General features: G+C 39.6%; 1 protein-coding gene, 3 non-coding genes and 1 pseudogene across 4 annotated transcripts; 4 read left to right on the top strand and 1 right to left on the bottom strand.

The window, feature by feature from the left end:
* The first annotated feature begins 23,481 nt into the window (after positions 1 to 23,481).
* On the top strand, positions 23,482 to 23,585 carry LOC130964245 (small nucleolar RNA R71). Its single transcript, XR_009080347.1, has one exon. It is a non-coding gene; the product is annotated as a small nucleolar RNA R71 (small nucleolar RNA).
* A 20,128-nt stretch (positions 23,586 to 43,713) lies between these two features.
* LOC130964174 (small nucleolar RNA R71) lies at positions 43,714 to 43,821 on the top strand. Its single transcript, XR_009080279.1, has one exon. It is a non-coding gene; the product is annotated as a small nucleolar RNA R71 (small nucleolar RNA).
* A 3,974-nt stretch (positions 43,822 to 47,795) lies between these two features.
* LOC130963443 (uncharacterized) lies at positions 47,796 to 48,809 on the bottom strand. The gene has a single exon (XM_057889559.1). The coding sequence runs from the start codon at positions 48,807 to 48,809 to the stop codon at positions 47,796 to 47,798; it is 1,014 nt and encodes a 337-aa protein (XP_057745542.1).
* A 138-nt stretch (positions 48,810 to 48,947) lies between these two features.
* Positions 48,948 to 51,348, top strand: LOC130963441 (pre-mRNA-splicing factor CLF1-like; annotated as a pseudogene).
* Positions 51,349 to 62,375: 11,027 nt separating this feature from the next.
* On the top strand, positions 62,376 to 62,483 carry LOC130964667 (small nucleolar RNA R71). Its single transcript, XR_009080752.1, has one exon. It is a non-coding gene; the product is annotated as a small nucleolar RNA R71 (small nucleolar RNA).
* Positions 62,484 to 71,815: the final 9,332 nt, after the last annotated feature.

Below are 71,815 nucleotides of genomic sequence, written 5' to 3'. Positions count from 1 at the left end.
TTAAACCTTTCTCAACAGACAAGGCAACATACTTGGAATGTTGAATCAAATCATTAATTGATAGTAAGTATTTTTGAAAATGGAAAGAAATTGATTTTGAAAACATTTGATTGAAAAGACATGATTTGAAAAAGATTTGATTTTGAAAAATTTTGAAAACTTGAAAAAAAATTTGAATTAAAAACAGAATCTTCCCTCTTGTGCCATCCTGGCGTTAAACGCCCAGAATGGTATACATTCTAGCATTTAACGCCCAAAACACTACCCTTTTGAGCGTTAAACGCCCAACCAGGTACCCTGGCTGGCGTTTAAACGCCAATTTTCCTTCCTCACTGGGTGTTTTGAACGCCCAGCTTTTTCTGTGTAATTCCTCTGCCGAATGTTCTGAATCTTCAATTCTCTGCATTATTGACTTGAAAAGACTCAAATTGAAAATATTTTTGGATTTTTAATATTGAGGAATGATCAAAATGCAACTAAAATCAAATAACAATGCATGCAAGACACCAAACTTAGCAGTTTGTATACTATTGACACTAACAAAATGAGAATGCATATGAGAAACAACAAAACATTCAAGTCAAGAGAATTTAAAGATCAAAAGATTGCCTTGAAGATCACTTTAGACACATGAATGAATGGCAAGAAGAACAGAAACATGCAATTGACACCAAACTTAAAATGAGACACTAGACTCAACAAACAATATTTTTGGTTTTTATGATTTTGTAAATTTTTTTTTTGTATTTTTCGAAAATTATATGAAAAAGAAAATAAAGAGGTCCAAAATTTTTAATAAGAATTCCAGGAATCATGCAATGTTAGTCTAAAGCTTTAGTCTAAAGGAATTAGACATGGCTAGCCAAGCTTCAGTAGGACATTACATTCAAGAGCTAAATTGATGAGAATCAATCAGCTTTGGTGATAATGAAAACATCACCTTGAAACACTAGAATTCATTAAAAAAATTTTGACCAAAAATACCTAATCTAAGCAACAAGATGAACCGTCAGTTGTCCAAATCGAAACAATCCCCGGCAACGGCGCCAAAAACTTGGTGCACGAAATTGTGATCTCTTCTTTTCACAGCTCGATTAATCCCTAGTAATGGCTCCAAGAACTTGGTGCTCAATACCATGGCATCACAACTTCGCACAACTAACCAGCAAGTGCACTGGGTCGTCCAAGTAATAAACCTTACGCAAGTAAGGGTCGATCCCACGGAGATTGTTGGTATGAAGCAAGCTATGGTCACCTTGTAAATCTCAGTCAGGCAGATTCAAATGGTTATGGATGATATATGAATAAAACATAAAGATAAAAATAGAGATACTTATGCAATTCATTGGTGAGAACTTCAGATAAGCGAATGGAGATGCTTTGTCCCTTCCGTCTCTCTGCTTTCCTACTGTCTTCATCCAATCCTTCTTACTCCTTTCCATGGCAAGCTGTATGTTGGGCATCACCGTTGTCAGTGGCTACAGTCCCGTCCTCTCAGTGAAAATGTTCAATGGTGCGCGAAATTGTGAAAAATACTTTTTCACAACTCAAATAATCCCCGGTAATGGCTCCAAGAACTTGGTGGCTCAATACCATGGCATTACACAACTTCGCACAACTAACCAGCAAGTGCACTGGGTCGTCCAAGTAATAAACCTTACGTGAGTAAGGGTCGATCCCACGGAGATTGTTAGTATTGAAGCAAGCTATGGTCATCTTGTAAATCTTAGTCAGGCAAACTCAAATATATATGATGATGAACGAAAATAACATAGAAGATAAGGATAGTGATACTTATGTATATCATTGGTGTAAGAGCTTCAGACAAGTGTATGAAGATGCCTTCCCTTCCGTCTCTCTGCTTTCCTAATGCCTTCATCCAATCCTTCTTACTCCTTTCCATGGCAAGCGTGTAGGGTCTCACTGTTGTCAGCAGCTACCTCCCATCCTCGCAGTGAAAGCTAATGCATACACTCTGTCACAGTGCTGCCAATCACCGGTGTGGTTCCCTCCCCTACCGGAATAGAATAACTCTTTGCGTCTGTCACTAACGCCCAGTAGGTTACAGGTTTGAAGCACGTCACAGTCATTCAATCATTGAATCCTACTCAGAATACCACAGACAAGGTTAGACCTTCCGGATCTCTTGAATGCTGCCATCAGTTCTTGCCTATACCACGAAGACTCTGATCTCACGGAATGGTTGGCTCGTTTGTCAGGCGAGCACTCGGTTGTCAGGCGATCAACCATGCATCGTGCAATCAGGAATCCAAGAGATATTCACTAAGCCTCAGATGCTTGTAGAACAAGAATGGTTGTCAGTCACCTTGTTCATGGGTGAGAATGGTGATGGCGTCATCATCACCTTCATCATGTTGAAGAACAAGTGATATCTGGAACAAGAACAAGCGGAATTGAATGAAAGATCAATAGTAATTGCATTAATACTCGAGGTACAGCAGAGCTCCACACCTTAATCTATGGTGTGTAGAAACTCCACCGTTGAAAATACATAAGAACAAGGTCTAGGCATGGCCGTGAGGCCAGCCTCCCAATGATCAAAGGATCTAAAAATAATCCAAAGATTTCTAATACAATAGCAAAAGGTCTTACTTATAAGAAACTAGTAGCCTAAGGTGTACAGAAATGAGTAAATGACATAAAAATCCTCTTCCGGGCCCACTTGGTGTGTGCTTGGGCTGAGCAATGAAGCAAATTCGTGTAGAGACTCTTCTTGGAGTTAAACGCCAGCCCTGGTGCCAGTTTGGGCGTTTAACTCCCATTGGGTGCCAGTTCCAGCGTTTAACGCTGGGATTTCTTGAGGTGACTTTGAACGCCGGTTTGGGCCATCAAATCTTGGGCAAAGTATGGACTATCATATATTGCTGGAAAGCCCAGGATGTCTACTTTCCAACGCCGTTGAGAGCGCGCCAATTGGGCTTCTGTAGCTCCAGAAAATCCGCTTCGAGTGCAGGGAGGTCAGAATCCAACAGCATCTGCAGTCCTTTTTGGTCTCTGGATCAGATTTTTGCTCAGGTCCCTCAATTTCAGCCAGAAAATACCTGAAATCACAGAAAAACACACAAAACTCATAGTAAAGTCCAGAAAAGTGAATTTAACTAAAAACTAATAAAAATATACTAAAAACTAACTAGATCATATCAAAAAACATACTAAAAACAATGCCAAAAGTATACAAATTATCCGCTCATCACAACACCAAACTTAAATTGTTGCTTGTCCCCAAGCAACTGAAAATCAAATAAGTTAAAAGAAGAGAATATGCAATGAATTCCAAAAAACATCTGTGAAGATCAGTATTAATCAGATGAGCGGGGCTTTTAACTTTTTGCCTCTGAACAGTTTGGCATCTCAATCTATCCTTTGAAATCCAGAATGGTTGGCTTCCTTAGGAACTCAGAGTCCAGATAGTGTTAATGATTCTCCTAGTAAGGTATGATGATTCTTGAACATAGCTATTATTGAGTCTTGGCTGTGGCCCAAAGCACTCTGTCTTTCTAGTATTACCACCGGATACATACATGCCACAGACACATAATTGGGTGAACCTTTTCAGATTGTGACTCAGCTTTACTAAAGTCCCCAATTAGAGGTGTCCAGGGTTCTTAAGCACACTCTATTGCCTTGGATCACAACTCTTTTTTTTCGTTTCTTTTTCTCCCTTTTTTTTTCGGTTTTTTTTTTTTTGAATAGCAATGCTTTTTCTTGCTTCAAGAATCATTTTATTGATTTTTCAGATCCTCAATAACATGTCTCCTTTTCATCATTCTTTCAAGAGCCAACATTCATGAACCACAAATTCAAGACAATATGCACTGTTAAGCATACATTCAGAGAACAAAAATATTGCCACCACATCAACATAATTAAACTATTATAAAATTTAAAATTCATGCAATTCTTCCTTTTCAATTAAGCACATTTTTATTCAAGAAAGGTGATGGATTCATAGGACATTCATAACTTAAGGCATAGACACTAAGACACTAATGATCATAAGACACAAGCATGGATAACATAAGCATAAAATTCGAAAAAACAGAAGAACAAATAACAAGGAAATCAAAGAACGGGTCCACCTCAGTGATGGCGGCTCTTTCTTGCTCTTGAAGATCCTATGGAGTGCTTGAGCTCCTCAATGTCTCTTCCTTGCCTTTGTACTCCTCCCTCATGATTCTTTGATCTTCTCTAATTTCATGAAGGATAATGGAGTGTTCTTGATGCTCCACCCTTAGTTGTCCCATGTTGGAACTCAATTCTCCTAGGGAGGTTTAGTTGCTCCCAATAATTTTGTGGAGGAAATTCATCCCTTGAGGAATCTCAGGGATCTCATGATGAGTGAGATCTCTTGTGTACTCCATCCTTTTCTTGGTAATGGGCTTATCCTCATCAATGGAAATGTCTCCCTCTATGTCAACTCCTACTGAATAACAGAGGTGACAAATGAGGTGAGGAAAGACTAACCTTGCCAAGGTAGAGGTCTTGTCTGCCACCCTATAGAGTTCTTGGGCTATAACCTCATGAACCTCTATTTCTTCTCCAATCATGATGCTATGGATCATGATAGCCCGGTCTATGGTAACTTCGGACCGGTTGCTAGTGGGAATGATTGAGCGTTGTATGAACTCTAACCATCCTCTAGCCACGGGTTTGAGGTCATGCCTTCTCAATTGGACCGGCTTTCCTCTTGAATCTTGCTTCCATTGTGCGTCCTCTTCACATATGACTGTGAAGACTTGGTCCAACCTTTGATCAAAGTTGACCCTTCTAGTGTAAGGATGCTCATCTCCTTGCATCATAGGCAAGTTGAACGCCACCCTCACACTTTCCGGACTAAAATCCAAGTATTTCCCCCGAACCATAGTGAGATAATTCTTTGGATTCGGGTTCACACTTTGGTCATGGTTCTTGGTGATCCATGCATTGGCATAGAACTCTTGAACTATCAAGATTCCAACTTGTTGAATGGGGTTGGTAAGAACTTCCCAACTCTTCTTTGAATCTCATGGGGATCTCCGGATATTCACCCTTTTTGAGTGAAAAGGGGACCTCGGGGATCACTTCTTCAAGGCCACAACTTCATAGAAGTGGTCTTGATGCACCCTTGAGAGGAATCTATCCATCTCCCATGACTCGGAGGTGGAAGCTTTTGCCTTCCCTTTCCTCTTTCTAGAGGTTTCTCGGCCTTGGATGCCATAAATGGTTATGGAAAAACGAAAAAGCAACGCTTTTACCACACCAAACTTAAAATGTTTGCTCGTCCTCGAGCAAAAGAAGAAAGAAGAGAGTAGAAGAAGAAGAAATGAGGAGGGGGATGGTGGTGTATTCGGCCAAAGAGGGGGAGAAGTGGTGTTTAGGTTGTGTGAAAATGAAGGGTTGAAGAAGGGTATATATAGGAGAGAGGGGGGTGAATGGTTCGGCCATTATGGGTGGGTTAGGGAGGGAAAGTGGTTTGAATTTGAAGGGTGAGGTTGGTGGGGATTTATGAAGGATGGATGTGAATGGTGAAGATAAAGATGGGATTTGATAGGTGAGGGGTTTTGGGGAAGAGGTGTTGAGGTGATTGGTGAATGGGGGAAGAAGAGAGAGAATGATGGTAGGGTCCTGTGGGGTCCACAGATCCTGTAGTGTCAAGGAAAAAAGCATCCTTGCACCAAATGGCATCAAAATCCACGTTTGACCCATTTCTGGCGTTAAACGCCGGGCTGGTGCCCATTCCTGGCGTTTAACGCCAGGTTTTTACCCTTTACTGGCGTTTAACGCCAGTCTGGTGCCCCTTTCTGGCGTTAAACGCCCAGAAGGGTGCCAGACTGGGCGTTAAACGCCCAACTGCTAGGCTGACTGGCGTTTAAACGCCAGCAGCATCTTCCTCCAGGGTGTGCTGTTTTTCTTCCTGTTTTTCATTTTGTTTTTGCTTTTTTCATTGTTTTTGTGACTTCTTATGATCATCAACCTACAAAAAAAGATAAAATAACAAAAGAAAATAATTAATTATAAAACATTGGGTTGCCTCCCAACAAGCGCTTCTTTACTGTCATTAGCTTGACAGAGGACCCTCGTGGAGCCTCAGGGATGCTCAGAACCGTGTTGGAACTTCCCAACACCAAACTTAGAGTTTGAATGTGGGGGTTCAACACCAAACTTAGAGTTTGGTTGTGGCCTCCCAACACCAAACTTAGAGTTTGACTGTGGGGGCTCTGTTTGGCTCTGTTTTGAGAGAAGCTCTTCATGCTTCTTCTCCATGATGACAGAGGGATATCCTTGGGCCTTAAACACCAAGGATTCTTCATTCACTTGAATGATCAACCCTCCTCTATCAACATCAATCACAGCCTTTGCTGTGGCTAGGAAGGGTCTGCCAAGGATGATGGATTCATCCATGCACTTCCCAGTCTCTAGGACTATGAAATCAGTAGGAATGTAATGGTCTTCAACCTTAACCAGAACATCCTCTACAAGTCCATAGGCTTGTTTTCTTGAGTTGTCTGCCATCTCTAGTGAGATTTTTGCAGCTTGCACCTCAAAGATCCCTAATTTCTCCATTACAGAGAGGGGCATGAGGTTTACACTTGACCCTAAGTCACACAAGGCCTTCTTGAAGGTCATGGTGCCTATGGTACAAGGTATAGAAAACTTCCCAGGATCCTGCCTCTTTTGAGGCAATTGCTGCCTAGACAAGTTATCCAGTTCTTTGGTGAGCAAAGGAGGTTCATCCTCCCAAGTCTCATTTCCAAATAACTTGTCATTCAGCTTAATGATTGCTCCAAGGTATTTAGCAACTTGCTCCTCAGTGACATACTCATCCTCTTCAGAGGAAGAATACTCATCAGAGCTCAAGAATGGCAGCAGTAAGTCTAAAGGAATCTCTATGGTCTCAGTTTGAGCCTCAGATTCCCAAGGTTCCTCATTGGGGAACTCATTGGAGGCCAGTGGACGTCCAGTGAGGCCTTCCTCAGTGGCGTTCACTGCCTCTTCTTCCTCCCAGAATTCGGCCATATTTATGGCTTTGCACTCTCCTTTTGGAGTTTCTTCAGTGTTACTTGGGAGAGTGCTTGGGGGAAGTTCAGTAATTTTCTTGCTCAGCTGATCCACTTGTCCTTCCAAATTCCTAATGGAGGATCTAGTTTCAGTCATGAAACTTTGAGTGGTTTTGATTAGATCAGAGACCATGGTTGCTAAGTCAGAGGTATTCTGCTTAGAGCTCTCTGTCTGTTGCTGAGAAGATGATGGAAAAGGTTTACCATTGTTAAACCTGTTTCTTCCACCATTATTATTGAAACCTTGTTGAGGTCTCTCTTGATTCTTCCATGAGAGATTTGGGTGATTTCTCCATGAAGAATTATAGGTGTTACCATAGGGTTCTCCCAGGTAATTTACCTCTTCCATTGAAGGGTTCTCAGGATCATAAGCTTCTTCCTCAGATGAAGCATCCTTAGTACTGTTTGGTGCATTTTGCATTCCAGACAGACTTTGAGAAATCAGATTGACTTGTTGAGTCAATATTTTATTCTGAGCCAAAATGGCATTCAGAGTGTCAATCTCAAGAACTCCTTTCTTCTGACTAGTCCCGTTGTTCACACGATTTCTTTCAGAAGTATACATGAATTGGTTATTTGCAACCATTTCAATCAATTCTTGAGCTTCTGCAGGTGTCTTCTTCAGATGAAGAGATCCTCCAGCAGAGCTATCCAAAGACATCTTGGATAGTTCAGAGAGACCATCATAGAAAACACCTATGATGCTCCATTCAGAAAGCATGTCTGAAGGACATCTTCTGATTAATTGTTTGTATCTTTCCCAAGCTTCATAGAGGGATTCTCCATCCTTTTGTCTGAAGGTTTGGACTTCCACTCTAAGCTTACTCCATCTTTGTGGTGGAAAGAACTTTGCCAAGAAGGCATTGACTAGCTTTTCCCAAGAGTCCAGGCTTTCTTTAGGTTGAGAGTCCAACCATATTCTAGCTCTGTCTCTCACAGCAAAAGGGAATAGCATCAGTCTATAGACCTCAGGGTTAACCCCATTAGTCTTGACTGTATCACAGATTTGCAAGAACTCAGCTAAAAACTGATGAGGATCTTCCATTGGAAGTCCATGAAACTTGTATTTCTGTTGCATTAGAGAAACTAATTGAGGCTTAAGCTCAAAGTTGTTTGCTCCAATGGCAGGGATAGAGATGCTTCTCCCATAGAAATCAGGAGTAGGTGCAGTAAAGTCACCAAGCACCTTCCTTGCATTGTTGGCATTGTTGTTGTTTTCGGCTGCCATTTGTTCTTCTTCCTTGAAGAATTCGGTCAGTTGCTCTAAAGAGAGTTGTGTTTTGGCTTCTCTTAGCTTTCTCTTCAAGGTCCTTTCAGGTTCAGGATCAGCCTCAACAAGAATGCCTTTGTCTTTGCTCTTGCTCATAAGAAAGAGAAGGGAACAAGAAAATGTGGAATCCTCTATGTCACAGTTATAGAGATTCCTTTAGGTGTCAGAGGAAAAGAAAAATAGAAGAAAGAAGAAGGAGAATTCGAACTTGATCAGATATAGTTCGAATTGTGCATTAAGAAGGAGTGATACTCCATAAATAGAAGGATGTGAAGAAGAAGGGGGATAATTTTCGAAAATTAATTATAAAATTTTGAAAACATTTTGAAGAACACTAATTGATTTTCGAAAACAAAAGTGGGAAAGAAATCAAGTGATTTTCGAAAAAAAAAGATTTTGAAATTAGACATCAAAAAGATTTGATTGAAAACTATTTTGAAAAAGATGTGGTTAAGAAGATATGATTGAAAAGTTATGGTCAAAGAGATGTGATTGAGAAGATATGATTTGAAAACAATTTTAAAAGATATAATTTGAAAACAATTTGAAAAAGATTTGATTTTAAAAATTAATAACTTGCCTAACAAGAAAAGATATGATTCAAACATAAAACCTTTCTCAACAGAAAGGCAACAATTTTGAGATGTTCAATCAAATCATTAATTGTTAGTAAGTATCTTTTAAAAGGAAAGAAATTGATTTTGAAAGACATTTGATTGAAAAGATTTGATTTGAAAAAGATTTGATTTTGAAAAACTAAAAAAATTGATTTGAAAACAAAATCTTCCCCCTAGCACCATCCTGGCGTTAAACGCCCAGAATGGTATACATTCTGGCGTTTAACGCCCAAAATGCTACCTTTTTGGGCGTTAAACGCCCAACCAGGTACCCTGGCTGGTGTTTAAACGCCAGTCTATCTTCTTCACTGGGCATTTTTGAATGCTCAGCTTTTTCTGTATAATTCCTCTGCAGTATGTTCTGAATCTTCAATTCTCTGTATAATTGACTTGAAAGGACACAGATTAAAAATATTTTTGGATTTTTTTAATAATAAGAACCAATCAAAATGCAACAAGAATCAAATAACTATGCATGCAGGACACCAAACTTAGCAGTTTGTATACTACTGACACTAACAAGATGAGAATGCATATGAGACACAAAGATATTCAAGTCAATAGAATTCAAAGATCAAAACAAAGAAGTACATGCATGGATTCGAAAAATATATCAAAAACATGCAATTGACACCAAACTTAAGATGAGACTCTAGACTCAAACAAGACATATTTTTGGATTTTATGATTTTTGTAAATTTTTTTTTTGTGATTTTCGAAAATTAAGTGGAAAAAGGTATCAAAATTCTTAATGAGAATTCCAGGAATCAGTGCAATGCTAGTCTAAGACTCCGGTCCAGGAATTAGACATGGCTTCACAGCCAGCCAAGCTTTCAAAGAAAGCTTCGGTCCAAAACACTAGACATGGCCAGAGGCCAGCCAAGCCTTAGCAAATCACTGCTCCAAAAGCAAGATTGACGAGAAATCAACAAGCTCTTGTGGTGATAAGTTGAAACCTCGGTCCAATCAGATTAGACATGGCTTCTCAGCCAGCCAGATTTCAACAAATCATCATGAGACTCTAGAATTCATCTTCAAGAATTTCGAAAAAAATAATACCTAATCTAAGCAACAAGATAAATCGTCAGTTGTCCAGCCTAAACAATCCCGGGCAATAACACCAAAACTTGATGTTGTTTCCGGATCTTGGCACTGATGTTACCAAAAGCTTGCTCAAAACTTGAACAATCCCCGGCAACGGCGCCAAAAACTTGGTGCGCGAAATTGTGAACAATACTTTTTCACAACTCAAATAATCCCCGGTAATGGCTCCAAGAACTTGGTGGCTCAATACCATGGCATTACACAACTTCGCACAACTAACCAGCAAGTGCACTGGGTCGTCCAAGTAATAAACCTTACGTGAGTAAGGGTCGATCCCACGGAGATTGTTAGTATTGAAGCAAGCTATGGTCATCTTGTAAATCTTAGTCAGGCAAACTCAGATGTATATGGTGATGAACGAAAATAACATAAAGGATAAGGATAGAGATACTTATGTAATTCATTGGTAGGAACTTCAGATAAGCGCATGAAGATGCCTTCCCTTCCGTCTCTCTGCTTTCCTACTGCCTTCATCCAGCCCTTCTTACTCCTTTCCATGGCAAACTCGTGTAGGGTCTCACTGTTGTCAGCAGCTACCTCCCATCCTCGCAGTGAAAGCTAATGCATACACTCTGTCACAGTGCTGCCAATCACCGGTGTGGTTCCCTCCCCTACCGGAATAGAATAACTCTTTTGCGTCTGTCACTAACGCCCAGTAGGTTACAGGTTTGAAGCACGTCACAGTCATTCAATCATTGAATCCTACTCAGAATACCACAGACAAGGTTAGACCTTCCGGATTCTCTTGAATGCTGCCATCAGTTCTTGCCTATACCACGAAGACTCTGATCTCACGGAATGGCTGGCTCGTTTGTCAGGCGAGCACTCGGTTGTCAGGCGATCAACCATGCATCGTGCAATCAGAAATCCAAGAGATATTCACTAAGCCTCAAATGCTTGTAGAACAAGAGTGGTTGTCAGTCACTTTGTTCATGAGTGAGAATGGTGATGGGCGTCAATCATCACCTTCATCAAGTTGAAGAACAAGTGATATCTTGGAACAAGAACAAGCGGAATTGAATGAAAGATCAATAGTAATTGCATTAATACTCGAGGTACAGCAGAGCTCCACACCTTAATCTATGGTGTGTAGAAACTCCACCGCTGAAAATACATAAGAACAAGGTCTAGGCATGGCCGTGAGGCCAGCCTCCCAATGATCAAAGGATCTAAAAATAATCCAAAGATTTCTAATACAATAGCAAAAGGTCTTACTTATAAGAAACTAGTAGCCTAAGGTGTACAGAAATGAGTAAATGACATAAAAATCCTCTTCCGGGCCCACTTGGTGTGTGCTTGGGCTGAGCAATGAAGCAAATTTCGTGTAGAGACTCTTCTTGGAGTTAAACGCCAGCCCTGGTGCCAGTTTGGGCGTTTAACTCCCATTTGGGTGCCAGTTCCAGCGTTTAACGCTGGGATTTCTTGAGGTGACTTTGAACGCCGGTTTGGGCCATCAAATCTTGGGCAAAGTATGGACTATATATTGCTGGAAAGCCCAGGATGTCTACTTTCTAACGCCGTTGAGAGCGCGCCAATTGGGCTTCTGTAGCTCCAGAAAATCCGCTTCGAGTGCAGGGAGGTCAGAATCCAACAGCATCTGCAGTCCTTTTTGGTCTCTGGATCAGATTTTTGCTCAGGTCCCTCAATTTCAGCCAGAAAATACCTGAAATCACAGAAAAACACACAAACTCATAGTAAAGTCCAGAAAAGTGAATTTTAACTAAAAACTAATAAAAATATACTAAAAACTAACTAGATCATATCAAAAACATACTAAAAACAATGCCAAAAAGTATACAAATTATCCGCTCATCATTCAACGCACCCTGTCACGGCACGGCTAATCATCTGTCGGTTCTCAATCAGGTTGGAATAGAATCTATTGATTCTTTTGCGTCTGTCACTAACGCCCAGCCTTCAGGAGTTTGAAGCTCGTCACAATCATTCAATCATTCAATCCTACTCAGAATACCACAGACAAGGTTTAGACCTTCCGGATTCTCTTGAATGCCGCCATCAATTCTAGCTTATACCACAAAGATTACGATTAAGAAATCCAAGAGATATCCACCCAATCGAAGGTAGAACGGAGGTGGTTGTCAGTCACACGTTCATAGGTGAGAATGATGATGAGTGTCACGAATCACCACATTCATCAAGTTGAAGAACAAGTGTTATCTTAGAACAAGAACAAGTTGAATTGAATAGAAGAACAATAGTAATTGCATTAATACTCGAGGTACAGCAGAGCTCCACTCCTTAATCTATGGTGTGTAGAAACTCCACCGTTGAAAATACATAAGAACAAGGTCTAGGCATGGCCAAATGGCCAGCCTCCCAAAGAGGGTTCAATTATAAAAAAATGATCAAAAGATAATTGAAAGATGCCTAATACAATAGTAAGAAGTTCTATATATACTAGACTAGCTACTATGGTTTACAGAAATGAGTAAATGACATAAAAATCCTCTTCCGGGCCCACTTGGTGTGTGCTTGGGCTGAGCATTGAAGCATTTTCGTGTAGAGACTTCTCTTGGAGTTAAACGCCAGCTTTTGTGCCATTTTGGGCGTTTAACTCCCATTCTTGTGCCAGTTCCGGCGTTTAACGCCGGGCAGTTTTGAGCTGATTTAGAACGCCGGTTTGGGCCATCAAATCTCAGGCAAAGTATAGACTATTATACATTGCTGGAAAGCCCAGGATGTCTACTTTCCAACGCCGTTGAGAGCGCGCCAATTGGGCTTCTGTTGCTCTAGAAAATCCACTTCGAGTACAGGGAGGTCAGAATCCAACAGCATCTGCAGTCCTTTTCAGCCTCTGAATCAGATTTTTGCTCAAGTCCCTCAATTTCAGCCAGAAAATACCTGAAATCACAGAAAAACACACAAACTCATAGTAAAGTCCAGAAAAGTGAATTTTAACTAAAAACTAATAAAAATATAATAAAAACTAACTAAAACATACTAAAAACATACTAAAAACAATGCCAAAAAGCGTATAAATTATCCGCTCATTTAGGAAAAAGAGTACCTAGCCATCCTACTTATTTACAGTGATGTTATCAACTATAATAGTATTTTAAAGATGAGATGTTCCATGTGTTTGGCATGGTTGTCCCGTTCAAAGTTTCTAAGCGATAGGCTCCTTTGTCGACTACTTTGGCGATTCGGAAAGGCCCTTCCCATGTGTGTGCTAGTTTTCCGTGGCCTGGTGGACTTCGGACTTCTTCTAGTTGTCTAAGAACTAAGTCTCCTTCTTCAAGTATTCTTCATCTTACTTTCTTATCGTATTGTCGCTTCATGGCTAATTGCATTGATCTTTGCCTTAGTTCTATTATATGGCATTCTTCATCAATGACATCAAGCTCGGCGTGCCGAGCTTGTTCGTTAGCGTCTTCACTGAAGTGTTCGGTTCGCGTTGATCCTTGGCCGAGTTCTAGGGGGATCATGCATTCGGCACCGTACACTAAGCGAAAAGGGCTCTCCTTTGTTGTTGACTGTGGAGTTGTGTTATAGCTCCACAATATTTCTGGTATGAGCTCGGCCGCTCGGCCTTTGGCATCGGTTAATTTTTTCTTAAGAGCCTGCAAAATTACTTTATTAGCTGCCTCTGCGAGCCCATTAGTCTGTGGGTGCTCGACAGAGGAAAAATGGTGTCTGATGTTCATACTAGTTAAGAAAGTAGCGACTTTTTTATCGGTAAATTGCCTACCGTTATCAGAAACAATTTCCCTTGGTAAACCATATCTACAAATAAGAAACTTCCAAATAAACTTTTGTACCTTGTCTGAGGTTATTTTTGTGAGTGGCTGTGCTTCTATCCATTTTGTGAAATAATCGACAGCTACTAAAAGAAATTTTACCTGCCCTGGTGATATGGGGAATGGTCCGAGGATGTCCATGCCCCATTTGTGGAATGGCCAGCTGATGTCAGTCACATGTAAGGTTTCTACCGGACTGTGCATTAATGGCGAGCACTTCTGGCATGATTCACATTTTCTGACCTTGTTTATGCAGTCCGACCTTAAGGTTGGCCAATAATATCCTGCCCGTAAGATTTTCGCTGTTAGGCTTCTGCCTCCAATGTGGTGTCCGTAGATGCCTTCGTGAACTTCGTCCATTGTTATTCTGATATCATCTCCTGCTAGGCACTTGAGTAGTGGTCGGGAGAAACCGCGTTTGTATAGGTCGTTCCCCATTAAGGTAAACTAGGTTGCTTTCCTTCTAAAAGATCTCGGATCTCCTTCTGGTATGGCTCCTGTCTTTAAATAGTGTATTATTGGAGTTCGCCAGTCTTCTTCCTGTGACAAATTCATAACATACTGCATATCTATACTTGGTTTCGTTAGTGTGAGGTGTGTCAAATTCTCTAGTTGTTGATCCTCTCTGTATGTTGCTAGTTTGATAATATGTCAGCTCTGCAGTTTTGTTCCCGTGAGATATGTGTGATTTCGAACTTTTGAAAATTTTTTATCATGTCTTTCACAATATGTAGGTATTTTTCAAGGAGGGAATCTTTAGTTTGGAAATTACCTGTTACCTGTTGTACTACGAGCAAAGAATCGCAATATACCTGTAAGCTCAGTACTTGGATTCCCTTTGCGAGCTTAAGCCCTGCTAGTAATGCCTCGTATTTTGCTTGGTTATTTGTTGCTTGGAACTGAAATTTGATTGACTGTTCTGCATGTACTCCTTGTTTGTCTTTTAGTAATATTCCTACACCACATCCATTGTCATTGGACGCTCCATCCACGTATAATTCCCATGTTTTTGGTTCTTCTTCGTTTGTAAATTCCGTGATAAAGTTGATGTGCATAAACTTGTTATGCTACGATTTTAGGAAATTGCACAAACGGCAAAATTCCTTCCGGCAAGTGCACCGGTTATCGTCAAGTAAAAACTCACAATAGAGTGAGGTCGAATCCCACAAGGATTGGTTGAATGAGCAATTCGAATTAGAAGTTTTATTAGTTGAGCGGAATCAACTTTTGGATGTGAATTGCATAAAGTAAATGTGGCAGGAAACGTAAATTGCAAGGAATTGAAATTGCATAAACTTAAATTGCGAGAATTAAGGTGCGAGAAAGTAAATTGCTGAAATCAAAAGGGACGGGGTGATTGCATGAAATTAATGGCAGAATGTAAAAGAAAGTGTAGATCAGAAATGGGGAGTTCATTGGGTGTTAGGAGATATTGAGATCTCCGAATCAAAACATTTTTTATCTCTTCCTCAACCAATGCATTCATTGAATTTTGCTTGGCAATCTTATATGATTGGATCCCAATCCCTTGGCTCACCAATTCTCTCTAAAAACAAACAAATTCCCAATCCCTTGGTTTAAATGTTCATAAGAAGAGATGATGCTCGATCACTGATTATACCACACAGTTTCATGAACCATAATTTGGTAGGATTACATGTCACAATATCCATCCAAACCCCAATCCAATTCACTGTGAGAAAGCTTCTCTAGCATGAATCCATCATTCCTTTCCCAAGGTTCCGAAGGATTCCAATTATGGGTAGTTTCTTTCCCAAGACAACTACCCAATGGAGTTAGATCGAGAAGCTTTCTAACAAAATTCAAGAGAAAAGATTGAAGAAGAAGATAAAACTATTATTGATTCATTGAATTACAATAGAGCTCCCTAACCCAATGAAAGGGGTTTAGTGAGTCATAGCTCTGAATTCAATTCCAAAAGATGAAAAAAAGTTCCAAAGTGTCAAGTCCTAACTAACTTAAATTCTATCCTATTTATACACTTTCTAAATTGAGCTTCTGTTGTGTTTCTTGGGCTTTGAGGCCTTTCCCTGAATTCCTTTTGCTTTTGGGTTTATGGTCCATAATCCTAATGAGGCTGTGATTCAAATCTGTAACATTCATTGAGCAAACTTAGTGATAAACAAGTAATGACACAAGACTCAACAAATGGATGCTCCAGACTCATCAATTCTTCAAGCCCAATCCCATAAACCATGATATTCAATTGGGTTTCATACCATAATACGTTTAAGTTAATAATTGTGCTCAAATGCTAACTTAAACTTCAATATATTTAGCCCAAAAACCCTTTCAAAAGGTGGCGTTTAAGTTGAAGTTTAAGTTTCAGTTTAAGGTTAAACTGAAACTTAAACGTGGAATTGGAAGAAAGCAACCCAGGAGTGTAAAATGTCGAACACGTTTAAGCTTCAGTTTAAGGTTAAACTGAAGCTTAAACGTGGAAATGAAGAAAACAACCCTGGAGGAGCAATTGGGTCGAACACGTTTAACCTCCAGTTTAAGGTTAAACTGGAGGTTAAACGTGGAAAATGAAAAGGCAACCCTGGAGGAGAGAAATAGACGAACACGTTTAACCTCCAGTTTGAGGTTAAACTGGAGGTTAAACGTGGAAATGCTCCTGGTGCCTCTCTTGCTTCTGGCGTTTAACCTCCAGTTTAAGGTTAAACTGGAGGTTAAATGTGCAATTGCTCCTTGGTGAGAAAAGTGTCGAACACGTTTAACCTCCAGTTTGAGGTTAAACTGGAGGTTAAACGTGGAAATACTCCTTTGGTTCAATACTCATTCTGGCGTTTAACCTCAGTTTAAGGTTAAACTGGAGGTTAAACGCCAGTTTCCTCTTTTCTCAGCTTTCATGATTCTGGCGTTTAACCTTCAGTTTAACCTTAAACTGAAGGTTAAACGCCACTTTCAGCTTTGGTGCATTTCTTGTTCTGGCGTTTAACTTCCAGTTTAAGGTTAAACTGGAGGTTAAACGCCAGTTTCAGCATTATATGGCTTGGCACATGTGATCTTCAAGCTTCCTTTATTGATTTTGTTGCTTCTTTGCCTAGCCTCTTCTTCCCTGAAATCATCCAAACAATTGCATCAAAGTCTTGCAAAATTTCATGAGAATTCTTCCATTCATAGCATTCAAGTAATATAACTAAAACTCATGGAATTTGCATCAAAATTATACTGCTTGGATGATTCATTACTTTGTTGTTCATTTAACCATTCTTGGTTACTTTAAGCTCAAGAAAATGCATAAAACAACTAAAACTAACAAAAAAAATGCTAGTGAAACTAGCCTAAGATGCCTTGGCATCACAACACCAAACTTAATACTTGCTTGTCCCTAAGCAAGTCCTGAGTTAATTGAGAAGAAAGTATGAAACAGAAAGCAATTACATTGGCTATATTAGCAAGCATTTGAAGTTCATTAGAAGGGTTTTATGCAGAAAGCTGTAGCATCACTTTTTCATTCTTATCAGGGAGGATTATCACTTTTTCATTGCATCCATCAAACACTGCTATGGCCTCTTGTTATTCTTATGTCCTTGGCACTTTTTCCTTTCTTTGTTTTTCTTTTTCTTAGAGCTCCTTTGCTCCTTGTTTGCTCAGTGTCATGTGTTGCACAAGCCTTTGGCATTTTCTTTTTCTTATCAGTGCAGTACACATATCCACTACAGGCATTTTAGTTCACATTTCTTTTTGAGACATTGGTGCCCAGCACCTCTTTGTGTAACTAAATGTTTTGTAGCTAGGTTGCTCTTGATAATGGACTTTTGGTTGATAATCCCGGGTTAGTTAACCCAAGTTACCAAGTGTTGAAACACTCCACAGAACCTATTCATCCAAGCAGATCCTATTACATAAACACCACAGGCATATGTCTCAAAAGTTCAAACCATTGGTGCCTAGCTTTATTTTCTTAATTCTTTTGCTTTTTGGTTGCCCTTTTTCAGTGGCTTTTCTTCTTCTTTTTCATGGCCAAGGACATTTATTCATCAAGATCCATAGACAGTATTCAACTTCTACAAAAAAAAAAAATTGATAATTCTACACTCAATTTCCAGTGAGCTACTAAACAATCAAGCATGCATACCACCACTTAATTCTACTTGATTTGTCACTAATTGAGCCAAGTTACTTTTGTTCAAACTTTTCTTTTAATTTTTGGAAACAGAACACGCATGGCAAGCATTTGTTTAAGAAGGTGGAGTTATATCCAAACATCTAGGCATTCATTTTATTCAAAGCAATAAACAGACAAACATACTAAAAACTTCACATTCCAGAAAGATTCAACAATTACAGTTTAAACCAGAACAAGCATGCTTTTGTTTGCCTTTTAAAGAATGGTCAAGGAGCAACACCACCTTGTGAAATTTCTTGTTTTCTCTTTGCTGCCAGGAAACAATTTGATTTCTCCTTCTTCTCCTAGTTGTTGCTTCATGTTCTTTCTAATATCCTTGTTCTTTTCCTGCAAAGAGTGATGAAGTTGCTTGCTTCTCAAGCACTTGAGTGGTTAGCTCAACTATATATGGGCAAGTGTCTGAGTCTTAAGTTGGTGTGTGAACACCAAACTTAGTCTCCTACTCACTTCTCTGTTCTTTGAATCCTTGAGTTTTCCTTGGAATGAAGTTGCTGCTAAGGATTTTAAGCATTTCTGTGATTGCTTAGAATGGTTGTTCCTTTCATATAATTCAAAGGTTGTTGTGTTCAGTTGATCTTTATGGTGGAACACCAAACTTAGAGTCACACATTCCCCTTTGAATTATTGATCCACAAATTCATTGTTTGGTGTGAAACACCAAACTTAATTCTTTGCAATGCACAGAAACTACTTTACCCTTTTTATTGAAACAAATAAAAGAGACAGCAAAAGAGTATTACCTCAGGTTGGGTTGCCTCCCAACAAGCGCTTCTTTAACGTCACTAGCTTGACGGTTGTTCCTCAGTTGAGGTGATATTTAACCTTGTCCTTCTCCTCCACATCTCCCAAGTAATGTTTGAGTCTTTGACCATTCACAGTGAAGGTTCGTTGTGACTTTTCTTCCATGATTTCTACTTGTCCATATTGGGAGACCTTGGTGACAAGGAATGGTCCAGACCACCTTGATTTTAGCTTCCCTGGAAATAGCTTCAGCCTAGAATTGTAGAGCAATACTTTTTGTCCCTCTTCAAATTTCCTTGGAGCTATGTTGCTGTCATGCTTCTTCTTTGCTCTTTCTTTGTAAATTTTAGCATTCTCATAAGCTTCAGCTCTGAATTCTTCCAACTCTTGAATTTGCAACATCCTTCTTTCTCCAGCAGCTTTGCTGTCCAAGTTCAAGAGCTTCAAAGCCCAGAATGCCTTGTGCTCCAACTCCAGTGGCAAATGGCAAGCTTTTCCATATACTAGTTGGTAAGGAGACATTCCAATTGGTGTTTTGAAAGCTGTCCTATATGCCCAAAGAGCATCATCTAGCTTAATCGACCAGTCCTTTCTTGAAGTTCCTACAGTTTTTTCCAGGATTCTTTTGAGTTCCCTATTAGATATTTCGGCTTGCCCACTTGTCTGTGGATGGTATGGTGTGGCTACCTTGTGTTTGACTCCATATTTTAGAAGCAATGCCTCTAATGGTTTGTTGCAGAAGTGGCTTCCTCCATCACTGATGATTGCTCTTGGAACCCCAAAACGGCAAAAAATGTGTTTTTTGAGGAAGTTCATGACTACCTTATTATCATTGGTTGGAGTTGCTATTGCTTCAACCCATTTGGAGACATAGTCTACTGCCACAAGAATGTAATTATTTGAGTATGAGGTGGGAAAGGGTCCCATGAAATCTATCGCCCATACATCAAACAATTCAAGTTCCAGAATGAACTGTTGTGGCATTTCATTTCTTCTTGGCAGGTTTCCTGCTTTCTGGCATTCATGACAGTGCTTCACTAGTTCCTTTGCATCTTTGAAGATAGTGGGCCAATAAAAACCACACTGCAACACCTTAGCTGCTGTTCTTTCTCCTGCAAAATGTCCTCCATAAGTGGATCCATGGCAGTCCCATAAGACTTCCCTTCCTTCTTCCTCTGATATGCATCTTCTGAGTATGCCATCCGAACATTTTTTGAACAAGTATGGTTCGTCCCAGATGAAGTATTTAGCATCATTTACCAATTTCTTTCTTTGATGCTTGTTAAATTCCAACGGCAAACTCCCAGTGGCCTTGAAGTTTGCTATGTCTGCAAACCAGGGTGCTTTGTGAATTACCATGAGTTGTTCATCAGGAAAGCACTCATTTATATGTGTGCTTTGTGTGCTTCCTTCTTCACATGGTATCCTTGATAAATGGTCTGCCACCTTGTTCTCTACACCCTTCTTGTCTTTGATTTCAATGTCAAATTCCTGCAACAAAAGAACCCATCTAATAAGTCTTGGTTTGGATTCTTGTTTAGCAAGTAAGTATTTTAAAGCTGAATGATCAGTGAAGACAATGACTTTAGATCCAATGAGATAGGATCTAAATTTGTCAAATGCAAAAACTATTGCCAAGAGTTCTTTTTCAGTGGTTGTGTAATTCCTTTGGTTATCATTCAAGACTTTACTGGCATAATAAATCACATGTACCAAATTGTCTTTCCTTTGTCCTAACACTGCCCCAATAGCAAGGTCTGATGCATCACACATCAGTTCAAAAGGTAAGTTCCAATCAGGTGGGGCAATGATAGGTGCAGAGGAAAGTTTTTGCTTCAAAAGTTCATAGGCTAGCATGCAATTTTTATCAAATACAAATGGTGTATCAGAGACAAGCAAGTTACTCAAAGGTTTGGCTATTTTAGAAAAGTCTCTAATAAACCTTCTGTAAAAGCCAGCGTGTCCCAAAAAACTCCTAACTGCCTTGACATTACTTGGTGGAGGTAGTTTTTCAATGAGTTCCACCTTAGCTCTGTCCACTTCAATGCCTCTATTAGACACTTTATGGCCAAGAACTATTCCTTCTGTGACCATGAAATGACACTTTTCCCAGTTTAATACTAGGTTGGTCTCTTGGCATCTCTTAAGCACCAAGGCAAGGTGGTGTAGGCAGCTAGGAAAAGAATTTCCAAACACGGAAAAATCATCCATGAAAACTTCAATAAACTTTTCGATCATGTCCGAAAAGATGGACAGCATGCACCTTTGGAATGTGGCAGGTGCATTGCACAATCCAAAGGGCATGCGTCTATACGCAAATACTCCATATGGACAAACAAATGATGTTTTCTCTTGATCTCTTGGATCAACTACTATCTGATTATAGCCTGAGTATCCATCCAGAAAGCAATAGTAAGTATGTCCTGCAAGCCTTTCAAGCATCTGATCCATGAATGGGAGTGGGAAATGGTCTTTTCTGGTGGCTTCATTGAGCTTCCTGTAGTCTATGCACATCCTCCACCCAGTGACAGTTCTTGTGGGTATGAGTTCGTTCCTCTCGTTTGGCACCACAGTTATGCCACCTTTCTTGGGAACTACATGGATGGGACTAACCCATGGGCTATCAGAAATGGGGTAGATTACCCCTGCCTGCCATAACTTCATGACCTCCTTTTGTACCACTTCTTTCATGACGGGATTCAATCTTCTCTGAGCTTGAATGGAGGGTCTAGCATCCTCTTCTAACAAGATTTTATGCATGCATATGGATGAACTTATCCCCTTCAAATCAGCTAGGGTCCATCCGATGGCATCTTGATGGGTTTGTAGCACCTTGATCAATTCTTCTTCCTGTTCTTGGCTCAGGGCAGAGCTAATGATAACAGGATGGCTCTCATCACTACCCAAGTATGCATACTTGAGATTAGGGGGCAATGCTTTGAGCTCAGGTTTTGGTGCTTCCTTCTCTTCTTTCACTCTTTCTGGCATGCTTGGCATGGTTGTTTCAGCAGCCATGATGTCACTAACTTCAATATCCTTGTTGAACTCCTCCTCTGCCACTTCCTTTGTTGTTTCCTCAAAGGTTTCTTGTACTGCAATGTCCACTACATCCACCCTCATGCATTCCTTTAGTGATTCTGATGGATAGCTCATTGCCTTGAATACGTTAAACACCAATTTCTCATCATGTAGTCTAAGAGTGAGTTCACCTTTTTGGACATCTATGATGGCTCCAGCAGTAGCCAGGAAGGGTCTTCCCAGGATTATCGAAGCTTTGGCTTCTTCCTTCATATCTAACACCACAAAATCGGCAGGGAATATAAAATCCCCCACTTTCACCAACAAATCCTCAACTATTCCATGAGGGAATTTAAAAGTTCGATCTGCCAATTGGAGGGCCATTCTTGTTGGTTTAGCTTCCTCAATCTTCATTCTTCTCATCATTGTTAGAGACATCAAATTGATACTTGCCCTTAAGTCACACAAGGCCTTCTCCACCATGACTTCTCCTATGATGCAGGGGATTTGGAAACTGCCTGGATCCTTCAATTTCTGAGGCAATTTGTGTTGAATGATGGCACTGCATTCTTCAGTCAACAACACAGTTTCCTCATTTCTCCAGCTTCTCTTCTTGGTCATTAATTCCTTTAAGAATTTTGCATAGAGTGGCATTTGCTCTATTGCCTCAGCAAACGGAATGCTGATTTGAAGCTTCTTGAAAATCTCCAAAAATCTGGAGAATTGGCCATCCTTTTCTCTTTTCATCAAACGTTGAGGATATGGTGCTTTGGGGGTGTAAGGCTTCAGGACCTCTTTTTCTTTTTCTTTTCTTGCAGACGATGTAGAAGATTGTCCCTGTTCATTGTCTCTCACATTTTCTTTTTCTTCATCCTCTGTGGTTTCCTTTGAGATCTCCTTCAGCTTTGTTCCACTTCTGAGGGTTATGGCCTTACATTCTTCCCTTGCAATAGCCTTGGCAGCATGAGAAACGCTTGGCCCAGGAGTTTGCTTAGACAAGTACTCAATTTGATTTTCTAGCTTCTGGATGGCAGCTCCTTGGTTTTGCAAGTTGGAATTTACTTCTTCCTTAAAGGCTTTCAATTCGGTTATGTCTTGACTCATGGTTGCAAGCATTCTTTCTATCCTGTTTAATTGATCTTGAAATTGTTGGTTCGGATTGGATTGGGCAGGTTGATTATTTTGGCCATGATATGGTGGTTGGGAGTAAGTGTTTTGTGTGGCTTGGTATGATCTTTGGTTGGAGTTTTGGTATGTGGAATTGTTATGTTGGTTGTGGTTGTAAGGTTTGTGGTTTTGTGGTTGGGTTTGCTGGTTTCCCCACCCAAAGTTTGGGTGGTTTTTCCATCCTGGGTTGTAAGTGTTGGAATGTGGATCATATGATTGCTTTTGTTGGTTTCCCACATAGTTGGCCTCTTCCCAATCACCTCCTTCAATGCTTACTTCCTCTTGATCTTGTGTGTGTATTGCAGCCACTTGCTTTGTGTCTAATTTCCTTGTGAGCTCTGCTAGTTGCTTTGCAAACACCTTGTTTTGGGCTAGAATTGTATCAACATGGTTCAGCTCCATGACTCCCTTAGTGTTGTGTCTCTCTGAAGCATAGTAGTATTCATTCTCAGCCACTGTCTCAATCACTTCAATGGCTTCTTCCACAGTCTTTTTCCTGTTCAATGAACCTCCTGATGAATGGTCTACAGCCTTCCTTGATTCATAAGAAAGTCCATCATAGAAAATATGCAATTGCACCCAGTCAGGGAACATGTTTGGTGGACATTTCCTTGTCAATTCTTTGAACCTCTCCCATGCCTCGTAGAGCGTCTCACCATCTTGTTGTCTAAAAGTCTGAACCTCAGATCGAAGCCTATTGACCTTTTGTGGGGGGTAGAAACGTGCCAGAAACTTGCTCTCCACCTCATCCCAGGTTGTTAGGCTGTCCCTTGGGAATGATTCCAACCACTTAGCTGCCTTGTCCCTAAGTGAAAATGGGAACAAGAGCAGTTTATAGGCATCTTCCTGGACTCCATTGGACTTCACAGTGTCGCAAATTCTCAGGAATTTGGTGAGATGTTGGTTTGGATCTTCATTAGCACTCCCACCAAATGAACAATGGTCCTCCACCAATGATATTAGCTGTGGTTTGAGTTCAAAATTGTTGGCCTGAATGGGTGGTTTCTGAATGCTGCTACCACAATTCCCAGAGGTTGGGTTTATGTATGAACCAAGAACCCTCCTCTCAGGAATGGCATTGTTTCCATCAGCCCTCTCATGGTTGTGAAATTCTCTATCCATGTTGAGATCTAGAGCTTCCTCAAAATTGTCCTCAGATTCTCCTTCAGACTCTTCTTCTCTCAGTACTCTCTTCCCTCTTGCTTCCCTTCTACGTCTATGAAGGGTCCTCTCTGGTTCGGTATATGGAGGAGTTGATGTCTCTCCTCTACTACCTGTCATACAAGAACACACCACAAGCAACAAACAAGTGGAATACTCTTGGTCAATGGAAGAGTATGGTTAGAGCAGTTGAGGAATTAATTCAAATAGTTAGTGGGTCAGTGAGTTAGTTGCTTGAATTTAAAGGCATAAAGAAGAAAGCAATTAACAGAGTGCAGAGATTCAAAATTCAACAAGTAACTTGAACTGAATTAACAAAACAAAAAAAATGCTCAATCTAGTTAACTTCCAATTGGAGAATTGTCAATCGAAAACCAATCCCCGGCAACGGCGCCATAAACTTGATGTGCATAAACTTGTTATGCTACGATTTTAGGAAATTGCACAAACGGCAAAATTCCTTCCGGCAAGTGCACCGGTTATCGTCAAGTAAAAACTCACAATAGAGTGAGGTCGAATCCCACAAGGATTGGTTGAATGAGCAATTCGAATTAGAAGTTTTATTAGTTGAGCGGAATCAACTTTTGGATGTGAATTGCATAAAGTAAATGTGGCAGGAAACGTAAATTGCAAGGAATTGAAATTGCATAAACTTAAATTGCGAGAATTAAGGTGCGAGAAAGTAAATTGCTGAAATCAAAAGGGACGGGGTGATTGCATGAAATTAATGGCAGAATGTAAAAGAAAGTGTAGATCAGAAATGGGGAGTTCATTGGGTGTTAGGAGATATTGAGATCTCCGAATCAAAACATTTTTTTATCTCTTCCTCAACCAATGCATTCATTGAATTTTGCTTGGCAATCTTATATGATTGGATCCCAATCCCTTGGCTCACCAATTCTCTCTAAAAACAAACAAATTCCTAATCCCTTGGTTTAAATGTTCATAAGAAGAGATGATGCTCGATCACTGATTATACCACACAGTTTCATGAACCATAATTTGGTAGGATTACATGTCACAATATCCATCCAAACCCCAATCCAATTCACTGTGAGAAAGCTTCTCTAGCATGAATCCATCATTCCTTTCCCAAGGTTCCGAAGGATTCCAATTATGGGTAGTTTCTTTCCCAAGACAACTACCCAATGGAGTTAGATCGAGAAGCTTTCTAACAAAATTCAAGAGAAAAGATTGAAGAAGAAGATAAAACTATTATTGATTCATTGAATTACAATAGAGCTCCCTAACCCAATGAAAGGGGTTTAGTGAGTCATAGCTCTGAATTCAATTCCAAAAGATGAAAAAAAGTTCCAAAGTGTCAAGTCCTAACTAACTTAAATTCTATCCTATTTATACACTTTCTAAATTGAGCTTCTGTTGTGTTTCTTGGGCTTTGAGGCCTTTCCCTGAATTCCTTTTGCTTTTGGGTTTATGGTCCATAATCCTAATGAGGCTGTGATTCAAATCTGTAACATTCATTGAGCAAACTTAGTGATAAACAAGTAATGACACAAGACTCAACAAATGGATGCTCCAGACTCATCAATTCTTCAAGCCCAATCCCATAAACCATGATATTCAATTGGGTTTCATACCATAATACGTTTAAGTTAATAATTGTGCTCAAATGCTAACTTAAACTTCAATATATTTAGCCCAAAAACCCTTTCAAAAGGTGGCGTTTAAGTTGAAGTTTAAGTTTCAGTTTAAGGTTAAACTGAAACTTAAACGTGGAATTGGAAGAAAGCAACCCAGGAGTGTAAAATGTCGAACACGTTTAAGCTTCAGTTTAAGGTTAAACTGAAGCTTAAACGTGGAAATGAAGAAAACAACCCTGGAGGAGCAATTGGGTCGAACACGTTTAACCTCCAGTTTAAGGTTAAACTGGAGGTTAAACGTGGAAAATGAAAAGGCAACCCTGGAGGAGAGAAATAGTCGAACACGTTTAACCTCCAGTTTGAGGTTAAACTGGAGGTTAAACGTGGAAATGCTCCTGGTGCCTCTCTTGCTTCTGGCGTTTAACCTCCAGTTTAAGGTTAAACTGGAGGTTAAACGTGGAATTGATCCTTGGTGAGAAAAGTGTCGAACACGTTTAACCTCCAGTTTGAGGTTAAACTGGAGGTTAAACGTGGAAATACTCCTTTGGTTCAATACTCATTCTGGCGTTTAACCTTCAGTTTAAGGTTAAACTGGAGGTTAAACGCCAGTTTCCTCTTTTCTCAGCTTTTATGATTCTGGTGTTTAACCTTCAGTTTAACCTTAAACTGAAGGTTAAACGCCACTTTCAGCTTTGGTGCATTTCTTGTTCTGGCGTTTAACTTCCAGTTTAAGGTTAAACTGGAGGTTAAACGCCAGTTTCAGCATTATATGGCTTGGCACATGTGATCTTCAAGCTTCCTTTATTGATTTTGTTGCTTCTTTGCCTAGCCTCTTCTTCCCTGAAATCATCCAAACAATTGCATCAAAGTCTTGCAAAATTTCATGAGAATTCTTCCATTCATAGCATTCAAGTAATATAACTAAAACTCATGGAATTTGCATCAAAATTATACTGCTTGGATGATTCATTACTTTGTTGTTCATTTAACCATTCTTGGTTACTGGTGGACGAAATTGTGATCACATCAATATAGCATCAATATATTTTTGGTACGAGTGGGCACAATTCCGCTCAACTAACCAGCAAGTGTACTGGGTCGTCCAAGTAATACCTTACGTGAGTAAGGGTCGAATCCACAGAGATTATTGGTTTGAAGCAATCAATATTTATTTTATTAATCTTAGTTAGGATGTCAACAAGGATTAATTTGGATTAAAAGTGAAATTACTAGATTTAATTATAAAAATAAAAGAGGGAACAATGTTACTTTGAATTGCAGCACTGGGGAATATGTTGGAGTTTTGGAGATGCTTTGTCCTTTGAATTTCTACTTTTCTTTGAAGTCCTCTTCTCACACGCCTGGTTCCTTCCATGGCAAGCTCTATGTAGGGTGTCACCGTTGTCAATGGCTATTTCCCATCCTCGCAGTGAAAGCTATGCACGCACTCTGTCACAGTACGGCCAATCACCGGTTGGTTCCCGCTCCTACTGGAATAGAATCCCTCTTTTGCGTCTGTCACTAACGCCCAGCAGGTTAAAGTTTGAAGCACGTCACAGTCATTCAATCCCGGAATCCTACTCGGAATACCACAGACAAGGTTTAGACTTTCCGGATTCTCATGAATGCCGCCATCAATCCGGCTTATACCACAAAGATTCTGTTGGGGAATCTAAGAGATATTCATTCAATCTGATGTAGAACGGAGGTGGTTGTCAGGCACACGTTCATGAATTGAGGAAGGTGATGAGTGTCACGGATCATCACCCTTTCCACAGTTAAGCGCGAATAAACATCTTAGATAAGAACAAGCGTGTTTGAATGGAAAACAAAGGAATTGTATTAAATCATCGAGACGCTGCAGAGCTCCTCACCCCCAACAATGGAGTTTAGAGACTCATGCCGTCACAAAGTATGTAATTCAGATCTGAAAATAGCATGAGGTACAAGATAAGTCTGTAAAAGTTGTTTAAATAGTAAACTAGTAACCTAGGTTTACAGAAAGTGAATAAACTAAGATAATTGGTGTAGAAATCCACTTCTGGGGCCCACTTGGTGTGTGCTGGGGCTGAGACTAATGCTTTCCACGTGTGGAGGCCTTTCTTGGCGTCAAACTCCAGGTTTTGACGTGTTTTGGGCGTTCAACTCCGGATCATGACGTTTTTCTGGCGTTTAACTCCAGACAGCAGCATGTACTTGGCGTTCAACGCCAAGTTACGTCGTCTATCCTTGCGCAAAGTATGGACTATTATATATTGCTGGAAAGCCCTGGATGTCTACTTTCCAACGCCGTTGAGAACGCGCCAATTGGACTCCTGTAGCTCCAGAAAATCCATTTCGAGTGCAGGGAGGTCAGGATCCAACAGCATCAGCAGTCCTTTTTCAGCCTAAGTCAGATTTTTGCTCAGCTCCCTCAATTTCAGGCAGAAAATACCTGAAATCACAGAAAAACACACAAACTCATAGTAAAGTCCAGAAATATGATTTTTGCCTAAAAACTAATATTATTTTACTAAAAACTAACTGAAACATGCTAAAATCTACATGAAATTACCCCCAAAAAGCGTACAAAATATCCGCTCATCACAACACCAAACTTAAACTGTTGCTTGTCCTCAAGCAACTAGATAAATAAAATAGGTTTTAACAGAAATAAAGAAGTAATAATATTTTAGAGTTTTAAATGAAGCTTAGATTCTTATTAGATGAGCGGGGCTTGTAGCTTTTTGTTTCTGAACAGTTTTGGCATCTCCCTGTATCTTTTAAATTTCAGAATGATTGGCATCCTTAGGAACTCAGAATTCAGATAGTATCATTGACTCTCCTAGTGTAGTATGTTGATTCTTGAACACAGTTATTTTATGAGTCTTGGCTGTGGCCCTAAGCACTTTGTTTTCCAGTATTACCACCGAATACAAAAAATGCCACAGACACATAACTGGGTGAACCTTTTCAGATTGTGACTCAGCTTTGCTAGAGTCCCCAATTAGTGGTGTCCAGAGCTCTTAAGCACACTCTTTTGCTTTGGATCACGACTTTAACCACTCAGTCTCAAGCTTTTCACTTGGACCTTCATGACACAAGCACATGGTTAGGGACAGCTTGGTTTAGCCGCTTAGGCCTGGATTTTATTTCCTTGGGCCCTCCTATCCATTGATGCTCAAAGCCTTGGATCCTTTTTACCCTTGCCTTTTGGTTTTAAGGGCTGCTTGGCTTTTATTCCTTTTGATTGTAAATTTTTTTTTTTTTGAACTGCTTTTTCTTGCTTCAAGAATCAATTTCATGATTTTTCAGATCATCAATAATATTTTTCGTGTTCCTCATCCTTTCAGGAGCCAATATTCATCAAATTCAAAGTACAATTTATGCACTGTTCAAGCATTCATTCAGAGAACAACAAGTATTGCCACCACATATAATTAATTATAGTCTTTATTACTAAGAACTCAAAAATATAAATTACTTCTTTATTCTAAAAAATATTCTACTACTTTATTCATGCCTGATGATGATGAGAAAAATAAATTATAGCTTAATTGAAAATAAAATCAAAATAGATAAACTAATTACTACTAAAAAAATGCTATCACTAAGTTAAAGCAGGAAAATTAAAGGGAAAGAAAATTGGAACTTAGCAACCTGTTGTTTTGAGGAGTAGGTGCTCCTTTAAAATATGTGGTGCTTTTTCATGGATTAATCCTTTGGCGCTTTAGCTCCCTTAGATTCACATCCTTGCTCTTCCTGTTCTCTCAGGTGCCATGATCTTAATGAGTTTTAGCTCAGTGATCATGGCAAATCACACCAAACTTAGAGGTTTGCTTGTCCTCAAGCAAAAGAAAGGAAAGGAGAGGAGTAGAAGGAGAGGTATTTTCGAAAAAAATAAGATGAGTTGAAAAAGATATGAGAAGAAATTAAAAATATTTGAAAAAAAATTGGATTGAAAAAAATGATTTGTCTTTATGAATTAAGATGCATTTGATATTTTTTTAAAAAGGGATTTTTAGAAATTAGGATTTTTAGAACACTAATTTGAAATGAGGGATGATATTTTGAAACATGTTTATGCAAGAAATCATGAATTGAAACTTAAAAATTTAGAAAAATTGTAAAGAAAAATGAATTTTACCTCCTCCCCACCATCCTGGCGTTAAACGCCCAGGATGCTAGCAAACTGGCGTTAAACGCCCAGAAGGTGCATCTTTCTGGCGTTTAACGCCCAGAAGATGCTCCTTTCTGGCGTTTAACGCCCAGATGGCTACCCTTACTGGCGTTAAACGCCCAGTGGGAGCTTCTTTTGGGCGTTTAACGCCCAAAGTATTTCTTACTGGCTTTTTCATGCCAGTGAGCTTCCAAATTCCCCTGTAACTCTGTGACTTCAACCAATTGCTATTTCACCTTTTGAAGATACTTGGACTCAAACCTGTAAAGAAAATCAATACGAATAAAATTAAATTTTGTGATTGGCTGGGTTGCCTCCCAGCAAGCGCTTCTTTAATGTCTTTTAGCTGGACTGAGTTTTAATCAAGTCTCAGTTTTGAGCATTCTTGCTCAAAATTGCCTTCAAGATAATGTTTGACTCTTTGTCCATTAACAATGAACTTTTTGTTAGAGTCATTATCCTGAAGCTCTATGTATCCATATGGTGATACGTTTGTAATGACATATGGGCCTCTCCACCGGGATTTTAATTTCCCAGGGAATAATTTGAGCCTAGAATTGAATAGCAGAACTTTCTGTCCCGGCTCAAAAACTCTGGATGACAATTTCTTATCATGCCATCTTTTCGCTTTCTCTTTGTAAATCTTTACATTTTCGAAAGCATTGAGTCTAAGTTCCTCTAGCTCTGATTCGAGACTCTCAGCCATATTGACCTCTCTTACCAGAGAGTCAATTATATCAACACTCATGCAGTCATTTGGGGTGTCTGGATGTTGCATGGCTTTAACAACATTCAGCTTGAACTCTTCCTCATTGACTCTCAAGGTTACTTCCCCTTTTTGGACATCAATGAGGGTTCGGCCAGTTGCTAGGAAAGGTCTTCCTAGAATGAGAGTTGCACTCTTGTGCTCCTCCATTTCCAGCACCACAAAGTCAGTAGGAAAGGCAAATGGCCCAACCTTGACTATCATGTCCTCAATCACACCTGATGGGTATTTAATGGAGCCATCAGCAAGTTAAAGACATATCCTGGTTGGTTTGATTTCTTCAGTTAAACCAAGCTTTCTGATAGTAGATGCAGGCATTAGGTTGATACTTGCTCCAAGATCACATAAAGCTTGCTTGGTGCAAGTGCCCTCTAATGTGCATGGTATCATAAAGCTCCCAGGATCTTTAAGCTTCTCAGGTAAGCTTTTCAGAATGACTGCACTGCATTCTTCAGTGAGGTAAACTTTTTCAGTTTCCCTCCAATCCTTCTTATGACTTAAGATCTCTTTCATGAACTTAGCATAAGAGGGTATTTGCTCAAGTGCTTCTGCAAACGGAATCTTTATTTCAAGAGTCCTGAGGTAGTCTGCAAAGCGGGCAAATTGCTTATCCTGTTCCGCTTGGCGGAGTTTTTGAGGATAAGGCATTTTGGCTTTGTATTCCTCAACCTTAGTTGCTGCAGGTTTATTACCTACAGAAGTGGGTTGGGAAGCCTTTTTAGAAGGGTTGTTATCAGCACTTGTATGTGACTGATTCCCCACTGGTATTTGAATGCCAGTGGTGGGAGCTGGAGTGGCGTTAGACGCCCCTTCCTTGTTTGTTACTGGCGTTTGAACGCCAGCTTTGTCCCTTTCTGGGCTCGGACTGTCTTTAGGAGGATTCTGAGTATCCACTTGTTCATTTCTTGGTTTCCTGCTGCTTTGAAGTAAGGTATTTAATGTTTTCCCACTTCTTAATTGAACTGCTTTACATTTTTCTGTTATTTGTTTTGACAGTTGTTTTTCTGTCTGCTTTAATTGTACTTCCATGTTCCTGTTAGCCATTCTTGTTTCCTGTAATATTTCCTTGAATTCGGCTAGCTGTTGAGTTAGAAAGTCCAATTGCTGATTGAATTCATTAGCCTGATCCACTGGACTGAGTTCTGCAGTTACTGTTTTAGCTTCTTCTTTCATGAAAGATTCATTGCTTAAGTACAGATGTTGATTTCTGGCAACTGTATCAATAAGCTCTTGAGCCTCTTCAATTGTTTTTCTCATATGTATAGATCCACCAGCTGAGTGGTCTAGAGAAATCTGAGCTTTTTCTGTAAGCCCATAGTAGAAGATGTCTAATTGCACCCATTCCGAGAACATTTCAGAGGGGCATTTCCTTAGCATCTCTCTGTATCTCTCCCAAGCATCATAAAGGGATTCATTATCTCCTTGTTTGAAGCCTTGAATGTTTAGCCTTAGCTGTGTCATCCGTTTGGGAGGGAAATAGTGATTCAGGAATTTTTCTGACAGCTGATTCCATGTTTTTATGCTGTTCTTAGGCTGGTTATTTAACCACCTCTTAGCTTGATCTTTTACAGCAAATGGAAACAGTAGTAATCTGTAGACATCCTGATCTACTTCCTTATCATGTACTGTATCAGCAATTTGCAGAAATTGTGCCAGAAACTCTGTAGGTTCTTCATGTGGAAGACCAGAATACTGGCAGTTTTGCTGCACCATGATAATGAGCTGAGGATTCAGCTCAAAGCTACTAACTCCAATGGAGGGTATACAGATACTACTCCCATATGAAGCAGTAGTGGGGTTGGCATATGACCCCAGAGTCCTCTTGTCTTGTCCATTCATACTTACTTCCATAATGGAATACAAGTTGAGAATTTATAGTAATGGAATAACAAAAAATGGGATATAAATATAAAAAATAATTTGAGGATATTTTGTGAAAGAAAATTATTTTGATATTTTTTTTTTGAATTAAAAATAAAATAAACGAAATAAATAAAAGAAATTAGAAATATTTTGAAATTGAAATTTGAATTTTTATAAAAGATTTTCGAAAATAAATAGTTCAAAATTAGTTAGAAAAATAAAAATTTTTGAATTTTGAATTTTATGATGAAAGAGAAAAACACACAAAAGACACAAGACTTAAAATTTTTAGATCCAATGCTCCTTATTTTTCGAAAATTTTTGGAGGGAAAACACCAAGGAACACCAAACTTAAAAATTTTAAGATCAAAACACAAGAAAAACTCAAGAACACCTTGAAGATTCACAAGAACACCAAGAACACAAGGAAGAACACCAAACTTAAAATTTTTAGAAAACTTGATGAAATTTTCGAAAATTATAAAAGATTAACAAGAAAACACCAAACTTAAAGTTTGGCACAAGATTAAATCAAGAAAAATTATTTTTGAAAAAGATTTTCAAAAGTACTGGTGCTCCCTCATCAAAAATATAAGCCAATGCTTTAGCCAATTGGGAATAAATATAACACTTATTCTAGATATTCCAATTAGTGCTTTAAAAAGAACACAAGTGAAACAATAAAAGACACAAAGCAAGAAAAACTCAAGATCAAACAAGAAAAATAAACAAGAACAACTTGAAGATTAATGAAGAACCAAGAACACTAATACGAAAATTTTAAAGAAAAATATAAAAGATGCAATTGACACCAAACTTAGAACAAGACACTAGACTCACGAAAAACTAACAGTTAATAAGGAAAAAGTAATATTTTCGAAAAATATTTTTGAAAAGGGAATAAAAGACTCAAATTTAATGACTCTGTAGCATCAATACTATATTCCTAATCTAAGAAATAAAATAAGCCTTTAATTGTTCAAACTCAATAATCCCCGGCAACGGCGCCAAAAACTTGGTGGACGAAATTGTGATCACATCAATATAGCATCAATATATTTTTGGTACGAGTGGGCACAATTCCGCTCAACTAACCAGCAAGTGTACTGGGTCGTCCAAGTAATACCTTACGTGAGTAAGGGTCGAATCCACAGAGATTATTGGTTTGAAGCAATCAATATTTATTTTATTAATCTTAGTTAGGATGTCAACAAGGATTAATTTGGATTAAAAGTGAAATTACTAGATTTAATTATAAAAATAAAAGAGGGAACAATGTTACTTTGAATTGCAGCACTGGGGAATATGTTGGAGTTTTGGAGATGCTTTGTCCTTTGAATTTCTACTTTTCTTTGAAGTCCTCTTCTCACACGCCTGGTTCCTTCCATGGCAAGCTCTATGTAGGGTGTCACCGTTGTCAATGGCTATTTCCCATCCTCGCAGTGAAAGCTATGCACGCACTCTGTCACAGTACGGCCAATCACCGGTTGGTTCCCGCTCCTACTGGAATAGAATCCCTCTTTTGCGTCTGTCACTAACGCCCAGCAGGTTAAAGTTTGAAGCACGTCACAGTCATTCAATCCCGGAATCCTACTCGGAATACCACAGACAAGGTTTAGACTTTCCGGATTCTCATGAATGCCGCCATCAATCCGGCTTATACCACAAAGATTCTGTTGGGGAATCTAAGAGATATTCATTCAATCTGATGTAGAACGGAGGTGGTTGTCAGGCACACGTTCATGAATTGAGGAAGGTGATGAGTGTCACGGATCATCACCCTTTCCACAGTTAAGCGCGAATAAACATCTTAGATAAGAACAAGCGTGTTTGAATGGAAAACAAAGGAATTGTATTAAATCATCGAGACGCTGCAGAGCTCCTCACCCCAACAATGGAGTTTAGAGACTCATGCCGTCACAAAGTATGTAATTCAGATCTGAAAATAGCATGAGGTACAAGATAAGTCTGTAAAAGTTGTTTAAATAGTAAACTAGTAACCTAGGTTTACAGAAAGTGAATAAACTAAGATAATTGGTGTAGAAATCCACTTCTGGGGCCCACTTGGTGTGTGCTGGGGCTGAGACTAATGCTTTCCACGTGTGGAGGCCTTTCTTGGCGTCAAACTCCAGGTTTTGACGTGTTTTGGGCGTTCAACTCCGGATCATGACGTTTTTCTGGCGTTTAACTCCAGACAGCAGCATGTACTTGGCGTTCAACGCCAAGTTACGTCGTCTATCCTTGCGCAAAGTATGGACTATTTATATTGCTGGAAAGCCCTGGATGTCTACTTTCCAACGCCGTTGAGAGCGCGCCAATTGGACTCCTGTAGCTCCAGAAAATCCATTTCGAGTGCAGGGAGGTCAGGATCCAACAGCATCAGCAGTCCTTTTTCAGCCTAAGTCAGATTTTTGCTCAGCTCCCTCAATTTCAGCCAGAAAATACCTGAAATCACAGAAAAACACACAAACTCATAGTAAAGTCCAGAAATATGATTTTTGCCTAAAAACTAATATTATTTTACTAAAAACTAACTGAAACATGCTAAAATCTACATGAAATTACCCCCAAAAAGCGTACAAAATATCCGCTCATCAGTTACTTTAAGCTCAAGAAAATGCATAAAACAACTAAAACTAACAAAAAAAATGCTAGTGAAACTAGCCTAAGATGCCTTGGCATCAAAAGTCGGCCAAGGCTTGGGCCTGTGGGGATCCTCTGGATTGATAAGTGATGTCGAATTCTGGGAGTTCGACCGACCACTTTGTCAGCCTTCCGGCTAAGTCAGGTTTGGCTAGGACTTGTCGGAGCGGTTGATTAGTCCGAACTATAATTCGGTATCCCTGAAAGTAGTGGCGCAGCCTCCTAGCTGTGATAATTAACCCAAATGCCAATTTTTCAATCGTCGGGTATCTTGTTTCTGCTCCCTGTAGGACCTTACTTATAAAGTATATTGGGTGTTGCTCTTTGTCATCTGTTACAAGTACTGAACTGATTATGTTAGTTGAAATTGAAAGAAATAGGTGTAGAGGTCTACCTTGCTCTGGCTTTTTCAATATAGGAGGCGATCCTAAGGTGTTTTTGAATTTTGTGAAGGCTTCTTCACATTCCTTCGTCCAAGTAAATTGATCCGACTTTTTTAAGGTATTAAAGAAGTGATATGATTTTTCTGCTGCTGCTGGTAGGAAACGGAAAAGAGCTGCTAATCGTCCTGTGAGTTGTTGGACTTCCTTTTTGTTCCGAGGAGACTGCATGTTGATTACTGCAAGGTATTTGTCGGGGTTTACCTCTATTCCTCTGTTTGTTAGTAAAATGCCAAGGAACTTACCTCCTTTGACTCCAAAAGCGCATTTGTCTGGATTCAGCCGCATATTATGTTTTCTGAGTTGTCCAAATATCTCGTTTAGGTCGTGCTTGTGTTGTTCCTCAGAGGTCGACTTTACGACCATGTCATCTACATATATTTCGATATTCCTTCCAATTTGATTTTTGAAGACTTTGTCCATTAGCCGTTGATATGTTGCCCCTGTGTTCTTCAACCCAAAAGGCATGACCTTGTAGCAGAAATTCCCTTTGTCCGTGATGAATGCCGTTTTTTCTTCGTCTTCGTGGTGCATGAGAATTTGATTGTAGCCTGAATAGGCATCTATAAAGTTGAGCACTGGAAAGCCCGAGGTGTTATCCACCAACCTATCTATGTTGGGGAGTGGGTAGCCATCCTTGGGGCACGATTTCTTTAAGTCGGTAAAGTCCACACACATGCGCCACTTCCCCGAGCTTTTCCTCACCATCACGATGTTTTCCAACCATGCCGAGAATTGAAGTTCTCGGATAAAGCCTGCTTCCAATAGTTTTTTAGTTTCCACCTCGGCTGCTTTTCTTCTTTCATCTCCCAGATTCCTCTTCTTTTGCCGTATAGGTCGGGCGCTAGGGTTAACGGCTAACTTATGGCAGATGAAGTTAGGATCAATGCCGGGCATGTCCGCTGGTGTCCATGCGAAGAGATCGGCGTTTGTCTTTAGAATTGTGACAAGGTCGGCCTTATGGTCTGCAATGAAAGCGGAACCTATGTTAGTAAATTGTTGATTTTCATCACCTAATTTTACCTTTTCTAGGTCGTCCGTGGGTGTGGGATGACTGTTGTCACTTCGGGGGTTCAATTCCGCTAAAGTTGGTATGCCCTCGGAATTGTACACGGTGTGAATCCGAGGCATTTCTTCCTTTTTTACTGCTTTGAGGCTTGCGTTGTAGCATTGTCTTGCTTCCTTGTGATCGGCATATAATGTTCCTACGACATTGTTCTGCAAGGGAAATTTCACACAAAGATGAACAGTTGAAACAATGGCTCCAAAAGCGTTGAGTGATGGATGTCCTAGAATTATATTATAAGGGCTGGGGCAGTCGACTACTAGGAATTGGATGTCAAGCGTTTTGTTGTACGGAGGTTCTCTAATTGTTGTTCTTAGCCAGATATACCCAGATACCGATACCTTTTCCCCGGAGAAACCTACCAATTCTCCGGGTGATGGCTGCAGCGCATTGTCACTGAAGTGCATCTTTTTGAAGGTTGAATAGAAAAGGACGTCGGCACTGCTTCCAGGGTCGAGTAGGACCTTCTTTACTGTTAATTCTCCCATGTGAATTGAGATAACGACTGGGTCATCTAAATTTGGACAGGTTGATTTGAAGTCGGCCGTGCTGAAGTTGATGCGGGTGGTCAGAGTTGATGTTTGTTCTGGCCGAGATTCTTCCATTGCCATCATTGCTCGGTAACTTCTTTTTCTTGCCGAGGTAGTGCTTCCTCCGCCAGTAAAGCCTCCCGAGATATAGTTAATAATTCCTTTGGATGGGGGTGTTTCAACTTGTTTATGCCTGTTTTCTCTTTCTTCTCGTTGCTTTCTTGTTGAGATGTATTTGTCTAGGAGTCCTTGTCTGGCCAGCCTCTTGGTGCACGAAATTGTGATCAATAAAACACAAACAATCCCTAGTAATGGCTCCAAGGACTTGGTGCTCAATACCATGGCATAAACACAACTTCGCACAACTAACCAGCAAGTGCACTGGGTCGTCCAAGTAATAAACCTTACGCGAGTAAGGGTCGATCCCACGGAGATTGGTGGTATGAAGCAAGCTATGGTCACCTTGTAAATCTCAGTCAGGCAAACTCAAATGGGTATAGTGATGAACGAAAATAACATAAAAGATAAAGATAGAGATACTTATGTATATCATTGGCGAGAGCTTCAGATAAGCGAATGAAGATGCCTTCCCTTCTGTCTCTCTGCTTTCCTACTGCCTTCATCCAATCCTTCCTACTCCTTTCCATGGCAAGCTCGTGTAGGGTTTCACCATTGTCAGTGGCTACCTCCCATCCTCTCAGTGAAAGCGATTGCATATGCCCCTGTCACGGTCATAGCGGAATTCATCTGTCGGTTCTCAATCAGGCCGGAATAGAATCCAGTGATTCTTTTGCGTCTGTCACTAACGCCCCGCCCTCAGGGTTTGAAGCACGTCACAGTCATTCAATCATTGAATCCTACTCAGAATACCACAGACAAGGTTTAGACCTTCCGGATTCTCTTGAATGCCGCCATCAGGTCCTGCCTATACCACGAAGACTCTGATCTCACGGAATGGTTGGCTCGTTTGTCAGGCGAGCACTCGGTTGTCAGGCGATCAACCATGCATCATGCAATCAGAAATCCAAGAGATATTCACTAAGCCTCAAATGCTTGTAGAACAAGAATGGTTGTCAGTCACCTTATTCATAGGTGAGAATGATGATGAGTGTCACGGATCATCACATTCATCAAGTTGAAGAACAAGTGATATCTTGGTAAAAGAACAAGCGGAATTGAATGGAAGAACAATAGTAATTGCATTAATACTCGAGGTACAGCAGAGCTCCACACCTTAATCTATGGTGTGTAGAAACTCCACCGTTGAAAATACATAAGAACAAGGTCTAGGCATGGCCGAATGGCCAGCCTCCCAGAGTGAGTTCAATCATCAAAACATGATCAAAAGACTCTCTATCGATCCGAAGATCTCCCTAATACAATAGTAAAAGGTCCTACTTATAGAAAATTAGTAGCCTAAGGTGTACAAAGATGAGTAAATGACATAAAAATCCACTTCCGGGCCCACTTGGTGTGTGCTTGGGCTGAGCAATGAAGTATTTTCGTGTAGAGACTTCTCTTGGAGTTAAACGCCAGCTTTTATGCCAGTTTGGGCGTTTAACTCCCAATCAGGTGCCAGTTCCGGCGTTTAACGCTGGAATTTCTGTAGGTGACTTTGAACGCCGGTTTGGGCCATCAAATCTTGGGCAAAGTATGGACTATCATATATTGCTGGAAAGCCCAGGATGTCTACTTTCCAACGCCGTTGAGAGCGCGCCAATTGGGCTTCTGTAGCTCCAGAAAATCCACTTCGAGTGCAGGGAGGTCAGAATCCAACAGCATCTGCAGTCCTTTTCAGTCTCTGAATCAGATTTTTGCTCAGGTCCCTCAATTTCAGCCAGAAAATACCTGAAATCACAGAAAAACACACAAACTCATAGTAAAGTCCAGAAAAGTGAATTTTAACTAAAAACTAATAAAAATATACTAAGAACTCAACTAAAACTACTAAAAACATACTAAAAACAATGCCAAAAAGCGTACAAATTATCCGCTCATCACAACACCAAACTTAAATTGTTGCTTGTCCCCAAGCAACTAAAGATCAAATAAGATAAAAAGAAGAGAATATGCAATGAACTCCAAAAACATCTATGAAGATCAGTATTAATTAGATGAGCGGGGCTTTTAGCTTTTTGCCTCTGAATAGTTTTGGCATCTCACTTTATCCTTTGGAACTCAGAATGATTGGCTTCTTTAGGAACTCAGAATCTAGATAGTGTTATTGATTCTCCTAGTTAAGTATGATGATTCTTGAACACAGCTACTTTATTGAGTCTTGGCTGTGGCCCAAAGCACTCTGTCTTCCAGTATTACCACCGGATACATACATGCCACAGACACATAATTGGGTGAACCTTTTCAGATTGTGACTCAGCTTTGCTAAAGTCCCCAATTAGAGGTGTCCAGGGTTCTTAAGCACACTCTTATTGCCTTGGATCACAACTTTATTTCTTTCTTTCTCTTTCTATTTTTTTTTTCGTTTGCTTTTTGCTTCTTTTTTTTTGTATTCACTGCTTTTTCTTGCCTCAAGAATCATTTTTATGATTTTTCAGATCCTCAATAACATGTCTCCTTTTTCATCATTCTTTCAAGAGCCAACATTCATGAACCACAAATTCAAAAGACATATGCACTGTTCAAGCATACATTCAGAGAACAAAAGTGTTGCCACCACATCAAAATAATTAAACTGTTATAAAATTCAAAATTCATGCAATTCTTCTCTTTTCAATTAAGCACGTTTTTATTTTAAGAAAGGTGATGGATTCATAGGACATTCATAGCTTTAAGGCATAAACACTAAGACACTAATGATCACAAGACACAAACATGGACAAACATAAAGCACAAAAATTCGAAAAACAGAAGACTAAAGAACAAGGAAATCAAGGAACGGGTCCACCTTAGTGATGGCGGCTCTTCCTTCCTCTTGAAGGTCCTATGGAGTGCTTGAGCTCCTCAATGTCTCTTCCTTGCCTTTGTTGCTCCTCTCTCATGATTCTTGATCTTCTCTAATTTCATGGAGGAGAATGGAGTGTTCTTGGTGTTCCACCCTTAGTTGTCCCATGTTGGAACTCAATTCTCCTAGGGAGGTGTTTAGTTGCTCCCAATAGTCTTGTGGAGGAAAGTGTATCCCTTGAGGCATCTCAGGGATCTCATGATGAGAGGGGTCTCTTGTGTGCTCCATCCTTTTCTTGGTAATGGGCTTATCCTCATCAATGGTGATGTCTCCCTCTATGTCAACTCCAACTGAATAACAGAGGTGACAAATGAGGTGAGGAAAGGCTAACCTTGCTAAGGTAGAGGACTTATCTGCCACCTTGTAGAGTTCTTGGGCTATGACCTCATGAACTTCCACTTCTTCTCCAATCATGATGCTATGGATCATGATGGCCCGGTCTAAAGTAACTTCGGACCGGTTGCTAGTGGGGATGATTGAGCGTTGGATAAACTCCAACCATCCTCTAGCCACGGGTTTGAGGTCATGCCTTCTCAATTGAACCGGCTTGCCTCTTGAATCTCTCTTCCATTGTGCGCCTCTTCACATATGATTGTGAGGACTTGGTCCAACCTTTGATCAAAGTTGACCCTTCTTGTGTAAGGATGTTCATCTCCTTGCATCATAGGCAAGTTGAACGCCACCCTCACACTTTCCGGACTAAAATCCAAGTATTTCCCCCGAACCATAGTAAGATAATTCTTTGGATCCGGGTTCATACTTTGATCATGGCTCTTGGTGATCCATGCATTGGCATAGAACTCTTGAACCATCAAGATTCCAACTTGTTGAATGGGGTTGGTAAGTACTTCCCAACCTCTTTTTTGGATCTCATGGCGGATCTCTGGATATTCACCCTTTTTGAGTGAAAAGGGGACCTCGGGGATCACCTTCTTCAAGGCCACAACTTCATAGAAGTGGTCTTGATGCACCCTTGAGATGAACCTATCCATCTCCCATGACTCGGAGGTGGAAGCTTTTGCCTTCCCTTTCCTCTTTCTAGAGGTTTCTCCGGCCTTGGATGCCATAATGGTTATGGAAAGACGAAAAAGCAACGCTTTTACCACACCAAACTTAAAGGTTTGCTCGTCCTCGAGCAAAAGAAGAAAGAAGAGAGGAGAAGAAGAAGAAATGAAGAAGAAGGGAAAGGCTTAGTGTATTCGGCCAAGGGGGGAAGAAGTGGTGTTTTGGTTGTGTGAAAATGAAGGAGTGAAGAAGGGTATTTATAGGAGAGAGGGGAGATGGGGTTCGGCCATATTGGGTGGGTTTGGTGGGGAAAGTGGTTTGAATTTGAAGGGTGAGGTTGGTGGGGTTTTATGAAGGATGGATGTGAGTGGTGAAGAGAAATATGGGATTTGATAGGTGAAGGGGTTTTGGGGAAGAGGTATTGAGGTGAGTGGTGAATGGGGGAAGAAGAGAGAGAGTGGTGGTGGGGTTGGTGGGGATCCTGTGGGGTCCACAGATCCTGTGGTGTCAAGGAAAAGTCATCCCTGCACCAAATGTTGCTCAAAATCACGTTTTGAGCCATTTCTGGCGTTAAACGCCGGGCTGGTGCCCATTCCTGGCGTTTAACGCCAGGTTCTTGCCCTTTTCTGGCGTTTAACACCAGTCTGGTGCCCCTTTCTGGCGTTAAACGCCCAGAATGGTGCCAGACTGGGCGTTAAACGCCCAACTGCTAGGCTTACTGGCGTTTGAACGCCAGCAGCTTCTTCCTCCAGGGTGTGCTGTTTTTCTTCCTGTTTTTCATTTTGTTTTTGCTTTTTCAATGGATTTTGTGACTTCTAATGATCATCAACCTACAAAAAACATAAAATAACAAAAGAAACTATATAAATTATAATCATTGGGTTGCCTCCCAACAAGCGCTTCTTTAATGTCAGTAGCTTGACAGAGGGCTCTCATGGAGCCTCACAGATACTCAGAGCAATGTTGGAACCTCCCAACACCAAACTTAGAGTTTGAATGTGGGGGTTCAACACCAAACTTAGAGTTTGGTTGCGGCCTCCCAACACCAAACTTAGAGTTTGACTGTGGGGGCTCTTCTTGACTCTGATTTGAGAGAAGCTTTTCATGCTTCCTCTCCATGGTGACAGAGGGATATCCTTGAGCCTTAAACACAAAGGATTTTTCATTCACTTGAATGATCAATTCACCTCTATCAACATCAATCACAGCCTTTGCTGTGGCTAGGAAGGGTCTGCCAAGGATGATGGTTTCATCCATGCACTTCCCAGTCTCTAGGACTATGAAATCAGTAGGGATGTAATGGTCTTCAATCTTAACCAAAACATTCTCTACAAGTCCATGAGCTTGTTTCCTTGAGTTGTCTGCCATCTCTAATGAGATTCTTGCAGCTTGTACCTCAAAGATCCTTAGCTTCTCCATTACTGAGAGAGGCATGAGGTTTACACTTGACCCTAAGTCACACAGAGCCTTCTTGAAGGTCATGGTGCCTATGGTACAAGGTATGGAAAACTTCCCAGGATCTTGTCTCTTTTGAGGTAATTTCTGCCTAGACAAGTCATCCAGTTCTTTGGTGAGCAAAGGAGGTTCATCCTCCCAAGTCTCATTTCCAAATAACTTGTCATTTAGCTTCATGATTGCTCCAAGGTATTTAGCAACTTGCTCTTCAGTGACATACTCATCCTCTTCAGAGGAAGAATACTCATCAGAGCTCATGAAAGGCAGAAGTAAGTCCAATGGAATCTCTATGATCTCATTTTGAGTCCCAGATTCCCATGGTTCCTCATTGGGGAACTCATTGGAGGCTAGTGCACGCCCATTGAGGTCTTCCTCAGTGGCGTTCACTGCCTCTCCATCCTCTCCAAATTCGGCCATGTTTATGGCTTTGCACTCTCCTTTTGGATTTTCTTCTGTGTTGCTTGGGAGAGTACTTGGAGGGAGTTCAGTAACTTTCTTGCTCAGCTGTCCCACTTGTCCTTCCAAATTTCTAATGGAGGACCTTGTTTCATTCATGAAACTTTGAGTGGTTTTAATTAGATCAGAGACCATGTTTGCTAAGTCAGAGGGGTTCTGCTTAGGATTCTCTGTCTGTTGCTGAGAAGATGATGGAAAAGGTTTGCCATTGTTAAACCTGTTTCTTCCACCATTATTATTGAAACCTTGTTGAGGTCTCTCTTGATTCTTCCATGAGAGATTTGGGTGATTTCTCCATGAAGAATTATAGGTGTTACCATAGGGTTCTCCTAGGTAATTCACCTCTTCCATTGAAGGGTTCTCAGGATCATAAGCTTCTTCCTCAGATGAAGCCTCCTTGGTACTGCTTGGTGCATTCTGCATTCCAGACAGACTTTGAGAAATCAAATTGACTTGTTGAGTCAATATTTTATTCTGAGCCAAAATGGCGTTCAGAGTGTCAATCTCAAGAACTCCTTTCTTCTGACTAGTCCCATTGTTCACAGGATTCCTTTCAGAAGTGTACATGAATTGGTTATTTGCAACCATCTCAATTAGCTCTTGAGCCTCTGTAGGCGTCTTCTTCAGATGAAGAGATCCTCCAGCAGAGCTATCCAAGGACATCTTAGATAGTTCAGAGAGACCATCATAGAAAATACCTATGATGCTCCATTCAGAAAGCATGTCAGAAGGACATTTTCTGATCAATTGTTTGTATCTTTCCCAAGCTTCATAGAGGGATTCTCCATCCTTCTGTCTGAAGGTTTGGACTTCAACTCTAAGCTTACTCCATCTTTGTGGTGGAAAGAACTTTGCCAAGAAGGCATTGACTAGCTTTTCCCAAGAGTCCAGGCTTTCTTTAGGTTGAGAGTCCAACCATATTCTAGCTCTGTCTCTTACAGCAAAAGGGAACAGCATCAGTCTATAGACCTCAGGGCCTACCCCATTAGTCTTGACTGTGTCACAGATTTGCAAGAATTCAGCTAAGAACTGATGAGGATCTTCCATAGGAAGTCCATGGAACTTGCAATTCTGTTGCATTAGAGAAACTAATTGAGGCTTAAGCTCAAAGTTGTTTGCTCCAATGGCAGGGATAGAGATGCTTCTCCCATAGAAATCAGGAGTAGGTGCAGTAAAGTCACCTAGCACCTTCCTTGCATTGTTTGCATTATTGTTGTTTTCGGCTGCCATGGGTTCTTCTTCCTTGAAGAATTCGATCAGGTCCTCTAAAGAGAGTTGTGCTTTGGTTTCTCTTAGCTTTCTCTTCAAGGTCCTTTCGGGTTCAGGGTCAGCTTCAACCAGAATGCCTTTGTCTCTGCTCCTGCTCATATGAAAGAGAAGAAAACAAGAAAATGTGGAGTCCTCTATGTCACAGTATAGAGATTCCTTGAGGTGTCAGAGGAAAAGAGAAATAGAAAGAAGAATGAGAAGAAGAATTCGAACTTTACTTAGATAAGGTTCGAATTGTGCATTGAGAAGGAGTGGTACTCCATAAATAGAAGGATGTGAGAAGGAGGGAAGTAATTGTTCGAAAATTAATTAAAATATTTTGAAAACATTTTTGAAAAACACTAATTGATTTTCGAAAATAAAAATGGAGAAGAAATCAAGTGATTTTTGAAAAAGATTTTTAAATTAGAAATCAAAAAGATTTGATTGAAAACTATTTTGAAAAAGATGTAGTTAAGGAGATATGATTGGTTTTAAAAAAATGTGATTGAAAAGATATGATTTGAAAACAATTTAAAAAAAAAGAGATTTGATTTGAAAACAATTTTAAAAGATTTGATTTTGAAAGTTAATGTCTTGCCTAACAAGAAAAGATATGATTCAAACATTTAAGCCTTTCTCAACAGAAAAGGCAATATATTAGAGATGTTCAATCAAATCATTAATTGTTAGTAAGTATCTTTGAAAAAGGAAAGAAATTGATTTTGAAAACATTTGATTGAAAAGATATGATTTGAAAAAGATTTGATTTTGAAAAACTTTGAAAACTTGAAAAAAAATTGATTTGAAAACAAAATCTTCCCCCTAGCACCATCCTGGCGTTAAACGCCCAGAATGGTATCCATTCTGGCGTTTAACGCCCAAAATGCACCCTTTTTGGGCGTTAAACGCCCAACCAGGTACCCTGGCTGGCGTTTAAACGCCAATCTGCCTTCTTCACTGGGCATTTTCGAATGCTCAGCTTTTTCTGTATAATTCCTCTGCAGTATGTTCTGAATCTTCAATTCTTTGTATTATTGACTTGAAAAGACACAAATTAAAAATATTTTTGGATTTTTAATAATCAAGATGCAACAAGAATCAAACAACAATGCATGCAAGACACCAAACTTAGCAGTTTGTATACTACTGACACTATATGAGACACATAAACACTCAAGTCAAGAGAATTCAAAGATCAGAGTAAGAAATCATCAAGAATTACTTGAAGATCCTTGAGACACATGAATGAATGTATGCAATTGACACCAAACTTAAGATAAAACACTAGACTCAAGCAAGAAACATCAAATATTTTTTTGTTTTTATGATTTTGTGAAATTTTTTTTTTTTTGATTTTCGAAAATTAAGTGGAAAAAGATATCAAAATTCTTAATGAGAATTCCAGGAATCAGTGCAATGCTAGTCTAAGACTCCGGTCCAGGAATTAGACATGGCTTCACAGCCAGCCAAGCTTTCAAAGAAAGCTTCGGTCCAAAACACTAGACATGGCCAAAGGCCAGCCAAGCCTTAGCAGATCACTGCTCCAAAAGCAAGATCAACAAGCTCTTGTGATAATAAGTTGAAACCTCGGTCCAATGAAATTAGACATGGCTTTACAGCCAGCCAGATTTCAGCAAATCATCATGAAACTCTAGAATTCATCTTCAAGAATTTCGAAAAAAATAAATGCCTAATCTAAGCAACAAGATGAACCGTCAGTTGTCCATACACAAGAACAATCCCCGGCAACGGCGCCAAAAACTTGGTGCACGAAATTGTGATCAATAAAACACAAACAATCCCTAGTAATGGCTCCAAGGACTTGGTGCTCAATACCATGGCATAAACACAACTTCGCACAACTAACTAGCAAGTGCACTGGGTCGTCCAAGTAATAAACCTTACGCGAGTAAGGGTCGATCCCACGGAGATTGGTGGTATGAAGCAAGCTATGGTCACCTTGTAAATCTCAGTCAGGCAGACTCAAATGGGTATAGTGATGAACGAAAATAACATAAAAGATAAAGATAGAGATACTTATGTATATCATTGGCGAGAGCTTCAGATAAGCGAATGAAGATGCCTTCCCTTCTGTCTCTCTGCTTTCCTACTGCCTTCATCAAATCCTTCCTACTCCTTTCCATGGCAAGCTCGTGTAGGGTTTCACCATTGTCAGTGGCTACCTCCCATCCTCTCAGTGAAAGCGATTGCATATGCCCCTGTCACGGTCATAACGGAATTCATCTGTCGGTTCTCAATCAGGCCGGAATAGAATCCAGTGATTCTTTTGCGTCTGTCACTAACGCCCCGCCCTCAGGGTTTGAAGCACGTCACAGTCATTCAATCATTGAATCCTACTCAGAATACCACAGACAAGGTTTAGACCTTCCGGATTCTCTTGAATGCCGCCATCAGGTCCTGCCTATACCACGAAGACTCTGATCTCACGGAATGGTTGGCTCGTTTGTTAGGCGAGCACTCGGTTGTCAGGCGATCAACCATGCATCATGCAATCAGAAATCCAAGAGATATTCACTAAGCCTCAAATGCTTGTAGAACAAGAATGGTTGTCAGTCACCTTATTCATAGGTGAGAATGATGATGAGTGTCACGGATCATCACATTCATCAAGTTGAAGAACAAGTGATATCTTGGTAAAAGAACAAGCGGAATTGAATGGAAGAACAATAGTAATTGCATTAATACTCGAGGTACAGCAGAGCTCCACACCTTAATCTATGGTGTGTAGAAACTCCACCGTTGAAAATACATAAGAACAAGGTCTAGGCATGGCCGAATGGCCAGCCTCCCAGAGTGAGTTCAATCATCAAAACATGATCAAAAGACTCTCTATCGATCCGAAGATCTCCCTAATACAATAGTAAAAGGTCCTACTTATAGAAAACTAGTAGCCTAAGGTGTACAAAGATGAGTAAATGACATAAAAATCCACTTCCGGGCCCACTTGGTGTGTGCTTGGGCTGAGCAATGAAGCATTTTCGTGTAGAGACTTCTCTTGGAGTTAAACGCCAGCTTTTATGCCAGTTTGGGCGTTTAACTCCCAATCAGGTGCCAGTTCCGGCGTTTAACGCTGGAATTTCTGTAGGTGACTTTGAACGCCGGTTTGGGCCATCAAATCTTGGGCAAAGTATGGACTATCATATATTTCTGGAAAGCCCAGGATGTCTACTTTCCAACGCCGTTGAGAGCGCGCCAATTGGGCTTCTGTAGCTCCAGAAAATCCACTTCGAGTGCAGGGAGGTCAGAATCCAACAGCATCTGCAGTCCTTTTCAGTCTCTGAATCAGATTTTTGCTCAGGTCCCTCAATTTCAGCCAGAAAATACCTGAAATCACAGAAAAACACACAAACTCATAGTAAAGTCCAGAAAAGTGAATTTTAACTAAAAACTAATAAAAATATACTAAGAACTCAACTAAAACTACTAAAAACATACTAAAAACAATGCCAAAAAGCGTACAAATTATCCGCTCATCACCTCTCTAGCAGATCTTTTGCCACGATGCACTCATCTGTTGTGTGACCGAACTATTGGTGAAAGGCACAGTGTTTGCTTTTATCCACATATTTCTGGTCTTGGTATGATCCTGCCCGGACTGGTGGTTTGATCAATTTGTTGTGCATGATTTCTTTGATTAAGTCTTCTCTCCTTGTGTTGAATTTTGTATATGTGTCAAATTTTGGTGTTAATTTGAATGGTTTTCTGATGTCTTTGTTTGAGGGCCGATGAGGCCTTTCTTCTTCTTTTTTGGTTGGCTTCTCGCTCTTTCGTGCTTCCCTTAGCTCTTCAATTTCAATCTGACCCTGAGCTTCTTCTCGGAATTCTTCCAGTGTTTTTGATTTTGCTACTGCTATGGCCTCTTGGAACTTCCCAGGGCGGAGACCACTTTTGATTGCGTGCAGCTGTACTTCGGGGCTAAGGTCGGGGATTTGCATGGCCGCTTCTGTGAACCGCATCATATACTCCTTTAGGCTTTCGTGTTGCCCTTGTTTGATCGTGCTGAGATAGTCCGAGTCTCGTGCGTAAATTTTAGATGCTGCAAAATGATTTATGAATAGTTTAGCGAACTCGTCAAAGTTCGTTATTGATCCTGCAGGTAAGTTAGAAAACCATAACAAAGCGGCTCCATCTAAAAAAGTAGGGAATGACCGACACAAGATGGGATCGGAGTCACTATTGAGAAACATCATTGATTCAAATTTTGTAACATGGATTTTAGGATCTCCGATCCCATTGTACGGCGTTAAAGTCATTGGGAGTGTAAAGCCCGTGGGCATTTTGCCCATTATTTCTGCTGAAAAGGGGTTTGTTCTTCGTCTCGTCGTTTTAGAATTGGTTTCTCCCGTCTTCGCGTTCGACTCTGACTGATGTTCCTCGTGTTGGTCAGTGTTCGCTTTCTTATTGGCCTTGTGCTCGTCGTTATTTTGTAGGGCCTCCAGAAGCTCAGCCATCCGTTGGTTTTCCGCTAACAAGGTGGCGTTTGCAGTCAACAGGTCGGCATTGTTTAGATTGGTCGAGGGTGTTGCCGAGCGATCCGTCATGGTTCCTGAAAAAGAAAAGAGGGGAAATATGGGGCCAATATAGTGTTGTTAGCTCGAAAAGATGATCGAAAAGCTAAGTGAGGCGCTTGGCCCCACGGTGGGCGCCAATGTTCTGGCAGGGACACATGTCTACTTGTTATGGGTCGGGTTCCGCCTGTCACTGGGAGGAGACCTGGTCGGCAGTATGGTGACAGGGAAAGGATTGAGGATGCTATTGTTGGCAAAAGGAGGTTTCAGTGTGAGGATGAAGTGAGGAAAAATCCGTTGAATTATGATTCATGGTTTGACTATATATGATTGAAGAGTGTGGGCAATAAGGAAAGGATCAGAGAAGTGTATGAGAGAGCTATAGCCAATGTTCCTCCTGCAAAGGAGAAGCGATTCTGGCAGCGATACATCTATTTGTGGTTTGTTTGATTCGAATAACTTTATTCCTTAATATGTTTTTATTCGGGATTTTCACTTTTTTCATTTGCCCCCTAATATTTTCCATTCATCTATGTTACTTAGGATTAATTATACACTCTACGAAGAGCTTGATGCTGAAGAAATGGATCGAACAAGAGATGTATACAGGTTTGTGCCTTGTAGTACTGAAGTTCAGAAATTAATTTTGGAATTCTTCTAAATTTCAATATAATGTTCGCATCTGTTTGTGGCTCTTGCTTCAATTTTTAAGTTCTTATAATAAAATAAAATTGCTCATAAATTTCGTAATTTTGGAATTAGTGAATAGGTGGACTCAAGTCTAAAGAGAACGTGTTACTTCAATTAGCATATGTACTGCATTTAAAGTATCTTATGTGCTTCGAGACACTGTAGACTCAAAATAGATTCAATTTTGAACCCTATCAAATTGATTGGTTGGAGTCACCATGATAATTAGCTTTATGATATAGCATAACCTTGTCTAACATATAGTGATTTGATTTGGATAATGGTCATAGCACTGCAATTTCAATAATTATAAATGAATATCACAACATCTGTGGTATTGAAGCCAAACTCCAGTGTTGATCTTTTGTATTGTATATTGACACTGCTGCTCCTCTCTGTGGCTTTCTTTCTTATAGGGAGTGTCTCAACTTGATACCACACAGTAAGTTTTCATTTGCAAAGATATGGCTTCTAGCAGCCCAGTTTGAAATACGTCAGCTGAATCTCAAGGGTGCTCGACAGATATTAGGACATGCCATTGGAAAGGCTCCAAAAGACAAGGTAATATATATGTTGATGTAAATGCAATTATGTCTTTTTATTGAAGCATGGTTATCTTACACAGCCCTACTCTCTGGACAACAGATTTTCAAGAAGTATATAGAAATAAAACTGCAGCTTGGTAACATAGATAGATACAGAAAACTATATGAAAAGTATCCGGAGTGGTTGCCTGAAAATTGCTATGCTTGGAGCAAGTATGCAGAATTGGAGAGATCTTTATCTGAGACTGATCGAGCTAGAGCAATATTCGAGCTTGCAATCGCTCAACCAGCATTGGATATGCCTGAGCTATTGTGGAAGGTACATTTATTGCCTTGTACCAATCAATGCCTAACGGTTTTTGTTCCATCATTCTTTCATCATTTCTTTTCTCTTATGTATTATTTATAACATCTTATGTAATGCATAATTTTTCTAATATGCTATGTGCATTTTTATGCTAACCTGTCTATCAATTTGTGATTTCAAAACAGGCATATATTGACTTTGAGACTGCAGAAGGTGAATTTGAGAGAGCAATAGCGCTTTATGAAAGGCTTCTTAATAGAACAAAGCACTTGAAGGTATGGATAAGCTATGCAGAATTTGAGGCAACGGCAATAAATCAGAACAGTTTAGACTTGACAAAAGAAGAGCAGGAGAGGGAATGCCTTCAGCGTGCTAGAAGTTTGTGATCCTGATGCTTTTGTTGTTTGATTATTCTTTGATCTGAATTGGAATGATATCCTGATTCACTCTACTTTTGTTTCGTGCTTAAATTAAATCAGGGGTATTTGAGGAAGCTCTTAACTACTTCAGATCGTTAGCTCCGGAACTGAAGGAGGAAAGGGCAATGCTATTGGAGAAATGGCTCAACATGGAGGCTGCTTCTGGGGAGCTTGGTGATGTTAGCTTAGTCCAGTCTAAGCTGCTGAAGAAGCTCAAAAAGAGAAGACAAGTTACTACTGAAGATGGTTCTGCCAGGTTTGTATTTTGTTACTATCAATATTCTATTTTTGCCATTCTGGTTATAAAAGCCTTTACTAGATTTCATATTAACTCCTGTTCTTTTGATTTGGCAGAATTGGGGAATTCATCGACTATTTGTTCCCTGAAGAAATTCCGACGACTAATCTTAAGATCTTAGAAGCTGCATACCAGTGGAAGAAGCAAAAGTTGTCTTCTGGCGACAACTAACTATATTATCATCTTTTGTCTTGTTTGTAACATTATATATGTTGGGGTGATTAGGGATGGCTTATTGTTAAAATCAAAACTGTTGAATACAATTATTGTGACTACAACTTAGCCCAGTTATGTCTTTAGAACATTCATTGTTTTAATCCACAAAACCAAATTTTCTTGATTTCTACTTACTATACTAAAATTGAGATTTTTTCAATTAATGAAATTGAGTTTTTTTTCAATTAATGAAAGTGAAGTTCTAATTTTTTATGAGCTCTGTTTCCTCTCAAATAAAAGTATTCTTTTTGGATATAATAATGACATTTATTATTATTTATCAATTTTTTTTTTACTTTTATTTCTCACATTTAATAAAAATTTCGTTTCAATATTTTAGGTATTAATTATTGTTATTTAATTAACTTATTTTAGGTATTTAATTATTAAAATTTTAGGTATTAATTATATTCTAGTTACACGGTATTAAGATTGTGAACATGATCTCAATTCAATTTTGGACAATATCGGAAGCAAATATATATATATATATATATATATATATATAATATAATATTTTGAGTATTAATTATACTTCGTTTGCCGTGTTAAGATTGTCGACATAATTTCAATTTAATTTTGGGCAATATTGGGAGCAAATATATAAGATGCTCAATTAGGAGAGTAGATTTTAATTTTACATAAAATAATATAATAGATATAGTGTATAAATAAATTTACTTCAAAAATATAATTGCTTATAGTTTGATATTTTACTACAATAATATATATATATATATATATATATATATTAACTTATTATTTTTCTGAATAAATGACCATTTGTATCCATGAGAGATGAAAACGCTGACATTTGTACCCATGAAAGCTCGAAACTAATCTTGTACCCATGATAGATGCTGTCCGTCTAACAAAAGTGCCCTGACTTGGATCTGAGCTTAGTTCGTGGGTTTTCGAATCTACGTAGCACTCCCACACCCCCCCAAAGCCATATTTGAGCCAACCATTCACCATCATCATCTTCATCTTCTTCACCATCATCCCCATCCATCACTGTCTCTTCCCAGCCACCATAACCTCTATTACCATCACCTCAGCACCGCTACAGCCACCTCCCTTCACCACAACCTCTGGCGACAACCCACACTGCCGCGCCCCTTTCTTTTCTTCTTCCCCTCTTCTCACCTGCGCTGAGTCCAGAAATCACAGCGCCAGCTCCTCCTCTCTACCAAAGCCCAGAGCGGCAGCGGCCACCTTCTCCATTCCTGGGTCTCCTCTCGTCTGCCACCAAACAACCGCGACACCCAACCTTCTCCGCAGCGTCCTTACGGCTTTCCAACCCGTCACCACTCCCCTGTCCGAACCCTAGCTCCGCTAACCATCACCGTCGGCCTCTACGAGCCACCGCAACCCTCTTCCCTTTTCTCCCCTTTGCGTGTTCTCTGTCTTCCTCAACCACACCAACGAATCGGCCACCTTCTCCTCCCTCTCTCTCACTGGCCGAACCGCCACATCGTCGACAAGCCACAGCGACACCGACGATGAGCCCCTTTCCCCCTTTCTTCTTCCTTCTCTGTCATCCCGTCTCACCATCGCGAACCAGCCTAGCACCGTCGCGATTTCAACCCTGTTTCCCGTTCTCCCATGGAACGACCAGAACAAGGTGCCCCCTGTGTCTTCCATCCCCTCCGTTTTCCCCTGTTTCATGGTTGCGTTCACTCTCCGCTGCTGCAATTGAAGCAGTGCCACTACCAGGCCGCTGCTTCTGCCCCGGCCAATTCATCCATCATCTTCCCTTCACCTGTTCATTCTCTGCTTCCCAGTTCTTATTTTCATTTGTTGAGTTCTGTTTCTTTCATTGTATTGCTTTTAGTTCATTTTGCTTAATTTGGTTAGTTAGAAATGCATGTTAGTTGCTTAGGTTGTTAGATAATCTGAGTTAGATAGTGGATTTAAGTTTAGGTTGTTGATTCATGCTGCTGTTTGAAAATTTTGGCTTGTCTGGTGCTACTGGGAGCTTTGGGCGGTGGGAGTGCCATGTAGGTTCGGAAACCCACGAACCAAGCTTAGATCCAAGCCAGGGCACCTTTGTCACACGGACAGCATCTATCATGGGTACAAGATTAGTTTCGAGCTTTCATGGGTACAAATGTCAGCGTTTTCATCTCTCATGGGTACAAATGGTCATTTATTCTTATTTTTCTATCACATGACATATTCATTATTATATTTCAAATTTAGATTTTTCATGATCTAACATTGCGGTGAAGAATTGACAAGTAAAAATGAATAAAAAAAACATGGGAACATTCCAAATGTAATTACCGCTAATCCTTTTTTCTTTAGTTTTTGAATATGTTATTTATTTTATTTATTTAGAGTAATAACTAAATTTATTATAACTGTAGTACAATTATCTTTCAACTATTAGTATTATTGATATATTTTTAAAAATATTGATATATTATTAGTATATATAATAAGCAATAGTGAATTTTCTCACATGTTTATCATTTAGAAAATTTATAATTTCGACATAGTTATTATTCTATTTTTTTTTCACACCTAATGGCTAGTGTCTACTATCTATGATCCTATCAATAGTATCACTTATAGTAGATTATACGAAGAGAAAGTATGGAAAATAAAGACAAGAATTATAAGGTTATAGAAAGTCTCATCCAAGTTTGACAAGAGTAAGACGACATACATAAAAATAGTTCTAATAGATGATAAGATTAGTTGATTCTTTTACTAAATTTTTTCATGTAATGCTAAATTCAGTTTATAAATAGAGTTTAATTTTGAGGCATTGATAGTGAAAAGCGTTCTACTCAGTCCGTGCAATCACATCTGTTCTTTTGGATGACCATCCACGCAGTCAATGTGAAAGGTAGTTATTTTAACTGATGTGTCATTACGTAATTGAATGTACGTGTAAAACTACTTTACACTCTCAGTGCATCAAACTTAAATTCTTATAAATATTTGTAATTTGTATTTTAAGTTAATTTTATAAGTATACCGTTGTACAAGTCAAAGACAATTCTTTTTAATAGCTTTGTGGATGCTAATTCTTTGATATTTAATTTATTTTGGAGTACGATAAAATTTGTAAACCCTAAAAAATTAATAAATAATTCATCAACAAATTAATTTTTAATAAAAGAAATTCGAAATGTAAATTTTATGTTAAAATAAGATAGAGCTAAGTAAACAAGAATTTTGACACTAATTTTAAAGAATTTAGCCCAAAATTGGGCCGAACGGATTGAACTGATTAAACCGAGTCCAAACCGAGCCCAAAGCCCAACACATAAAAAGCAAAAGAGTCAGTTTCCTTCCCCAAAACATTTCATTTTCACGTTGGGGCTAAAGGAAAGGGAGAAGAACGAGGGTGAAGTTCCAAACCTTCAGTTCCACTTCAATCTCATGTAACTTTTTGCTCGGAGCTCCAATTGCCGCACCGTTTGCGGCCACACATTCGTGGCGTTGAGCGCTGCAAAGCCCAGTGATTAATTTGGTAAGGAACCTTCAGTTTGATTCTCAGCCTCTCTTTCTCCTAATTTTCAAAATTTATTAGAGTGATGTTGAGATTTTGGTTCTTTGATGTTATAGGGTCCGATTAGATTGAGAAAAATATTCACTCTCACTTACTTGGTGTTCAGGTAAGGTAAGAATCCTAGAACCCTAGCCATTCCTTGTTTTGATTATGTTGGGTATTGGATTTTGGTGTGTATGTGTGATATGTGTGTATTAGCTTGTAAATGTGTATGTTGGAGCTTGCTTGAGTACATTGGAGGCCTGTTGAAGTTTGAGAGACCTTGCCTTGGAGATTTTAAACCTTGAGAGTTGTATTTGGTACCTTGGTGGTGTCTCAGAAAATATGTGAAAATCGGCCAAGGTATGATTTAGGTTTCACGTACATAATATATAATGTTCTGTGAAGACTTAGGCTAGTTGACTTTAAGATACGAATGAATGTATGAACATGTAAATTAATTAGTACTTAATGATAAATGATGAGTTTTTGCTTAATTGTTGATGTTGGAGTTGGGTTGTTGAATGATGACTTATTGGTGCTTGTAAAGTAGGAAAAGGAACGAATATGAGTTTGTGGTGTATGTTATGACTAAAGTCAGGAGAAATAGGTATGATATTAGGAATATATTGATGTATAATTGATTGAAGCAGGTTGTGGATGACTTTGGTAAAATAAATGGTATGTGGATATGCTAAATATATGTAATGAAAGTGTGATTTGAGTTTGGTTTAATGAAAATTGAGGTTTGGAGCTTTTTGTGTAAAATTGATTTTTGGTCGAAAAGCATAACTTGAATTCCGGACCCCCAAATGGTTTCAAATTTATCTCATATGAAAAAATTGGGTCCGTGAAGATTACGTCGTTCGAAGAACGGATGAAAAATATTTTAAAACGAAAAAGTGATGCGCGTCGAAAGTTTAGGGTTTTAAAATGGAATTCTGCAGCTTTATCAAACTTAGTAAATTTTTGGAAAAATGTACCCTTACACGTACGCGTGACCCATGCCTACGCATGACCCGGTATTTGCGTACGCGTCCAGCTGGTCACGACGCGACCAACCCTTTCGAGTTGGGATTCATGCGTACGCGAGTAGGGTAGCCAACGCGTACGCGTGACCTAGCGAGGAGCCTCTCGACCTGCATCTGAAAACAACAATACAGTATTGGGTGAGAACCGGAGGTTCTCAGCATGGTAAAGGTGCCCCGCATATAATATATAAGGTCCTGGGAATGCTTGAGGCAATCCTAGAACTCCAACATACAGTTATAAAACTTAAACTCTACGCAGAAGCCATAAAAGAGGTAGGTAATCTAAACGGTTCTAAACTTGCCTACTCTAGTCCTAACCTTAACACCAAACAAATCCCACCTTTCCTCCGTTCCTCCAACACCATAGATTCAGCAGAGACAAGCAATCAAACAATAACACGCACAAGTAGGAAACAGATAGTACAAGTAACAAATACAACAAGTAGCATGGTATATACTCAATTAGGCAAACCCAGGTAATGCATAGCAAACAAACAAATAAATGCACATGATGTATGCCTGTTTTATGGTTGATGAAGCTTATCTATCGATTATCCAGCCAACCCGACAAGTCCGAAAACCTTAGACTGTCCTCGGTCACGCATCCCCATGAGTCTATGCATAGATTTCACATTTATTCATCATTTATACAATCATTTATTCACATTTCACTCAATGGAGGCAATCCATTCCCGGGAATTTATACGTGCCCGGTCACCCTTACGACGTAGGGTCAACAGAGTATCGAGTTTCAACCTAGAACACGTGGTGGCAAGCCACGGTTCTATTACCCAGGGAAACTCGTATCTCAGATATCATCAATTCATAAGCCATTTAATGTTCATAATCATTATATAATCATCCATTAAATCCATGGAATCATAACTTCATTTAATATCCACCTATTTTTCTTATAACTCCTCACGTTTTCGCTTTTCTTCATTCCCAAGTTACCTTACTTTCCTAGCTTCAACTAGCTACTGGACTTAGTACTGTACCTTATGTCCAAAAGGATGAAAATGGAGGTTTAGAAGTCAAGAATTTGGTTAAAAACACTGAAATCTAGTTTTACAAGAAGCAAGGGACACGCATACGCGTGAGCCACACGTACGCGTGGTAGTATGAAAAGGTAGCGCGCGCGCATTCCCTTACCATGCGTACGCGTAGGTGAGAACAGCATGTCACAGTACGCGTGGGTCATGCGTACGCGTACGCGTGGTCATGCATGTTGGCTCATTGGTGCACGAAATCGTGATCACTACAACTTCGCACAACTAACCAGCAAGTGCACTGGGTCGTCCAAGTAATACCTTACGTGAGTAAGGGTCGATCCCACGGAGATTGTTGGTTTGAAGCAAGCTATGGTCACCTTGTAGATCTCAGTCAGGCAGACTCAAATGGGTATAGTGATAAACGAATAAAGCATAAAGATAAAGATAGAGATACTTATGTATATCATTGGTGAGAGCTTCAGATAAGCGTATGAAGATGCCTTCCCTTCCGTCTCTCTGCTTTCCTACAGTCTTCATCCAATCCTTCTTACTCCTTTCCATGGCAAGCTTATGCAAGGGTTTCACCGTTGTCAGTGGCTACCTCCCATCCTCTCATTGGAAATACGTCCCTGATGCTCTGTCACAGCATAGGCTATCCATCTGTCGATTCTCAATCAGGCCGGAATAGAATCCAGTGATTCTTTTGCGTCTGTCACTAACGCCCCGCCCTCAGGAGTTTGAAGCACGTCACAGTCATTCAATCATTGAATCCTACTCAGAATACCACAGACAAGGTTAGACCTTCCGGATTCTCTTGAATGCCGCCATCAGTTCTCGCCTATACCACGAAGACTCTGATCTCACGGAATGGCTGGCTCGTTTGTCAGGCGAGCACTCGTTTGTCAGGCGATCAACCATGCATCGTGTATCAGGAATCCAAGAGATATTCACTAGAGCTTTGATTGCTTGTAGAACAAGAGTGGTTGTCAGTCACCTTGTTCATGAGTGAGAATGATGATGAATGTCACGGATCATCACATTCATCAAGTTGAAGAACAAGTGATATCTTGGACAAAGAACAAGCGGAATTGAATAGAAGAACAATAATAATTGCATTAATACTCGAGGTACAGCAGAGCTCCACACCTTAATCTATGGTGTGTAGAAACTCCACCGTTGAAAATACATAAGAACAAGAGTGATCATTGGCTTCGGCCCCAGAGAGGGAACCAGAAAGACCAAGATGTCAAATACAATAGTAAAAGGTCCTACTTATAGAAAACTAGTAGCCTAAGGTGTACAAAGATGAGTAAATGACATAAAAATCCACTTCCGGGCCCACTTGGTGTGTGCTTGGGCTGAGCAATGAAGCATTTTCGTGTAGAGACTCTTCTTGGAGTTAAACGCCAGCTTTTATGCCAGTTTGGGCGTTTAACTCCCATTTAGGTGCCAGTTCCGGCGTTTAACGCTGGAATTTCTTGAGGTGACTTTGAACGCCGGTTTGGGCCATCAAATCTTGGGCAAAGTATGGACTATCATATATTGCTGGAAAGCCCAGGATGTCTACTTTCCAACGCCGTTGAGAGCGCGCCAATTGGGCTTCTGTAGCTCCAGAAAATCCACTTCGAGTGCAGGGAGGTCAGAATCCAACAGCATCTGCAGTCCTTTTGAGTCTCTGGATCAAATTTTTGCTCAGATCCCTCAATTTCAGCCAGAAAATACCTGAAATCACAGAAAAACACACAAACTCATAGTAAAGTCCAGAAAAGTGAATTTTAACTAAAAACTAATAAAAATATACTAAAAACTAACTAGATCATACTGAAAACATACTAAAAACAATGCCAAAAAGCGTATAAATTATCCGCTCATCACAACACCAAACTTAAATTGTTGCTTGTCCCCAAGCAGCTGAAAATCAAATAAGATAAAAAGAAGAGAATATACTATAGACTCCAAATTATCAATGAAACTTAGCTCCAAATTAGATGAGCGGGACTAGTAGCTTTTTGCCTCTGAACAGTTTTGGCATCTCACTCTATCCTTTGAAATTCAGAATGATTGGCTTCTTTAGGAACTCAGAATCCAGATAGTGTTATTGATTCTCCTAGTTAAGTATGATGATTCTTGAACACAGCTACTTATTGAGTCTTGGCCGTGGCCCAAAGCACTCTGTCTTCCAGTATTAGCACCGGATACATACATGCCACAGACACATAATTGGGTGAACCTTCTCAGATTGTGACCTAGCTTTGCTAGAGTCCCCAATTAAAGGTGTCCAGGGTTCTTAAGCACACTCTTTTTGCCTTGGATCACAACTTTATTTCTTTCTTTTTCTTTCTTTTTCTTTCTTTTTCTTTCTTTTTCTTTCTTTTTCTTTTTTTTTTCGCTTGCTCTCTCTCTTTTTTTTTGTATTCACTGCTTTTTCTTGCTTCAAGAATCATTTTTATGATTTTTCAGATCCTCAGTAACATGTCTCCTTTTTCATCATTCTTTCAAGAGCCAACAATTTTAACATTCATGAACCACAAATTCAAAAGACATATGCACTGTTTAAGCATACATTCAGAAAACAAAAAGTATTGTCACCACATCAAACTAATTAAGCTAGTTTTAAAGATGAATTTGAAATCCTGTACTTCTTGTTCTTTTGTGATTAAAAACAGTTTTCATTTAAGAAAGGTGATGGATTCATAGGACATTCATAACTTTAAGGCATAGACACTAAGACACTAATGATCACAAGACACAAACATAGATAAACATAAGCATGAAAATTTCAAAAAACAGAAGAATAAAGAACAAGGAGATTAAAGAACGGGTCCACCTCAGTGATGGCGGCTTGTTCTTCCTCTTGAAGATCCTATGGAGTGCTTGAGCTCCTCAATGTCTCTTCCTTGTCTTTGTTGTTCCTCTCTCATGATGAGAGGGGTCTCTTGTTTGCTCCATCCTTTTCTTAGTGATGGGCTTGAGGTCATGCCTTCTCAGTTGAACCGGTTTCCCTCTTGAATTTCTCTTCCATTGGGCGTCCTCTTCACAGATATCTATGAGGACTTGGTCCAACCTTTTGATCAAAGTTGACCTTTCTTCATGGCCACAACCTCATGGAAGTGGTCTTGATGCACCCTTGAGATGAATCTCTCCATCTCCCATGACTCGGAGGTGAAAGCTTTTGCCTTCCCTTTCCTCTTTCTAGAGGTTTCTCCGGCCTTGGATGCCATAAATGGTTATGGAAAAACAAAAAGCAATGCTTTTACCACACCAAACTTAAAAGGTTTGCTCGTCCTCGAGCAAAAGAAGAAAGAAGAGAGTAGAAGAAGAAGAAATGAGGAAGAAGGGAGTGGCTTTATGTTCAGCCAAAGAGGGGAAGAAGTGGTGTTTTATGAAGGATGGATGTGAGTGGTGAATGGGTGAAGAAGAAGAGAGAGTGGTGGGGTTGTTTGGGGATCCTGTGGGGTCCACAGATCCTGAGGTGTCAAGGAAAAGTCATCCCTGCACCAAATGGCACTCAAAATCACGTTTTGAGCCATTTCTGGCGTTAAATGCCGGGCTGATGCCCATTCCTGGCGTTTAATGCCAGGTTCTTGCCCTTTTCTGGCGTTTAACGCCAGTCTGGTGCCCCTTTCTGGCGTTAAACGCCCAGAATGGTGCCAGACTGGGCGTTAAACGCCCAACTGCTAGCCTCACTGGCGTTTAAACGCCAGTGGGTTCTTCCTCCAGGGTGTGCTGTTTTTCTTCCTGTTTTTCATTCTGTTTTTGCTTTTTCAATTGATTTTGTGTCTTCTTATGATCATCATCCTACAAAATAACAAGAAATAATAAAGAGAAATAGATAAAATATAACATTGGGTTGCCTCCCAACAAGCGCTTCTTTAATGTCAGTAGCTTGACAGAGGGCTCTCATGGAGCCTCACAGATACTCAGAGCAATGTTGGAACCTCCCAACACCAAACTTAGAGTTTGAATGTGGGGGTTTAACACCAAACTTAGAGTTTGGTTGTGGCCTCCCAACACCAAACTTAGAGTTTGACTGTGGGGGCTCTGTTTGACTCTGATTTGAGAGAAGCTCTTCATGCTTCCTCTCCATGGTGATAGAGGGATATCCTTGGGCCTTAAACACAAAGGATTCTTCATTCACTTGAATGATCAGTTCACCTCCATCAACATCAATCACAGCCTTTGCTGTGGCAAGGAAGGGTCTGCCAAGGATGATGGATTCATCTATGCACTTCCCAGTCTCTAGGACTATGAAATCAGTAGGGATGTAATGGTCCTCAATCTTCACCAAAACATCCTCTACAAGTCCATGAGCTTGTTTTCTTGAGTTGTCTGCCATCTCTAGTGAGATTCTTGCAGCTTGTACCTCAAAGATCCCTAGCTTCTCCATTACAGAGAGAGGCATGAGGTTTACACTTGACCCTAAGTCACATAGAGCCTTCTTGAAGGTCATGGTGCCTATGGTACAAGGCATTGAAAACTTCCCAGGATCTTGTTTCTTTTGAGGTAATTTCTGCCTAGACAAGTCATCCAGTTCTTTGGTGAGCAAAGGGGGTTCATCCTCCCAAGTCTCATTTCCAAATAACTTGTCATTTAGCTTCATGATTGCTCCAAGGTATTTAGCAACTTGCTCTTCAATGACATACTCATCCTCTTCAGAGGAAGAATACTCATCATAGCTCATGAATGGCAAAAGTAAGTCCAATGGAATCTCTATGGTCTCATTTTGAGCCTCAGATTCCCATGGTTCCTCATTGGGGAACTCATTGGAGGTCAGTGCACGCCCATTGAGATGTCCCTCAGTGGCGTTCACTTCCTCTCCCTCCTCTCCAAATTCGGCCATGGTTATGGCTTTGCACTCTCCTTTTGGATTTTCTTCTGTATTACTTGGGAGAGTACTAAGAGGGAGTTCAGTAACTTTCTTGCTCAGCTGTCCCACTTGTGCTTCCAAATTCCTAATGGAAGACCTTGTTTCAGTCATGAAACTTTGAGTGGTTTTGATTAGATCAGAGACCATGGTTGCTAAGTCAGAGGGGTTCTGCTTAGAATTCTCTGTCTGTTGCTGAGAAGATGATGGAAAAGGCTTGCCATTGCTAAACCTGTTTCTTCCACCATTATTGTTGTTGAAACCTTGTTGAGGTCTCTCTTGATTCTTCCATGAGAAATTTGGGTGATTTCTCCATGAAGAATTATAGGTGTTTCCATAGGGTTCTCCTAGGTAATTCACCTCTTCCATTGAAGGGTTCTCAGGATCATAAGCTTTTTCTTCAGATGAAGCATCCTTAGTACTGCTTGGTGCATTTTGCATTCCAGACAGGCTTTGAGAAATCAAATTGACTTGTTGAGTCAATATCTTGTTCTGAGCCAAAATGGCATTCAGAGTATCAATCTCAAGAACTCCTTTCTTCTGACTTGTCCCATTGTTCACAGGATTCCTTTCAGAAGTGTACATGAATTGGTTATTTGCAACCATTTCAATTAGCTCTTGAGCCTCTGTAGGCGTCTTCTTCAGATGAAGAGATCCTCCAGCAGAGCTATCCAAAGACATCTTGGATAGTTCAGAGAGACCATCATAGAAAATACCTATGATGCTCCATTCAGAAAGCATGTCAGAAGGACACTTTCTGATCAATTGTTTGTATCTTTCCCAAGCTTCATAGAGGGATTCTCCATCCTTCTGTCTGAAGGTTTGGACTTCCACCCTAAGCTTACTCAATTTTTGAGGTGGAAAGAACTTTGCCAAGAAGGCATTGACTAGCTTTTCCCAAGAGTCCAGGCTTTCTTTAGGTTGAGAGTCCAACCATATTCTAGCTCTGTCTCTTACAGTAAAAGGGAATAGCATCAGTCTGTAGACATCAGGGTCAACCCCATTAGTCTTGACTGTGTCACAGATTTGCAAGAATTCAGCTAAAAACTGATGAGGATCTTCCAATGGAAGTCCATGGAACTTGCAATTCTGTTGCATTAGAGAAACTAATTGAGGCTTAAGCTCAAAGTTGTTTGCTCCAATGGCAGGGATAGAGATGCTTCTCCCATAGAAGTCGGGAGTAGGTGCAGTAAAGTCACCCAGCACCTTCCTTGCATTGTTGGCATTGTTGTTCTTTTCGGCTGCCATGGGTTCTTCTTCTTTGAAGAATTCGGTCAGGTCCTCAGCAGAGAGTTGTGCCTTAGCTTCTCTTAGCTTTCGCTTCAAGGTCCTTTCAGGTTCAGGGTCAGCTTCAACAAGAATGCCTTTGTCTTTGTTCCTGCTCATATGAAAGAGAAGAGAACAAGAGAATATGGAATCCTCTATGTCACAGTATAGAGATTCCTTGAGGTGTCAAAAGAAAAGAAAATTAGAAGGCAGAAGTAGAAAATTCGAACTTATCAAAGAAGATGGAGTTCGAATTTTGCATTAAGGGATAGTGTTAGTCCATGAATAGAAGGATGTGAGAAGAAGGGAAGTAATTTTCGAAAATTAAGTAAAAGATTTTAAAATATTTTGAAAACATACTAGTTAATTTTCGAAAACCAAGAGTAGGAAAGAGATCAAGTGATTTTTGAAAAAGATTTTGAAATTAGAAATCAAAAAGATTTGATTGAAAACTATTTTGAAAAAGATGTGATTAAAAAGATTTGATTGAAAAGTTATGGTTTTAAAAAGATATGATTTGAAAACAATTTTAAAAAGATTTGATTTAAAAATTAATGACTTGCCTAACAAGAAAAGATATGATTCAAACATTAAACCTTCCTCAACAGAAAAGGCAACATACTTGAAATGTTCAATCAAATCATTAATTGTTAGTAAGTATCTTTGAAAAAGGAAAGAAATTAGTTTTGAAAAAGATTTGATTGAAAAGATATGATTTGAAAAGGATTTGATTTTGAAAAACTTTGAAAACTTGAAAAAAATTGATTTGAAAAACAAAATCTTCCCCCTTGTGCCATCCTGGCGTTAAACGCCCAGAATGGTGCACATTCTGGCGTTTAACGCCCAAAACTATACCCTTTTGGGCGTTAAACGCCCAACCAGGTACCCTGGCTGGCGTTTAAACGCCAGTCTGTCTTCTTCACTGGGCATTTTTGAATGCTCAGCTTTTTCTGTGTGATTCCTCTGCAATATGTTCTGAATCTTCAATTCTCTATATTATTGACTTGAAAAGACACAAATTAAAAATATTTTTGGATTTTTAATAATGAAAAATAATCAAAATGCAACTAAAATCAAATAACAATGCATGCAAGACACCAAACTTAGCAGTTTGTATACTACTGACACTAACAAGATGAGAATGCACATGAGGAACAACAAATCACTCGAGTCAATCGAATTCAAAGATCAAAACAAGAAAATCATCAAGAACAACTTGAAGATTAATGAAGACACATGCATGAATGCAATAAGAACAGAAGCATGCAATTGACACCCAACTTAAAATGAGACACTAGACTTAAACAAGAAATATTTTTGGTTTTTTTTTATGATTTTGTAATTTTTTTTTTGATTTTTCGAAAATCAAGTGGAAGAAGAAAATAAAGGTATCAAAATTCTTAATGAGAATTCCAGGAATCATGCAATGTTAGTCTAAAGCTTTAGTCTAAAGGAATTAGACATAGCTAGCTAAGCTTCAGCAGGACATTGCATTCAAGAGCTAAATTGATGATGATCAATCAGCTTTGGTGATGATAAGAACATCACCTTGAAACACTAGAATTCATTCTTAAGAACTCTGAAGAAAAATAATACCTAATCTAAGCAACAAGATGAACCGTCAGTTGTCCATACACAAACAATCCCCGGCAACGGCGCCAAAAACTTGGTGCACGAAATCGTGATCACTACAACTTCGCACAACTAACCAGCAAGTGCACTGGGTCGTCCAAGTAATACCTTATGTGAGTAAGGGTCGATCCCACGGAGATTGTTGGTATGAAGCAAGCTATGGTCACCTTGTAGATCTCAGTCAGGCAGACTCAAATGGGTATAGTGATAAACGAATAAAGCATAAAGATAAAGATAGAGATACTTATGTATATCATTGGTGAGAGCTTCAGATAAGCGTATGAAGATGCCTTCCCTTCCGTCTCTCTGCTTTCCTACAGTCTTCATCCAATCCTTCTTACTCCTTTCCATGGCAAGCTTATGCAAGGGTTTCACCGTTGTCAGTGGCTACCTCCCATCCTCTCATTGGAAATACGTCCCTGATGCTCTGTCATAGCATAGGCTATCCATCTGTCGGTTCTCAATCAGGCCGGAATAGAATCCAGTGATTCTTTTGCATCTGTCACTAACGCCCCGCCCTCAGGAGTTTGAAGCACGTCACAGTCATTCAATCATTGAATCCTACTCAGAATACCACAGACAAGGTTAGACCTTCCGAATTCTCTTGAATGCCGCCATCAGTTCTCGCCTATACCACGAAGACTCTGATCTCACGGAATGGCTGGCTCGTTTGTCAGGCGAGCACTCGTTTGTCAGGCGATCAACCATGCATCGTGTATCAGGAATCCAAGAGATATTCACTAGAGCTTTGATTGCTTGTAGAACAAGAGTGGTTGTCAGTCACCTTGTTCATGAGTGAGAATGATGATGAATGTCACGGATCATCACATTCATCAAGTTGAAGAACAAGGGATATCTTGGACAAAGAACAAGCGGAATTGAATAGAAGAACAATAATAATTGCATTAATACTCGAGGTACAGCAGAGCTCCACACCTTAATCTATGGTGTGTAGAAACTCCACCGTTGAAAATACATAAGAACAAGAGTGATCATTGGCTTCGGCCCCAGAGAGGGAACCAGAAAGACCAAGATGTCAAATACAATAGTAATAGGTCCTACTTATAGAAAACTAGTAGCCTAAGGTGTACAAAGATGAGTAAATGACATAAAAATCCACTTCCGGGCCCACTTGGTGTGTGCTTGGGCTGAGCAATGAAGCATTTTCGTGTAGAGACTCTTCTTGGAGTTAAACGCCAGCTTTTATGCCAGTTTGGGCGTTTAACTCCCATTTAGGTGCCAGTTCCGGCGTTTAACGCTGGAATTTCTTGAGGTAACTTTGAACGCCGGTTTGGGCCATCAAATCTTGGGCAAAGTATGGACTATCATATATTGCTGGAAAGCCCAGGATGTCTACTTTCCAACGCCGTTGAGAGCGCGCCAATTGGGCTTCTGCAGCTCCAGAAAATCCACTTCGAGTGCAGGGAGGTCAGAATCCAACAGCATCTGTAGTCCTTTTGAGTCTCTGGATCAGATTTTTGCTCAGATCCCTCAATTTCAGCCAAAAAATACCTGAAATCACAGAAAAACACACAAACTCATAGTAAAGTCCAGAAAAGTGAATTTTAACTAAAAACTAATAAAAATATACTAAAAACTAACTAGATCATACTGAAAACATACTAAAAACAATGCCAAAAAGCGTATAAATTATCCGCTCATCACTCATCACACGCACGCATGGGATACTTGTGCATGCGCAGTTTAAAATACCATGCCACGCGTGCGCATAGGCTATGCGTACGTGTGGGTATACGTTGTTAAAAAAAAAACACAGTTTGCCTAGGAAGCTACATAATGCCCAGGAATTTGCTTTACCCACCTGCATAACACATAATCCACACCTAACCTTCCGACGCTCATAACTTTTGCTACAAAATTTCTTTTTTCACAAAATTTATACCGTCCAAAAGCTTGTAAAATCATCTTTGAGTTGAAACAAATTCCATCTCCAACCAAAATCTGAAGCTCCAGTTATGAGCCGCCGAAGTTCAGACGAAAACCAAGTTTTTCAAAAAGACTTCAAACCTCATTTTCTTTTCAAAATCCATTCCCACTCAATCCAACATACCATAACCATCAATATAACTTGCCCTTAACCATAGCACAAAAATTCTTGCAACCTTAGCTTAATAACATCACATTTCAACCCAACTTTACAAGTTTTAGTCACAAACTAGCATATTACTCTACATACACATATTGTCACCATCATGAAACACTTCAACCATCATCACAACATTATTCATTATGTCAATACCAACAAATCCAAATAAACACCACTCAATCTTAATCATATCATTACAATGCCATAATCATAAATCTTTCAACCATCATCATTATACTAGCATATATATATATGATCAACCCACATTGTCAATTGCTCAACACAAACCCAACACCTATTTATCCATCAATATCACAAAAGCTAATCATTTAACACATTCAACCATTTCAACTTATCCTATAGTTCTCTAGCCTAAGTTTTCACAGAGCCTTACATATTAATTGCGCGAAACCTAGACCATAGCTTGGCCGATCACCACGTTTGGTCCAAGGCAGCTACACTAGTCACACACACAGCCCCTCAAGCTTGAGAAATCAACCAAAACCAAAGCCTTTGCACCAATCTTCCACCAAACCTCCAAATTTCCACAATTCAATTCCAATGCATATATATATATATACATACTTAATTCACACCTAATACACATGTATACTTCAAATTCAAATTTCATATAATAAATTCGAGATTTGGCTAAGGTTTAGGTGATTCTTACTGCACCCACGCACACAACAACTCAAACTCGATAAGCTCCCCAAGCTACCTAAAACACCAAATTGGGCAAAATCTAATCACAAGGGCTCAATTTCACAAATAGAAAGGAGGTAGAGAATCTGAAATGAAATTGAGGTTTACCCGTGAAATTGATCCGATAGAAACGTAGAGCTCGACGTGCTGGACGCGTGGCCGTGAACAGTGCGGCGATCGGAGCTCGAACAGAGAAGTTACGGTGTTTTGAAATTGAAACAAGGGTTTCGTACCCTTCTCTTCTTCTCCCTGCATCTTGCGCTGCTTTTGTTGTGTTCTTAGAGAAGAAAATGAGCTTTAGCCCATTTATATACTGGGCCGGTTGGGCCCACGGGCCCGGTTTGGGTCCGGTTCAACCGGTTCGGCCCGTTTGGTTCAATCTTGGGCCGATTTCTTTAAAATTGGTGTCAAATTCTCATTTTGATTAGTTCTATCTTAATTTAGTAAAAAATTCACATTTTTAATTTCCTTTATTAAAATTTAATTTATTATCTAATTATTCGCTAATTTTACGGGGTTTACATCTAGTATCAGCAGCAATAGTATAGTAATGGTAGTAGTCTTAATAATAGTGGTCCTTGCCTTCACTCTTGAATAGTCTTTTTAGAGGGTTAGCTCTTTTATTTATTTAATAATATAGAACGGGTCTTAGTCTAGGGTGGCTCTTGTGAGCCGGGACTTGTAAGCATAATTGATAGAGTATGTACATAATATAATAAGCAATTAAGTATGAACTTGTGTTTTGTGATGAATTAAGCCTCCGGGCGTTTCATGTATTATATGAGTATGCTATGCTATGCTTTTCTGTTTCTTGTATTAACTGCTTGATTTACACTTATTTCAATATGCGCGACTAGATACACAATTCTCGACTAGCACTACAGGCTCATATGTATACACTTAATATATGATCTAAAGTATCTAAAGCCAGCTAAATATATAGTAGCGCCTGGCTGCTAGCCTTGGTCATGACAGGCTAGAAGTTGGGTCGTTACAATCTCAAGACACTAGAATGAGTGAAGCGCTTACTTATTTTGTGTAATTGTGACATAGCCTTTCATGCTAGTGTATGTGTTCTAAACTGCGCGCAAACTTAGAACTCACACACTATTTTTCCGTAATGTCACACACTTATTCACTCACTTCATTTTAGTAATTCTTACCTCTTTCCAACAATATATGCTTCCTTACTTTTGCATTTACTTGTCTTCTTATCTTGTTTTCTATTTTGAGGATAAGTCACCATAAGCGAAAAGGGAAGCGGAGAAAAGAACATGCAGTAGCCGGTTGATCCACCAGCTGAAGGTGGCAATCCGAAAAGTCGCCGTACCCCCTTGCTCATCTTTGAATGTACCAAGGACGATACAAACTTTTAAGTGTGGGGAGGTCATCCGACCGATTGGTGATTTTTGGGTGACAAATTCTAATCCTAACACTTTCACATTTCATTTATTTTTCTTCTATTACTAGGTCTTTTAGAATTTTTAGTTGCATTTTTTTTGGTATTGCATATATATAATAAGCTTAGTCAAAATAATAAAATTTTCCAAGAAAACTCCTCTTATATAGGGCATTGATATCCCAATTGATTTGAGTTGATATATTCTTCATAAAACTTGCTTGAATTATATATTGTGGAACATGTTTTTGAGCTAAGAACACAGAAACTTGTGAGTTTTGAGCCTAATTGTGTGGTTGCATCATATAACCACTATTTCCATTATTGTGTGTATTATTCTCTTTATATGATTGTAATCTTTAATTTGTTTGATTCCTTATGTCCATTATTTTGTGTATGAATGCATTTATATGATTGAGGCCTTCATTTCAAATAGCTCACTTACCCAAATAGCCTTACCACTTTTATCCAACATTGTTAGCAAATTTTGAGCCTATTTTAATCCCCTTTTGTTCTTAATTTTAGCACATCACTATCCGTAAGTGAAAATAATAAATATCCTTAATTTGGATCTTTGACTAGCTTAGGCTAGTGAAAGTGTGTATCATTCAAGTGTGGGAAAGTTTGGGAACATTGGTTGATATAAAAGTGTATTTTTGTATTTTTGTTGAAGATATTGGGAATTGGGTACATACTCATGCATTAGATGTTTAAACCATATGCATTAATACTCTTGTATATATTTTATTTAAAAAAAAAAGAGAAAAACAAAAGAAAAACAAAAGAAAAATAAGAAAAAGAAAAAGAAAAAGAGAAAAATAAAGCAATAAAAAGGGGATAAAATGCTCCAAAGGAAAGTTCAATAGTAATCAATGCATATGAGATGTGAATTGAAAAGAATGCATAAGTGTGTGAAAAAGTGAAGAATGGGTAGTTAGGTGTGCATTTGAATTATATAGGTTGTTATATATGTTTGGTGAGAGTTTAAGTTAATCAAAGATTCGAATTTCAAGCTCACTTGACCATATATATCCTTACCTTGACTCTTGCCCCATTACAACCTTTGAAAAGTCCTCATGATATTTGTAAGCATGCATTAAATAATTGTTGATTGTTAGATGAAAAACAAATCTTAGAAAGCATGATTAGAGGAGAATTGAGAGAATCAACCCTAAAACACTTGAGCGATTAGAGTGTATACACATCCGGTGAGGCCTTTTCTTGTCTTTGTTGATGCTTAGTGATGACCGGATATTTTATACGCTTTTTGGGGGTAATTTCATGTAGATTTTAGTATGTTTTAATTAGTTTTTAGTAAAATATTATTAGTTTTTAGGCAAAAATCATATTTCTGGACTTTACTATGAGTTTCTGTATTTTTCTGTGATTTCAGGTATTTTCTGGCTAAAATTGAGGGAGCTGAGCAAAAATCTGAGTTAGGCTGAAAAAGGACTACTGATGCTGTTGGATTCTGACCTCCCTGCACTCGAAACGGCGTTGGAAAGTAGACATCCAGGGCTTTCCAGCAATATATCATAGTCCATACTTTGCGCGAAGATAGATGACGTAAACTGGCGTTCAACGCCAGTATCATGCTGCTGTCTGGCGTCCAGTGCCAGAAACAGGTTACAAACTGGAGTTCAACGCCAGAAACAGGTTACAACCTGGTGTTGAACGCCCAAAACAGCCCCAGGCACGTGAGAAGCTTAAGTCTCAGCCCCAGCACACACCAACTGGGCCCCAGAAGTGGATTTCTGCACTATCTATCATAGTTTACTCATTTTCTGTAAACCTAGGTTACTAGTTTACTATTTAAACAACTTTTAGAGATTTACTTTGCACCTCATGACATTTTAGATCTGAAATTTGTACCTTTTGGCAGCATGAGTCTCTAAACTCCATTGTTGGGGTGAGGAGCTCTGCAGCGTCTCGATAAATTAATACAATTACTTTTGTTTTCCATTTAAACACGCTTGTTCCTATCTAAGATGTTCATTCGCGCTTAAACATGAAGAAGGTGATGATCTGTGACACTCATCACCTTCCTCAGATCCATGAACGTGTGCCTGACAACTACCTCCGTTCTACATCAGACTGAATGAGCTTCTCTTAGATTCCTTAATCAGAATCTTCGTGGTATAAGCTAGAATTGATGGCGGCCACTCTTGAGGATCCGGAAGGTCTAAACCTTGTCTGTGGTATTCCGAGTAGGATTCAAGGATTGAATGGCTGTGATGAGCTTCAAACTCGCGATTGCTGGGCGTGATGACAAACGCAAAAGGATCAATGGATCCTATTCCAACATGATCGAGAACCAACAGCTGATTAGCCGTGCTGTGACAGAGCATCTGGAACGTTTTCACTGAGAGGATGGGAGGTAGCCACTGACAATGGTGACACCCTACATACAGCTTGCCATGGAAGGAGCCTTGCGTGTGGAAAAGGATTTCAAGGAAGAGTTGAAGTTCAGAGGACAAAGCATCTCCAAAACCCCAACATATTCTTCATTAATAAAGTGACAATTACTTATTCCAAACACTTTTACTTCTTACAATTAAATCCAAATAACCTTATTGACATCCTGACTAAGATTAATAAAATAAACATAGATTGCTTCAAACCAATAATCTCCGTGGGATCGACCTTTACTCATGTAAGGTATTACTTGGACGACCCAGTGCACTTGCTGGTTAGTTGTACGGATTGCAAATTTGTGCACCAAGTTTTTGGCGCCGTTGTCGGGGATTATTCGAGTTTGAACAACTAAAGGTTTATTTTGTTGCTTAGATTAGGAAGAATTTATCTTTTTTTACTAGAATTGCATCTTTTATTATCCCTTTTTAAAAATTTTTCAAAAATATTATTTTTTCTTTATCAAATTTTAATTTTTTTCGTGAGTTTAGTGTCTTGTTCTAAGTTTGGTGTCAATTGCATATCTTGTATTTTCCTTTAAATTTTCGAATTAGTGTTCTTGTTCTTCCTTGATCTTCAAATTGCTCTTGTCAATTTCTCTTGTTTGATCTTGAGTTTTTCTTGTTTTGTGTCTTTTCTTGTTTTTCTCGTGCT

This window comes from Arachis stenosperma, chromosome 2 (assembly GCF_014773155.1).
Source record: "Arachis stenosperma cultivar V10309 chromosome 2, arast.V10309.gnm1.PFL2, whole genome shotgun sequence".
NCBI lineage: Eukaryota > Viridiplantae > Streptophyta > Magnoliopsida > Fabales > Fabaceae > Arachis > Arachis stenosperma.
Note: the sequence above shows the minus strand (reverse complement) of the source record. Positions and strands in the feature narration are given on the sequence as shown.

Coding starts and splice junctions, on each gene's coding strand:
- LOC130963443 (XM_057889559.1), bottom strand. CDS start 48,809: ATGACGGATCGCTCGGCAACACCCTCGACCAATCTAAACAATGCCGAC.